The sequence below is a fragment of the Pyrus communis genome, chromosome 4 (assembly GCF_041283825.1).
Source record: "Pyrus communis isolate YQ-2024b chromosome 4, ASM4128382v1, whole genome shotgun sequence".
NCBI lineage: Eukaryota > Viridiplantae > Streptophyta > Magnoliopsida > Rosales > Rosaceae > Pyrus > Pyrus communis.
The window spans coordinates 2,563,555-2,635,643 of record NC_142568.1 but is presented as its reverse complement, the minus strand read 5'-3'; the positions used below and the strand labels follow the sequence as shown (position 1 = coordinate 2,635,643).

Here is a 72,089-nt window from a genome sequence, read left to right as displayed (position 1 = left end):
AGTTTTTGTTGCTTATGGAGCGGAAATGTTGATCATTGTGGCGAGGGAGAGGTTCTCGGTGGTTTCTGTGTTGGGGGGGAGGTCGTGGTCTGAGCTGTAGAAGGGAAGCTCGACCAGGTTGATGTTGTTGTGATTGGATGAGGAGGAGGAAATGGTGGATTGGAGGGATTTGATGCTGAGAGGGGTGGTGGCGATGGTGACTGAAGTTTGTGGACTGTTTGATTTGCTTTGCAAGTGCTAGGAATGAGATGATATGGCCTTGAGCCATGAACAGCAGCATCACTATATGCTCTTTCTCAAATCCCATTTTTTCCTGAGGGTTTTCTGAATTATCTGTAAGGAGGAGGAGGAGCAGGAGGAGGAAGCGGAGGAAGAAGAGGAAGAATATATCGCTATTTTTCAAAGGTTGGGTGAGAGAGAGAGAGAGATCAAGAAATAGAACCATGTTGTGTGAAATACTAGTTTGGAATTCGTGACTAATTACTTAATACCTCGCGGTGGTTAAAGGTAAAATGATTGAATATGAGACACAATGAGTTAAAAAAATGGCACTAACCTCCTAAATAATGTACCATTTGCTACACTAAGTTAATTTAAATAATAAAACAAATGCTATAAATATATGAAATAAAATTAAAAAATTGATTTTTGTTGTAGACCTATTTAATTGAAGGATCTTAGGGTTTAGAGAGAAAGAGAGAGAGGGCCGGTGGCAATTAGAGAGAAGAGAGAGTGATTTAATTGTGAGGTGTATTTGATTCACCCCATTTTGCCTTTATTTATAGTAGTATGATAGGTAAAAACCTTTCCCCGTAGGATTACAACATTTAATAGGTAATCAACTCCTAATAGGAATATAAGATACATTCTCAATCTACTAGGACTTACACAATCACATTCCTATTCTAAATATGATTGCAACACTCCCCCTTGAGTGTGTAAATACTCAACAAACCATCGCATCAAATCTTCAGCAGATAAGGTAGAATAGTTGATGAAGTCATCGGCACAACGGGTGATCGCGAATCTCAAATTTAAGAAAGTATGCATTTATAGTAAAACTCACAAAATCTCGCAATGGTAAAACTCAAGGGTATGGGGAAAACCCCATAGACTAAGGAGAAAAATGAGAAGTATGCATGATGTCTAAAACAAACATCAAATAGGACGAAAGTAATGAACTCAATGGAGTATGATCATCCCAGGATGGGTGCCTCGTTAAAACCTCATTAGGTAGCAAAAACCCAGTGGGAAAAATACTTCTAATCGTAGGAAAAAAGTATATTAAGATCATGTGAGTATTGTAACGCCTCGGAAATTTTATATGGAAGCTAACAACGTTAATAGGCCCAAAAATGTCATAGTAACCCTTTATGTTATTAACCATACTAACATTTCTCTCTTTGATGATTTTCCGCTAATATTTAATCTCGTTTATTTTATGGCTGCATCTAACTTCTCATTAGACTGCCTAATTACTCTTCGGAGGGATCAAGTCAATCGTAGTTCACAATCTATTTTTAATCCATTTTCTAAATCATTCAAGTGACTAACAATCACAAAACTAGGTTCAAACAAATGAATCACACCAACAAAAGCAATACTAATTTAACATCCGATCACAAAAATGAATTTTATAAAGGCCTGCTGTATTACCCCTACCTGGATTCCGAAGCACTGCTCTGAATGTTAACACAAGAAACCACTACTTTAATAGCTCTTATTCACAAGTGTAAGCAAAACACTATATGCAAGGCATGAACTTTAATCCTCAACAAAATACTCAAGCTCACTAATCTCACACTACTAATTCTCAAAGTCATTTTGGTTGATCTAGAATAGTTTGGTCATAACAAACGAAATGTTTGAATAAGTACAACCTTTAGGAAATCAGGGAGCAAGTGAAATTCAAATTTACATATGCATACTGTCTTCATGGTAAATAAGAAGGCTGACATTTTAAACCATGGGTAGACATTATAATATTACTTCCAACTCCATAATAGATCATATTTACTTGATACATATATCTCAGATAATATGTAGTAGGAGTGCAAAAGGTCTGACAATGTTAAACCAATTCGGTTTAGTTCGAATGTATACCCACACATAGATTTAATAAGATGTCGAGAATATATCACTAAACTTGTTAAGCCAAAAGGAGACCCTAAACAGATATGCAATACATTGGACAATTACCATATATTCCTTTTCAACATTTATACCGAAAGACTAAATTGTTTCATATATAAAAATCAGCATCTTATAAATGGTTTTAGAAGAACGGTGGCCAATCCACAACTCAAAATGTCACTACTCAGTTAACAACAAAAAGAAAGACATAATTAGCTAAAATATAGCTTGGATGTCTTTGTCCTTCTCTACATACCGCATCCATCAATTGTTCACAACTAAATAAGAAAAGTAACAATTTGAAATCTTCTTTCTTACCCGTAAGGTAGAGAACCAGCTAAGAGCTTTCCTTCAATTTGAAATAAAACTAATTAGGACACTAGAACTACCTGGTTGTTGTACTGATAGTAGAACTACTTGGTTGTTGTACTGATAGGAGCATATTTATCCGACTTTGTTAACCTATTTCCTTGCATCTACTCAGTTAGTTTCTATTTATTAGAGTGTTTTAAGCCATTTTCATGTGTTTGCAAGTCCAAATGGCAAAGTTGGCAAGAAAAGGCAATTTGAAGCATTTTAGAGCAGTTTTGGGCTTGGATTGGTTAGCATGCGTGTGGAGCATAATGGATGGACTTTTTGGTGTTTTACATGTGCTAAATATGTGATAAAATCTGGAGGAATCAAATTTGGAAGCTTGGAAGACAAGGAATCAGATGAAAAGAAAGAACCTTATCCAAACTTACCTTTTCCAAACTTACCTTATCTCCAGCTATAAGGGGGATTCCTCATCATATTAAATCACCACTTATCTGATTTAAGGAGTCCTAAAACTATGCAAACAACTAATCCTTTTCCTCCATAAACAATGTCGTGCCCTGCCGATATATATTCAATCCTTGCCGCAAGTTTGGGGGAAAGAGTTTTAGAGAGAATTTCAGAGAAAAATATAAAGAGTGCCACAACAAGGAAGGAAGGAGGGAATGAGTTTTGAGCCATGACCTGCATCCAAGGATTGTGCAATCTGCCATTAGAGTGCTAGAGCGTTTCTAGGTGTATTCTATCCTTAGGTTTAGTCCCATGTTTATTTTAATTTGGTTTTCAATTATGATGGACATGTGGAACTAATTTCTTTTTAGTTAGAGGTGAATTCAAAGCCATTAACATATATGTGATATGAATTGATTTGCTCCAGTTATTGTGTCGTAAAACATGAATGTGATTTACTTATCTGTTTGATTGATAACTTATTCTTGTATGTTGATTAAGGGTGCACACTTACTTTGCATGCATGGATTTTATGCTAAAATATAAGGTAATTTCACCTAATAGTTATGAACTTATATTTATAAGTAGTGGAAATCACTAGTCATGATTGTTTTAAGTAAATACATGGCAAGAGTATCATGCAGTTCATAGTTACGAGTGCCTTGTCAATGCTTATGATTTTCATAGAACTTAATGATCTTTGATATGTTTCTTTATCATGCAGTTCATATAGGGAACTTAATAAGAATAATTTGATTGCGTCGCTGAGTCCAATTCAATGAAATTAGAAAAATCTGAGAGTTAATTAGTGATGTTCACAATTAATTTGGGGCATTGTCATTTATGGTTTATAGGAATAATAACTGGAAATTGATTTGTATGCATATGTGTCATGTGTGGAGAATGACCCTCTAACTAGCCCTTCACCCTTTAATTCAACCAATTTCGTACCAAACTTAATTTGTTTATGCAATTTTCTTAGTTTTAGTTAAATTCATCAAAACAACCCCTATTTAGTATTTTGAGTCTTTTTAGTTTAATTTTCGTCCAAACTTTTTTCTAATTCTTGTTTTGAGTCAATTTAACCTAGTTTTGTGTTATTTGAGTCAGTTTAGCTTGTTTTGAGTTGTTTAAGTTTAGTTTTCTATTTTTGAGTCTAGTTTAATGATTTAGAGTTTAATTTGTGTAGATTAGCAGCCCTCCTAATCCCCGGCCTAGAACGATCCCTACTTTCACATACTACAACTATAAAAAAGAGGGTTTAATTTGTGTGTTAGTTTATACCACATCATGTACCGATGGTGCCATTATTACAGCAGCTCCCTTTTCCATCTTAAGTTGACTTGCTACTCCTCACCATCACTGGCGGACAACATCCAAATATCAACTATCTCCTTAACTCTCATCTGTCATCTTTCATCATCTTTTTCGTATTCCTTTTCTTTCCACGCTTCTATCCATCTCTGCATAATCCAAACTTCAGACTCCAAATAGCAGTTCTCTTCCCCTGTAATTGTAAGTAGCCCACCTCCCGTGGTAGCAACGGCCGCATTACACATCTTCAAACCTTTAGCTTTTTGCAAAGAACAGGGAAATCTCTTTCTTCTGCACCAGTTTCTTTTCCTCCGATTCCCCCCCTTTTGCTTTTCCCTCAGAGAAATACAAAGAGTTCCAGAATGATGGAACTGTGGGTCCCCTTGGCACACAAGATTCTGCTAAATTAGACAAAACAAAAACCTTCCAATGACCTGAAATCACTAAATTGCCCTTCAAGTGTCATATTTCGTAAAATCTTCATTTTAACTTTAAATTCAGTGTTGCTTGCACTCACGAGTTCGTAATGACGAGTACTAACCAAGTACACAAATTAATATGTCACATGTATCCCGATTACTAAGTCAACAAAAGTCAACATTTACACTTATAAGGGCATTTTGGTCGTTTCACATTTTTAGGGTATAAAATATAATAAAATTAGTTCCTGGTTCTAACAAGTATGCTTCTAAATACTCTCCCTAAATTAGACATAACTTCTAAACAAGAGAACTACAAGTGATTCAACTTAGATAATTTACGCATACCGATTCCTTGGACGAGCTTCTAAAAAGTGGACTTGGGCAATGACTTGGTGAAGAGATCGGCCAAGTTGTCATGATAACAGATTTGCTTGACTTCAATGTTCTGATGCTACTGCTATTGGTGTGAGTAAAAGAACTTCAGCGTTATGTGCTTGGTGTTATCTCCCTTTATGTATCCCTTTTTTAACTGCTCAATGCATGCTGCATTGTCTTCAAAGATCGTCGTAGAAAGGTCAACAACTGTTGTAAGACCACTAGTGCTTCGAATATGTTCCATAACTTCTCTTAACCAAAAGCACTCACGCGATACTTCATGTAGGGCGAGAATCTCAGCATGGTTCGATGAAGTCGTAACTAGCGTTTGCAGCGGGTATATGTGATCTTGTCACCTTTGCTAGATCATTAAAAGCATCTGGCATGCTTTGAGCAATGCTCTGAAGATCTATAATTCGTCGCACCTCAGTTTCAGACTGGGCAGTGCGGGGATCTAAATGAGACATAATGGGAGCATACCACGACAATTCGCAGCGTTCTACAGTAACGTTAGCATGCTTATCTCCCCCTAACAACAGGAAGACTATCTCATCAAAGTGACAATCGGCAAAACGTGCGGTAAAGAGATCTCCTGTCAAGGGTTTTAAATATCAAACAATTGATGGCGAATCATAACCGACATAGATTCCCATTTTTCTCTGAGTACCCATTTTGGTACGTAGTAGCGGCGCTATTGGCACATAAATGGCGCACCCAAACACTCGTAAATGTGAGACGTCAGGCTCATATCCAATGACCAACTATAATGGTGAATGTGGTTAGGTAGTAGTGGGGCCTCAGGTGGACCAATATAGCTGCGTGCAATATTTCATAGCCCCAAGCAGATACCGGCGGTTTGGTTCTTATAACCAAAGTCCGAGCTATCAATTGAAGGTGATTTATGAAAGCTTCTGCTAGGCCGTTTTGGATGTGAACATGAGGTGCATGATGTTCCACATCAATCCCTACTGACGTGCAATAATCGTCATAAGTCTGTGACGTAAACTCTCTAGCGTTATCCAGTCGAATTGACTTAATCAGATAATCAGGGTAGTGAGCCCTTAGCATAATGATTTGAGCTAGGAGTATAGTAAACACAGCATTACGTGTGGACAACAAGCAAACATGTGACCATCGTGTCGATGCATCAACCAACACCATAAAGTATCTAAATGGTCTGCATGTTGGTTAGATAATTCCACAAATGTCCCCTTGAATACTCTGAAGAAACTTAGGGTGGTCGTGAATGATCTTTGTTTGTGAGGGTTGAGTATTCAACTTCCTTAAAGAACACTTTTTGCATGGCAAGAGTCCAACATAGGGATGTAAGTTATGCCTGTGTAAAGATTTGAGGATACGGCGCACCATGTCACGTCCAAGATGTCCCAAACGGTCATGCTAAAGCAACAAAGTGTCCTGTAACTCAGGCATAGGGCCAGCCGCACCGTGGGCTTCTATGCCGCGAATGCTTACAAACGTTCCAACTTCTCGTGAATACGCTTTTGGCCATATTCATACGAAATGATACAAAGAAATTCAGAACCATTATCTTCAATGGTTTCAATATGATATTGATTATCTCGAATATCTCTAAAATTCAGCAACGTTCTTCTAGAATGTGGAGAATAGAGTGCCTCCTTAATGGTTAAGATAGTACCATTGGACAACATGATATGTGCCTTTCCGTATCTTTCAATCAGGTTGGATTGGCCTGAGAGAGTTGTCAAATGAGCTTTCTTGGGTATTAAGTTAGTAAAATAGTGTCATTCACGCAATATAGTGTGTGTGGTTGCACTATCTGCCAGACAACTAACTTCCTCACTAGACATACCTAGAAATAAATTGATTGAATTGGTCACATGCATAAATATAATTATATCCATTCAAATAAGCAATTCGAGAAAATACTTATAATAATTGTAGCCATATTGCGTTGGATATCCATTCAAATAACAATCCATAATTCAAAACAAACCAAAACCAAACAAAATATACCAAATACTTAGAAAAATTGTTCAAAATTAAACCATAAACCTAGAAAATAAAGGGGTAGGGCTGGCCATTCTTAGTGGGTTCGGCCACTAGGGGTAAGCACCCTAAAAACATGACTAATTTATTCATCCATAGGAGTAGATGCCTCCTAAAAATCTGATATCTTCATTGATGTAGTAGCATCTTCCGGATGATCCATATGTACAAAGTTAGACTCACGACGGGAATGATACTTGGCAATAACCTCAAGGGAAGCTCGGCATACGCGTGACCAATGATCCCTTGATCCACAGCGATAGCACATGTCCAGTTCAATAAAAGCAGGTTGAATGGGAGCTTTGCCCTTGTTCTTGAAGTTTGGGGCCTTGGGGGCGAGTCGTGGACGCTACTGGGTTGCATTTCCTACCTTAGGTGCAGCACTCTATTGACCTTGGGCCCCTGGTGGGGCTTGCCGCCCATTGCCACGGCCACGACGATTCTTTCGTCGTTTATGGCTGCTAGAATTGGTCGCATGCACTTCAGGCGCGGTGTTAGAGCCAGTGGGTCGAGCTTGATGATTCTTCATCAAAAGCTGGTTCTGCTTTTTAGCGAGAAGTAAAACATAGATCAAATCCGAAAGCTTGGTGAATTTATGTGCCCTATATTGTTGCTGCAGGACAATATTGGTGGCATGGAAGGTCGAATAGGTCTTCTCCAGGAGATCTGATTCGGTTAGTTCCACTTTGCAGAATTTCAACAGTGAACAGATTCTACAAACTTCATATTCACGGACTTAAAGTCCTAGAAGCGAAGATGTTGCCAGTTGTGCCTTGCTTTAGGCAAGTATATGTCTTTCTGGTGATCGAAACGGTTGGCCAGAGCAAGCCAAAGGGTGCGTGGGTCCTCCTCAGCGAGGTACTCGGTCTGTAGTGCATCATGGATGTGTCTTTGAATGAAGTTCATTGCATTAGCCTTCTGAGCTTCATCAACAAGTTTGTCGGCGACGGGTGCCTCGATGGTGGCTCTAATACCCTTTGCAGTCAGATGAAGCTTTACTTTTTGAACCCACTTCAGATAGTTTTTTCCAAAGACCTCTAAAGCGGAGAAATAAAGTTTGTTCAAGTTCGACATGTCCCTAAAATGGAGGGAAAAAGCGTGATTAGTCATATGGTAAGCCAAAGACATATATCATAGAACATATAGGTTTTATAGACATGTATTGGTTTAATTTATGCATGAAAACTACAGGTTTCATGTGGTATGTTTTGAATGAAAACTTCAAGTTTCAAAGGTACTAAATTTGAAACTATAGATTCAATTAGTTTTTATGAACAATTAGTTCATAATGAGAGGTTCCTGCAAGAAACACATTATGCAATATATTAATTTAAATATAGTGGATTTGTGGTTCTTCGGGAACTGAAGTGTGAGAGCTTCATTACTACGAAAGTATGTCAACGGTTCAAAGTATAAAAATAAATTATTGAATCGTTAATGTCCAAAAGTGATCTTCAGGTTAAGAATTTTGGATTCATTATTAGATTAATGGATTGCAGGTCATTTTTATTAATTCAGTAAATCGGGTCATACGGGGTCGATTGTAAAAGCAAAATAATATTATTGGGTCGAAAATACCATAGCCCAAAAATTGGGCTGGGTGTCGTGAGCAAAAAAAAAGGCTTGGGTTGGGTATGGCTGCTAAAGCAGCCTATGGGGTGGTCTTCAACCACAGGCCCAATCTGGGAGCCCAGTAATAACTGCTATTGGCTTTTGGGCCAGGGGGTTGGGCACAGGAGCAGGCCTAGCAAACTTGATGGCCTGGTTGTGGCCCGGGGAACCCAACCAAACGTTGGTTATGGTATCGGGCCTAGGAAAGAAGGCCAGCCGCATGGGCTGGCTGAAGGGCTGCGGGCTGAGGCTAATACAAGCCCAGCAAGCATGACAGGTTGCTGGTGTGGGCCGAGACTAGTGACTAGGGCTGCAAGCCCGTGTTTCGGAACAAGCCCAGCATGCTTCTGGCATGCGGGGTTGGGCTCTGGTGGACCAGGGCTTTCAAGCCCGTGTGGCAGGGAACCCAAGCCGAGGCTTGGTTGTGTCCGAGAATCAGCAGCAAGCCCAAAAAGGCTGCGCAGGTGGTCCAGGGTGTCGATGCCATCCCACGATGGTGCCGTGGTGTTGCCACGGAGATGCCAAAAAATACCCAATTTTTTTCGAACCTAAGGTTTAATAAAAACCTAATTTGCTTCTAATTTATTTGATATACATTGACTCACATATTCCACATAGCAAATATAATTGCGTAATGTATGAAACAAATATATATATATATTGACAAATATGTGAACATATACAATATATATATATATATATATATATATATATCTCGTAAGGAAAATATAAACATAGAGGGGTTTATGCATCATGGAGAATGTTTTCATGCTTCGTGGACGTTTCAAATATTTTCTTTTATTTTAATCGTACCTGATTAGTAGAAAACAAATATAAGCCTTTGAATTTTGTAGAAGATAGCCTCCTCCTATGATCCGTCAATTCCTCAGCTTCTCGTAAGAGCGTGCTGATAACGTGTTGTAGGCTTATGTGATTGAACGATCTTGGGGTTTAGAAAGAGAGAGGGTCGACGGCAATTAGAGAGAGGAGAGAGTGATTTAATTGTGATGTGTATTTGATTCACTTTATTGTGCCTTTATTTATAATAGTAGGATAGGTAAAAACTTTTCCCTTTAGGATTACGACATTTAATAGGTAATCAACTCCTAATAGAAATATAAGATACATTCCCATATTTACTAGGATTTACACAATCACATGCCGTTTTTAGTAGTCTAAATTATCGGATAATTTAATTTTTATCAATTAAATTGTTTCTTCAATCATTCTCATTCTATTTTCATACTATTTATTGCGTAAGGGAAACTCAAAATCATCATACCGACGAACTATGTGGAAAAATGGACCTTCTTTCTTTGATTTTCAGCAAGCATTTTTGGAAAGTCACAATTCTATTCGGTTCCGTTTCGGAAAACTTGCTGGTCGCGGATTAGTGCGTTCCGCACTGCCAGCGTCCTTAAATCAAAGGCACATGTTGATCTCTCTGGTTGAGGCTGCATTCATTTTGACACGTGGGAAGGGCTTAATCTCCTAGTGGCTCGGCCATGTTGGGGAATTAAGAGAAATGATAGGTATGTAGTTCAGTTCTGCATCAATGTGATGCATGCTTTTCCATTTCTAAGGTTGCGTTGCGTATGTTGTAGATGACTGGAATTATAAGTAGTGACTTTCAAAAATGAATACTTCGTCATCTACTTTTGACATCGCAATTCGAAATTAGTTCTTTAATGACATGTTTATTAAATGCGATAAGAGTAGAGAGAAACAGAATTGCACGTCTTCGAAAGCATTTTAACGTTTATAACATTTGAAGTACCAGAAGATTGATGGGGCCCGCCTAATGTTTGGAATCGAATTCCAAAATTACATGAAATTGGATTATTTAGATGGAAGTGATATTTGAATTCTAGATAACAAAACTGTGTACGAAATCAAACATTTTTTTTAAGAAAATATCTATGTACCCTTACAATAATCCTGAAGCATCCTTCCACCTTTGTTTCTCCATTCGCCGTGCGACTTCTCTAGCAAACACCAACAAGGCACCCCCCACCTTCATGAAAACATCAAGACACCAAAATCACTCCGACTCATCCACCGACTCGATCTCGTCGGTTGGCCACGATCAAATTAAATATTAATAAAATAAAAGAGAGAGGAATTTATGGGGCTCTGTGTGTGTGTGTGTGTGAGAGAGAGAGAGATAGAGAAATACTGGCGCCTGGTGGTGATAGGTGAGGCTGTGGCTATGGGGTAAGTGGGTGGGGGAAAGATAGATAAGGGGCTAGGAAAGCGGTGGTCACGGAGTGGATTTTTTTTTTTTAGTTTTTTTTTTTTTTTGTCAAATGTTACGTTTGTTAAATTAGAGCAGTTTCAACGTCGGAGTTTGCTCGAGGGACAGGTCAGGAAAAAGGGCCCGAGAGCCCGACCTACACACTCCCGTGTGGGGAGTCCGAGGGACAGTGGAGGCCTGAGCACTAGGCTTGTGAGGAATTGCAAGCCCACGGGCCCGATGTGGATCTGACGCAGGATGACGGCAGCCCAATTTTTTATTTTTTTCTATCAAGCGCGTGCACCTCACCCGCACGTGGGACGTGTCACTCGACACTGTTTCAGCGCCTGGGGCCTGCAACGCAATTTCAAAAAGTTACCATTGGGAAGCCACATGGCTTCCCATGGTCCGTTGGATCTCAACGGCTATATAATGTGGACCGTCCGATTTGCAATGGAAAAAAAAAAATCTTATTTAAAATCTTATTGTGTACTAGCTGGGTTGAAGTTACTCATAGCTCGCTTACGGGTAATGAGATGTAATTGTGAAAAATGGGGAGTCTTATTCATACCAATTATCTTGAGAAAATGGGTGGGAAAAGAACCAAAGAATCGATGTCCAGTCATTGAAAATTGCGTAGCCAATCATTTAGTACGTGGAGAGACACCTTGGCACAAGCTAGTACTAATCTTCGAAGTGGAGAAAATTACGCGGATCATGTAACAATATTTATTTATTTGTTTGTACTATACCCAAATTTACATTATAATTATTTGTTTGTATTATTTATTTGTTACCTACTTTCATTATAATTATTTCTTATCCCGCATTGTGTAGCAACTTCAAGCACAAGTTTGGTATGGTGCCAAAATCAAAACCAAAAATAAATCATTCAACCGATGGGAATGTTGGAATATTGTCAAAGATTGTCCTAAATTCAAAGTTGTGCATGTCGGTCTAGAAGTTTTCATGAACGGCACCCCTCTACACTCTACACCTGATCATGCCTCGCATGTTCATGAAGATGAAGCAAAAGAAGTGCCCGAAACGTCCCCCTGAACAAGCGTCAGGATCGACCCGTTATCCAATTAGGCCTCAAGGTAAGAAGGCTTCAAAGAGAAAAATGAGTGCTTCGAAGAATGATTATGCAAAGTATATGGAAGAACTTGCTCGCCAAGGTGAATTGACTTTGGCGCGGGAAATGGCGAAATTTGAGGTTGATAAGGTTAGAGATGAGGCAAATGTTGCAGGTGTTAAGAGAGCATTTCAAGCTAATGAGAGAGCAAGAAAGCTACTTAGGCAAGAAATGGAACAGGTTAGAAAAGAAAGAATGGCTCAACGAGATCGTGACATTATGAACACGCCTTTAGAATGGAAGTCTCCAAATTCTAAATATTTTTGGAAGTCGGAGAAAGTGGAAATGGTGCGAATGAGGCATGCAAGAGAAGCGAGAGCAAGAGGAGATGGCCTTAGCACGACAAGAGAAGATCATCCTAGCACTACTGGTTAAGTGATGATGAATAAAGTACTTTTTGTAATCAGAGCCCCTAATTTTCCAATCACTTTGGGTTGTAATTTCTTATTTATTGAATAGAGTACTTTATGTTGTTTCCAATTTATTGATTTTAGTACTTTATTTAAACTGAGTATATTTATTTAATTTGGTAATTTATTTATACTAAGAGAATCTTTATTCAAAAGACATTTAAACACACCAAATAAAATTACATAAACATACCAAATAATAAAAAAACTCACTAAATGAACTAAAAGAAACACACCAAATAAAATTAAATAAACACAAAAAAAAAAAAAACACACTAAATGAACTTAAGTATCTTGAGCTTGTTTCAATTCTCACTGGTGCTCTATCAAATCAATTTGCTGCGCATTGTGCATATATGGCCTTTGAAGTGCAGTATATCGTTGAATGATCAATTCATTGTAATGTCCATCCCTTTCTAATGGCTCATGTTGCACAGGTTCTTCGTTAGCGTCATGAGCACAATGTATACGTGTTCTTCAATTGTTCATCGTGTCTGAATCATATTCATCAACAGCATCATAATCGTACTCATCTTCCACAATCATGTTGTGAAGAATAATGCACATCATCATGATGGATCGAAGCAACTCTACATCATCATGATGGATCGAAGCAACTCCACATCTTTCCTGCACCCCTCTTAACAGCTTGCAAAGTGTTTTTCCTTTGCACTTCGCGGACGTGGCACTGTTTTAACAAATGTTGACCATCTTAGGTAAATACCGTCTGCTAGGTAGTATGGCCAATCATACATACATTCGTTGACGTAGTACGTGACTTTTGGTGCCTTTCCTTGCAGGACATCGTTGAGCACTGGGGATTGGGCAAGGACGTTGAGGTCATTTTAAGCTCCCGGAACCCCGAAACAGGCATGCCAAATCCATGTATCAAAAGATGCCACCGCCTTCAAAATGATACTTTTTGCTTATTTTCTGTCCCCATAAGTGCCTTGCCATGCACTTGGACAATTTTTCCACGTCCAGTGCATACAATCAATGCTTCCAATCATCCCAGGAAAACCTCACATATCGCCATTCTACAGAAGCCTTTGCAAGTCTATGTCAGTAGGTATCCGGAGGTACTCTCCGCAAAACCTCATTAGGGACTCAAGAATGGTTGATTTCCCCATCCTTGTTATCTCATCCACTTGGTCTGCAAATGCTCCATATGCAAGCATCCGCAAAGCAGCAATAATTTTTTGCTGAGAAAGGAAACCTATAGCACCAAAAGCATCCTACTTTTGCACAAAGTAAGAATCATGGTTGCAAACAACAATCATGATTTTGTTGAACAAATGTCGTTTCATTCTTAAACAACGTCTAAAGTACGTATTAGGGAATGCACTATTACGGACAAAATAATCGTCCAAGAGTTCTGTACCTCGTCATTGCCTGCTTCTATCAAGGTTTCTGGAACGGCTGGGCTTGCAGATCTGACCCACAGCTTGGATGGCTCGACAGGAATGTGAGGCTCTGCCCATTCTTTCTTCGTTATCTCTCCTTCTACGCTCCTCATCATCTTCCCTCTCATTTTGGGCCACATGGAGATTGAACATTCCTTCTAATTGGTTTAAACAATTCTTCCTCTTGCTCATCGATTTCCCACAACATCCTTGAAGAAGAAGACATTGTAAAAATGAAGCAGAAACTATGAATAATGATATAGATTTTGGTGAAGAAAGAAGCAGAAACTATGAATAATGATAGAGATCTTGAGAAAATTGGTGTGATATTTGTGACGATGGATGGTAGATTATATGGAGGATTCATAAAGGATTAAGTTGTAAATAATACCACATGGCATGTCGTCATTCGTTAAAAATCTGATGGAAATCTATACTCAAATATTGTAAACAGATTATGACACGTGGCACGTTGTGATTGGTTAATAATCTTATCGGAAATCCATCACCAATAATTATATTTTCGGATAATGACCCGTGGCGCAACGAGTACGATTAAAAATCTTATCGAAAATCCATCACCAATAATTGTCTTTCGGATTTTATGACACATGACGCAATGAAAACAATTAAAAATCTTATCAGAAATTACAAATAAAATTATTTAGTATTATTTAATAACTTTCAGTTAATGACACGTGGCGCAATGAGAACGATTAAAAATCTTATCTAAAATTACAAATAAAATTATTTTGTATTATTTTATAAATAAAAAAATACTAATATTTTATTGCCTATTGTCATGACTATTGAAGTGCAATGATGGAGATGCAAAAGGCAATTACTGTTCATTAAGGGCAGTTACTGTTCACTAGGTAGATAACATAGTGTATTGCCTAGGGGGGTTCCCACGCTGGAACTGCTATTAGGGAGTCGATAAAGTTTGAACCATCGTCGTAATACAAAATCAATACCTCTCTTTATCATTATAATAAAGAGCCACTTACAGAGTAGATTAGTACCACTGATTTTATTCTCTTTACAAAAAATAAAATAAATAACAAGAATTTGAAGCCTTCTCACAAATTTTTGAAAGTTAAAAGAATAAAAAATTTACTAAGGATAAAAAAAAAAAAATTAGCACATAAAATATAATACTTAGAAAATGAGCATTCTAACAATGACATTAATTTTCATTCCGATTCATATGAGTTAGTAAGCAATTTATATGGATTGATACTATTATACTCCGGTTCCAGACAGTTTTAGTAAACATCTTCAATAGAAATCTAATTCTAACTCTATTTCCTTCCAATTTCTTCTCAATTCAATTCATCTCAATCTGATTACAGATTAATAAACGAGTCATAAATGTTTTGAATCTAGTAAGTTTTTCCATCAAAAAGCTAGGGTGGTGCTATCCAACACCCATTTTTACCTCCCTATTCCCTCTCAATTTATTGCCACTAGATCAAATAACTTGAAGTGGATAAAATTTAGTAAGAATGTGTGAAAAGGCAAAAAATGGTGTATGAATAGCCAATGGAGGATCCAGGATTTGAACCTTGGGAGTCTCAATGTTAAATGTCCAAATTTTAGTCACTAAGGCATTTCATCGAACATTTAGTGTGTTGTCGTCAGTTAAACCATGTTGCGCACATGTCAGTCAAATCATGTTGCGCACATGTCAACAGATATCGACATATGCCGAAGCAATCTCATGAGTGATATCAAGAGAATTTGTCGAGTCTTGTTGATGAAACCTGTCAAGATATGTCTATAAGGTATTATATCAAATAGTTGGTAGATACAAAATGGAACAGTACCAAATATTCGAATGGTCCTTGAAAGAATTTCACATGTATATTTCCCAAACTCCAAGTAATTTAGAGACTAGCTTAGTTCCAATGTGCATCCCTTCCTATGAATAGCATCACCCTAAAACTAATGTCTCTACCTCTACAAAAGAAAGAAATGAACTTTCAACCTGTCAGTTGACAGACAAAACGAGTGATGTACCATGTAAAATAATGATTCCATTGGAAGCTGAGGGTGTTGAATGATGGATCAGGATCCTCTCCTAAGGAAATGTTGAGGATCCTTCTGACCAAGCCCATCAGACAGTTCAAATTTTATCCAATGGCTACAATTATTATAACTTTTAGAGGGGCCTCCTGTTTGTCGCCGTTGGATAAAATTTGAATGGTCCAATGAGCCTGGTTAGGAGGATCCTCACCATTTGCTTATAAGAGGATCTTGATCCTTAAATGGTATCCGCCATGTCCGGGACGAGGTTTTGTCCAAGCACCCGAAGTTGTATCACTTGAAATGTAATTGGTGGAGCCTTGAATTGAGGATTGTCCATCAACAAATTGAGTAGATTTAGCCCAACCTAATGTACAATGGGCCATGGGATTTCGATAAAGGTGATTATTTAGACAAGTGTACAAACCCATACGGTAACACATTTTTTATTTTTTATTTTTTCCAAGCCACACCGTCTAATTGTTTAGCATTGAAGGGTATTATGCGACCATGAATTTCGGACCATCCGATTGAGCTGGTTTGAATGAGTGTGATATCACATATGCGTCGGAGCGAACCTCACGGTCCAGAGCGAATTAACGGCAATGGACTATCGGAGCAATCAATTTGATACGTCCAAGATTGTGTCAATCGATGAACATAGTAGGTTTTTATCACCCAACATGATCCTCTCCAGATCCTTTTGGTGAGGATCATAGGGATCCGTGAATCGTGTATGTTCATCGTACATCGTGTGCGGTCAGTTTTTGTCAAATACTATTTCTGTTTAATTTTAAATAAAAATATTTAAAATGATTACTGACCGCACAATGTACGATATATGAACACGATTCACAGATCCTTGGGATCCTCACAAAGAGGATCCAGATTCATTTATCACCAGCTAGAAAAGAGGTGCTTATTAAAGAGGTAACATCGTCATTGCCAAACTATGTCATGTTTTGCTTTAAGCTACTATTAAATTTATACAAAGAGTTGAGCGATTGCTCTCGTAATTCTGGTGGATAAACACAAAAAACTCAGCAAAAACTACACTAGGCATCTTGAAAAAAAAGAAAAGAAAAAGGCAATTAGCTGGAATAGGCACGTTTTGACATATTGTTGCACTTTTGATCACTCTTTAAAAGGGCAAATAATCTAAATGACCAGTTTTTGACATTTGATTGTAGAAATGATCAATGTTTATTATCATCATTGCATGGTTGTTAGGTCATCGTTGTGTCATCAATATATGATCAATATTTCTTCATTACATTGATCATTCCTAAAATCAAATGTCAAAAACAGATCATTACTGCTAATTACCCGTTAAAATTTCTATTTATGTGAGGTTGGCAAGACTTAAGAGTGAGAGTTTAAGGAATGAGCATATACATGAATGGAATGGAATTGAATGGCAGAATCGTATGAATTATATGCTCTCAAATCCCATTTTAATTTGGTTTTCCTTTTGGGATTTTTGTTGTTTGGATGTATCATTGATAATTTAATTTAGAACGTTGATAATAGACATCTTGTGTTATTTTTAATTTGGCAATGTTTTACAGTAAATTATTTTTTTTTTAATACAGATGATATTATAATATTACTACGTCAATAAGATAGAATTTGAGCTTAAAATGTAATGAACTAAAAAAAATAACTTAATTAATATGACAATCCACTACTGAAGTTTGAAAGAAAATGACACATATTAGCGGATTGCAAATGCAATGGGAACACATTTTAAGAATTCAATGAAAATTGTGATATGTTCCCATTAAATACGTTATAACTTTCTTAAAAGAATGGAATTTTGAAGTGATAGACACTTGGGGTAAGTATATTGGAAAGTTTTGAAGAAAATTGATGACCAAATGATTGTGCGTAACGAATGGATGAAATGAATCCCTTTGATTGTAACATACCATATCGTTCAGGGGAGTGGATCTTGTAAGCCTTATATGTATATTCTCATCTCTACCTAGCATGAGGCCTTTTGGGAGCTCACTGGCTTCGAAGTTCATCAGAACTCTGAAGTTAAGTGAATAGGACGCGAGAGCAATCTCATGATGGGCGATCCCCTGGGAAGTTCTCGTATGAGTTCCGAGAAACAAAACCGTGAGGGTGTGGTAGGGGCCCAAAGCAAATAACATCGTATTACGGTGGAGTCGAGCCCGGGATGTGACATTGATTCTACATACTATATAAGATGAGAAAATTGTAGCAATAGTCTCTCAACTTTAATCTAATTGGAGCAATTGTTCTTTAACTAAAAGTATGTGACTTTTAATCTCTTAACTTTCATCAAAAAGTTCACTATGGTCATTTTCATCAACTCCCTCAAAACTTTCGTCAAAATGAGTCATGTTGGAAAAATAATTTACAATTGGTTAAAGTTGAGGGACTATTGCTCTAATTGGGTAGAAGTTGAGGAATCATTTCTCCAATTAGGTTAAAATTGAAAGAAGATTGCTACAATTTTTCTTGTTTGGTTTTCCATATTTGCTCTTTTATTCACCCTCACGTGACTCATTTTGACGAAAGTTCTAACGAAGAGCAAATATGGAAAACCAAACGAGAAAAATTGTGGCAATCTTCATTCAATTTTAGTTTAGAGACTATTATTTCAATTGAATTAAAGTTGAAGCCTTTGCTACAATTTCTTCATTGAGATTGAGTAGGTCAAGGTCAAACCAAATCCGTACTCACAATCACATTCACACACCATCTCTCCCTCCCTCCCTCATGGTGACAAGGGGTTGACATGTTGACCAATATCTTTACCTCTACTTAATACTGAAGATCAATGAACAAAATTTAACAAAATATATAAAAAACAAAAACAAACATGTGAATAGTATTACCAAAAAATAATATCTCAACCTCCTGTCAGTTGACAGACAACGAGTGATGCTTCATGTTAAATACTAATGTACAATGGGCCATGGTGTTTCGATAAAGGTGACTATTTAGCTGAGCCTACAAACTCATATGGTAAAACCTTTTTCTTTTTTTTTTTGATTTTTTTCAAGCTACAGAGACTCATTGTTTAGCATTGAAAGGTATTGTGGGACCATGAATTTCGGACTACCGGGTCGAGCTAGTCGGAATGACCGTGATATTGCATAAGCTCTGGAATGAATCTCACGGTTTAGAACGAGTTAACGGCAACATAATGTCAGAGCAAGTCATTTTGATATGTTCAAGATTGTGTCAATGGATGGGCATAGTAAGTTTTATTGACGACTAAAAAAGAGGTAGCATCGTCGATGCCAAACTATGTTATGTTTTACTTTAAGATGCTACTAAATTTATCTAAAGAGTTAGAATGATTGCTATCGCAATTCTGATGAACAAAAAAAAAAAATTTAAAAAAAATAAATAAATAAATAACTGAATAAAGACTACTTTTCACCCCTAAATTTGAGTACAAAAAACTACATTGGGCATCATGAGAAAAAAATAAGGGCAACTAGCTGGAATAGACACGTTTTGTCATATTGTAACATTTTTTTTATCACACTCTTTAAAAAGGGCAAATAGCCTAGATGATCAGTTTTTGACATTTGATTGCAGAGATGATTAGTATTTATTATGTCGTTATTATATCATTGTTGTATGGTTGTTATGTCATTATTGGGTCATCAATGTCTAATCAATATGTTGTCATTACTAAAAATTGATCATTTTTGCACCAATGTAAAAAATTGGTCATTCCTGCTAATTGCCCATTAAGGGCTCATTTACATGTGCTTTTAAAATAACTAAAATCACTTTTAAAGAAAATATTTTTGGGTTCTAGCATTTAAAGTGTTTCATGCATGAAGCACTTCAAGTGTTTTTACAAAATTCACTTGCATTTTTACTAAAAATTGGTTTTGAAAATGGTTTCATAAAAAACGCTTACAACCATTTAAAAAACATTTCCAAACATCCTAACATTGCTATTTTTGAGAGGTTGGTAATAGTGAGAGTTTAAGGAATGAGCATATATATGGAATGGAATCGAATGGAATTGAGTGGCATATTCATATTATATGCTCCCATTTAATATGAAACCATGTTAATTTGTTTTCCTTTTGGGATTTATTTAGTTTAGATGTATCATTGGTACTTTAATTTTGAATGTTGATTATAAACATCTTGTATTATTTTAATTTGGCAATGTTTGATACTAAATTAATTATTTTGTAGGACAAACGATATTACTACGTTGATCCAAACCATAAAAGATGAAATCGTTTGAACACGGAACACAATGAATTGAAAAAAATGACACATAATAGCAGATGTGAGGCAGTGACAAGTGTGAAACGCATGCATCACACAAACACATCCATAAACCATTGGACAGAAAGGGATCTTCTCCAAATTCCTTTCCACCTAATCCATCTAGTTCAAGATCTGGACTGTTAAAATATGATTCAATGGCTACAAACAGGATGCTTCTTTAAAATTGATAATAACTGTAACCGTTAGATCAAATTCTAACGGCACAAATCTCGAACTAAATGAACAATGGGATAGCAAATGCAATGGGAACACATTAAAGAATTCAGTGAAAGTTGTGATATGTTCCCATTAAATACGTTAAAACTTTATTAAAAGGTATGATGAAAATCAAGAATTGATTTGCGGTGAGTTCGTTGGAAGGTTTTGAAGAAAATTGATGACCAAACGATTGTGCGGTGATGACGACTGGATGAATCCCTTTGAATTCTACATATTATATAAGATCAGAAAATTATATCAATGATCTTTTAATTATAATTTAATTCGAACAATAGATATCCAATTAAAAATTTGTAACTATTGATTCTTTAATTCATTAAAATGGACATTTATGATCATTTTGGTCAATTCTATTAGAATTTTTGGCTAAATGAATTATGTTAGAATGATCATTGCTACAATTAGGGTAGAATTAATGGATCATTGCTCCAATTAGGTTAAAGTCGAGCGATTATTGCTACAAAGTTTTCGCATTTGATTTTTCATATTTGCTTCTTTGTTCAACCTCACGTGCATGGCACATAACTCATTTTGACGAAAGTTTTCACGAAGTTGACTAAAAGGAATATAGTTGTGCTTTTTAATGAGTTAAGAGATAAATGATCACAAATTTTTAATTTTGAGACCATTGCTGAGTTAAAGTTAAAGAGATATTTTGCTGCAATTTCATTATTGGGATTGAGTAGGTCAGGGTCAAACCAAACCCATACTCACATTCACACAGTCCCACCCTCCAAACCTCATGGTGACAAGGGCTTGACATCACCAATAATCAGTGGCCCAAGGGGGCTGAGTGGGTCCCGACTCCCACTCTATGTTGCCCCACACCTCCTCCAATTTCCTAACATACGCCAGAGTCCCAGACCCAGTCAGTCACCCACGGCTGGATTTGGATCCTCTCCTGAGTCCAAGGAGAGAATCTTTCTGATGAAGCAGCGTAGACTGTTATATTTTTATTCAATGATTATAATTAATATAATTATAAAGAGATTCTCTGTTTGTAACCGTTAAATAAAAATCTAACGGTCCACATTGTTTGATCAAGATGATCCTCCTTTGAGCTCAGAAGAGGATCCAAATCCCCCGCGGCCAACCCAAAACTAGAAACCCATTCTTATTCACAGAAAAGTTTAAAAAACATCTTAGAAAATCAATTTCCTAATGTACACCGTCTTATATAGCTACATACTGTTATTAACTTACGTGTTAAAATAAAATATATTTCTATATCTTATATAGTTCCATACTGTTATTAATTCAACTAATAGAGTAAAATTGATTGCATAGTTAATATTCTTATTTACTTAAAAACTTAGGAAATTATTTATGACAGCCTCTTTTGGTGACAAGGAAAAATCATCACAATAACAAAGAAACGTAATAAATAAAATATCTCATGTAAAATGTGCACGGAACACAAGCAACATAACCAACACGGTCGACAACATTCAATTCAATTTCATCGTCTAGATACAAATTCTTACCCGTCGTGCTGGTGTTCCGTAATAAAATTCTCCATTTTTTAATATTTTACATTTTACATTTCTAAATCGGCTGGTTTGTCCGGCCTCCCACCATACTCAATGCCGTTATATATTAAATCAATCATATCGCGGAAGTTATAAAGACACGCATCCAGCTCTCAACTTCTCCGTATAAAAATCAACGCTCATGGAAGCTATTTCCTCAGCACCACACACCACTTCATTATTCGGCAGAGCCACCAACCGCTTCAAAATCCCATTCCCTTCCTTCATCCGAAACACCATGTCTGATTCCAATCACCAATCCCTTCCTCCTTTTTCCTCCCCAAGAATGGTCGCCAAGAAGGTCCTCGCCAAGACCCAGCACGATGGCGATGGTGCTGTTGTCAAGAGAGCCATTGGAAGGTAACCATCTCAAATTCTACCCGTTTTTCAATTTTTTTGCATCCTTTTTTGCTTTTGAATCTTTTATTTTTACACTTTTTTTCGGATTTCATTACATGGGTTCTTGTGTTCTTGAGTTTTTGAAAACTGGGTTCTTATTTGTTCGTGGATTTTTATTTTTCAGCCGCGAGTTGAGGAACCTGGATCCTTTTCTGATGCTGGATCACTTTTCAGGTACTGTTTTTTCATTATTTTAATTCCTTTTTTTTTTTTATGGATGATATGAATTCTGTGCTGATATTGTTGTTTGCTTTGTGATGTTGAAGTGTCCCCACCTGCTGGATTTCCTGACCACGCACACAGAGGTTTCGAGACTGTCACATACATGTTACAGGTCCAACCTTCTTTCCTTTTATTATTTTTATTTTTTTAAATGTTTTTGGATTCTGGATTTCAGATTGCAGTAAGAAATTGAAGTTACAAGTTTCGGTTTGTTTGGATTTCAGGGAGCAATCACTCACCAAGACTTTGCAGGGCACAGGGGTACAATCCGAACTGGGGATGTGCAGGTATCTATTGATTTGTTAATAATACTAGAGTCGTCAAATTTGTTCACGTATATATTCACCGAATTATGTGTCAATATCGTTGTTGCTGTTACCCGGTAAAAATAAATGATCAAATGTCAAGGCGTTATTTGGTGAATAAATTTGACGACGGTAGCAAAAATGTTTATGATTGGACATGTATTAAGCATTTTGTTGGATGTGTGATTTTTTGGGGGCAGTGGATGACGGCAGGCAGGGGAATAGTTCATTCAGAAATGCCTGAAGGAGAAGGACCCAACACTGGTTTGCAGCTTTGGATCAATTTAGCCCGGAAGGACAAAATGTACGTATTTTTTCTCATTCCACCGCATAATTTGGGATAGGGTTATTTACACACCTTTTTTTTATCTCCCTCACATTCTTGATAATCTATGTTTATTGATTTTCTTTAATTCATTCGATCACGATTGGAAATTAAAACATGTGTATGAGAACTAAAAATAGATGTGTGGATAGCACCGCCTCATAATTTATTTTTGTGCATCAATCGGTTGTCAATACTTAGTATTTATATCTATGCACTCTGTTGTGAGTTGAGTCCTCACCGATCTTTACCCCATAACAACTAACAATTTAACACGATAATTTGTCAAAAAAAAAAAAAAAAAATTTCGATACTTACATTTTAGTCCCTTTTTGCTTACCCGTAATTGTTTATATAATCATCCAACTACTAACAGTTTTTTGACCGGACCATTTTAAAAAACAAAAACATAAATAGCAGCCATGGCCGTCCGAAGAGGTTGCCATGCATGACCGTATAGTATACGATCAGTTTTCGTCATATGTTATTTGTGTTTAATTTTAAATTAAAAAAAAATCAAATTATTTCTGACACGCTACACAATGAATGATTAAGATGTGAGTATCCTTAGAATCCCTACAATTTGGATATGGATAGGATCCAAATCCCTCAAATACATACATGTGGTCTCGTTGGAACCCCACCAACAATTTAAAAAAAAAGAAAAAAAACTAAATATTTAGCAAAGGAATTAGTATTTTTTTTTATTTCATGCCATGGGAACCGGTACGAGAATTTAATCTTTTACAAATTTCTGTTTTTTTACTATTATTTTTGTTTTAATCTTTTACACATTCTTGTTTATATTATATTTTTATTTTTATAGATTCGTGATATATCTATATGCATGTCATTCTAACAAAAGTTAGCCGAATCTATACCACATATTAATAGAAAACTCTTTGTCAACAAAAAATAAACAAAAATATTATTATACCCTGTCATGTAATTTTTTTTTGTTGAGGTAACCTTTCATGCATAATTAAAATAAAATATTAGACAAGAAAAATCATGGACATTAAAGTAATTTCAACAAAAATAAGTTTAGTTTGTTTTTTTTTTCCTTCTCTCATTCACATGTCATCAAAACGTATCTCCAATTTAAAAAATTAAAAATTAAAATAAACCACATTTCTCTCTCTCTCTCTCTAACATTTCTTCCCACTTCTCTCTCTTCTATATTATAGTTTTTTTTTTCTTTTAAATTTTTTATATTTACGCATACATAATATATGAGCTCCATCTAGTAATTATAATTATTTTGATTTACAGCGAGTAATTACAAAATTATTTTTCAAAAACTTTATAGTTCTCTATATTCACTATGAAAATATTCTTGCTTGCAGGATTGAGCCAAGATATCAAGAACTCCTAAGCAAGGACATAACTAGGGCAGAGAAAGACGGGATCGACGTCCGAGTTGTCGCCGGAGAAGCATTGGGAGTGAGCTCCCCAGTTTACACTAGAACACCAGCAATGTTTCTAGATTTCGTCTTAAAACCAAGAGCTCAGCTTCATCATTGCATACCGGAAGCCTGGACTTCATTTGTGTACGTAATCGAAGGAGAAGGGGTGTTTGGATCAACTCATTCGTCAGCTCATCACGTCTTGGTTTTGGGTCCGGGAGACGGTCTAAGCGTGTGCAACAAGTCATTGGAGCCGTTGCGGTTTCTGTTGGCGGCAGGGCAACCCTTAAATGAACCAGTGGTTTCGCATGGCCCTTTTGTGATGAACACACAGGAGGAAATCTACCAAACTATTCAGGATTATCACTATGGTATGAATGGGTTTGAAATGGCCAAGACTTGGAGATCTCAATGAGTGGGAAATGACTAATTTCCGCACTCGTCTTTCTCCTCATGTACTTCTTTTCTTCTTTTCGTCAATTAGATTGGATAAATCGACAGAGAAAAGTAAAAAGAGAAGTGCAGGAGGAGAAACGAGTGTGAAAACCAAAACGAAAATAGAAGAATAAGATAAAGGAGTAGTCTTTATCATCAGTCAATTGTCTATATGTGTATTCCATCCATATTAGCAAATCTAGTAGGAAGTAAAAAGAAAACAGAAGATTTTACAGGAATTGGGCAAAAGCTTCTAGAAGAATCTTGAGTTTATATTGGTTTACCCACTTCATGTATGATGGGTCAACTTCTCTTTTCATTTACTTTTCTTTCAGTAAGATTTTTCTTTTTCTTTTCTTCTTTTGTAATGAGTTTTTGTGGTAATTATGTTTTGAATTTGATTATATTATGTTTCGTAGTGCTATTCACACACATCTTTTTATTTCTCACAAATTTTCTGTTAATATTTTTCAATTCATATTCCAGTTGACGGTTGTAAGTTTGACCCATGGACAATAGTTTTGGATGGTTTTTTTTATTAAACTTTGAGTCATTTTGGTTAAATAACATTTTGGGATGGTTTTTTGTTAAATATTTGTTAGCCCAAGCCTTTTTCATTAAAGCTCCATAAAGTGAAAGGTGATTTTTAGGTTGAATAAAGTTCCACTTTACTTCATATAGATTCAATTTTCACAAGTTTAGATATGTAGCTTACACATGCGAGCATAATGTGAGGGCTTTTGTTCCAAGTTTCAACCCTACCCTATTAGCCATGTGCAGGCTTTTCTTTGTACTTTTTTTTATTTTTGTCAAAGGTAAATTCATTACTAACAAAGAAATATTACAGTAAAGAAAGCTCAAATACAAAAGTAAACATAAGACATTAGGTTGGACCCTCCATATAAATAAAAGAGTATGATTCTCTTCCTTCCTATTCTCATCCATTTCCCTCCCTTCCTCTCATACTTTACTTTTTGTCTTATTGTTTTTATAAAAAAAATCAATATAAGATGTTGACGTGGCTTAACCGTAACCATTCAAGTATGAGAGAGGGAATGGGAGAGAATCCTCCTCTATAAACAAAAGGAAGAGCCCCATATAGACATTAGAGCCCACAACAGAAAAAACCAAAACATACAAAAACCCTAACAACTTTAGCAACCTTCCTGCTATCCCCGCCGCAAGAAACCTCGAGCATCAAAGAAGAGATCGAAGCCTCGACAGTAGAACTGAAGAGGATGGTGTTGTAGCATCCAACATGGGCCAGCAACCGGCGTCATCCTCAATCGATCAAAGGATGGGTCAAACGTGACCCTTGAACTAAACCCACCATTGCAGATGTGAAATCCACAAATGAAGCAGCTACAACTCTCTCACCCCTAACATCTTTTGAAACAAAACCTATCCCTCTGCAAACCAAAAATGGTTTAAAGAAGAGTTCAACCATTAATCGTCACATCATGGGTTTTACAAAAATTGATCTAAAACGTTAGTTTCTCTAGCATCACCCATAACAAAAAGATGTTATCAACAAACAACAATAATAACAAAGTGTTATGCCATTAAGTGGTGTCAACCGCATGAACTCTAAAATGTCACCGCGTTCGATTTTGCACCTTGTTTTTCGTTAATTTTTCCTGTGTGAATCCTAAATGTTATTAACACTTTAAAAATATCAATCGCATTTGGCTTATTAGTTGAAATGCCCCCTAAAACTACCATTGAGTCTTAGTTTACCCCCTGAAACTTGTTTTATCTCACTTTACCCCATTAAACTGACATTTTCAACTCTATTGTCTCACTTTACCAACTTCCATTAATGAACTATTAAATTTAAGGGTACTTTAGACATTTTAGTTTTTACACATTTATTTACCTCTAGCTCTCACACTAAAACAAGTCTCAATTTTATTTTTGACAACTCTAATTCAAACACATCAATTTTGGGCATTTTTGAAAATAAATTATTCAATCAATAGAAAAATTTTGAGCAACTAAATTATTGTATCAACCAAAATAAGGGTTACATTTGTTCGTAAAGTCATTTCACTTGTAAGACATCCATGTATTGGCTCGAAACTTTGCAATTGAAAAATATTTATTACAACAAAATCATTATATCATTAAGCTATCCTTTCCAAAATACTTCCCAAACCAAAAAAATCATTTAAAACAAATGTGCACAGTTTGAAACAATAAATTTCACATTGTTGAGCACTGATTCCACTAGGCATGAGCTTGTTCAAACTGTGCACATTTGCTTTAAATGATTTTTTTGGTTTGAGAAGTATTTTTGATAGGTCAGCTTAATGGTATAATGATTTTGTTGTAATGAATATTTTTCAGGTGCAAAGTTTCGAGCTAATACATGGATGCCTTACAAATGAAATGAATCTATGAACAAATGTAAACTTTATTTTGGTTGATACAATGATTTTGTTGCTTGAAAATTTTTCTAAAGAATAATTTATTTTTAAAAAATGCCCAAAATCTATACGTTTGAATTACAGTTGTCAAAAATAAAATTGAGACTTGTTTAGTGTGGGGGCTAAAGGTATATAAATGTGTAAAAATTGAAATGCCTAAAATACCCTTAAATTTAATAATCCATTAACGGAAGTGAGTAAAATGAGACAAAAGAGTTGAAAATGTCATTTTCAGAAGGTAAAGTGAGATGAGAACAATTTCAACAGGTAAATTGAGACTCAATAGTAATTTTAGGGGCATGTCGACTAATAGGCTTTCACATTTTATGTATAGTTCTTTTCCAAGTTTTCATAGATAACAAAAGCAACATAACTTTTTAGAGTGGCAAACACTGATTAACGTCTTTTGAATCAAAAACTATCCATTTGCAAACAATAGGAATTTCTCAATTGACTTGTAATTACCAGTAACCTAATCACCTCTAATTAACTTTTGACTAATCTTGTTTCTCGATAAAAGAGCGGCCACAAAATCCTCCATGGCCTTGACAGAAGACCCCTTCTCCTTTCCTTGATCACCATCATTATCTCTAATTGATCCTCTTAATTTCTCCTTAATCTCACCAGCATTCTTCCTCATCTCTCCTCCATTCCCACTCTCATCCATCATCAAATCAATCACCTTCTTCACCTCCTTCCATCCAATATTACTCTGCACACCCCTTGTCAGCTCCACACTTACACCCATCTCCTCCCCCAACATCTTCAAACACGCCCTGGCTCAAGTTCTCCATCACTGAATTCCACCCGCAATGGCTCACAAAAAACCCTGTGGATTTGTGTGACAATATCTCCAACTGGGGTGCCCAGTTGTGCACTAGCAACCCCTGTTTTCGTTTATTCATTCTTTCCTCAATCCCGTCAGGCAGGCAGCCACGCTGCTTTGAACTCTCCCTTCAGATCAAACCCCACCGGAGGCCTTATCACCCAAACGAAAGGCTTTCCGCCTTTTTCCAACCCAACAGCCAATTCCATCATTTGGGTTTCACTGATTGTGTTCTGAGAACCAAATGAGATGTAAATTACAGAATTCGAACCTTGCGAGTCGAAGGCGGCGAGAATGAGGTTTGAGGGTGAGTGAGGCGGCGGAAAGGTTGATCATTTTGGTGAGGGGGAGGTTCTCGGTGGTTTCTGTGTTGGGGTGGAGGTCATGGTCTGAGCTGCAGAAGGGAAGCTCGGCCAGGTGGATGTTGTTGTGATTGGATGAGGCGGAGGAAATGGTGGATTGGAGGGATTTGATGTTGAGAGGGGTGGTGGCGATGGTGACTGTGAAGTTTGTGGACTGTTGGATTTGCTTTGCAAGTGCTAGGAATGGGATGATATGGCCTTGAGCCATGAACGGCAGCATCACTATATGCTCTTTCTCAAATCCCTTTTTTTTTTCTTTTTTTTTTTTCTGAATTATCTGTAAGAAGGAGGAGGAGCAGGAGGAGGAGGCGGAGGAGGAAGAAGAAGAATATATCGCTATTTTTCAAAGGATTAGGATTCTCTATCCTTCTAATCTATCTACCATTCCATTCTCTCTTATTTGAACGGTTACGTATAAGTCACGTTAACATTTTATATTAAATTTTTTATAAAAATAATAAGACAAAAAATAATGTGTGAGAGGAGGGGAGGAGAGGGGATAAGAATAGGAGGGTAGAAAATCATCTCCATTTTTCAAAGGTTGGGTGAGAGAGGGTTCAAGAAATAGAACCATGTTGTGTGAAATACGTGTTTAGAATTCGTCCTTAACTACTTAACCACCTCGCGATGGTTAAAGGAAAAATGATTGAATAGGAGACACACTGTGTAAAAAAAAAAAAAAAGGAAACTTTAACGAAAAGGTTTCGGTACTATTCATTTTAACGAAAAACCACATTTTTATACTAAAAAGTTAATTCTAGTACTATTTATTTTATCTTTTATTTTGTCTTTATCGTTAAAACTCAAAGTTTTTAAACAATTTTCATTAATTTTTGTTTAAAAAACATAGTACTAACCTCCTAAATAATCTACCATTTGCTGCACTAAGTTAATTTAAATAATAAAACAAATGCTATAAATATATGAAATAAAACAAAAAAATTGATTTTTTTAATGATTAGGATAGTTTTATTTCATAAACTCAAAGAGAGTACGATATGTTTTATTTCATAAACTCAAAGAGAGTACGATATGGTTTGGCATTAAGGTGCTTAAAAAAAATCTGCTTATTTTCAAAGTTTTTATGTTGAAGGTGTTTGGTAAACTAAAAAAAAAGGGATTATTTTGGAAACTGGTGTGATTGATAGCTGAAATCATCAAAAAAGCTGAAGCATCTAAATGCTGCTTTGGAAAACTAGCTTTATTTCAAAGCACCTGGAGCTACAGTGCATCTTTAATGAAACTTTCTAAAGTCCAATAACATCTTCGAACCAGAACTTTGACTATCTCCATCCTTCGCCGATCTCCATCGTCCCTCGAACCAGAAACGGCTTCATTTGCCATATTCTCTAATCACTAAACTAGAAATGGCTTCGTCGATCTCCATCGTCCCTCGAACCTAACCCTTTCTTTGCTTCAAATTGATTTTTCTCTCTCCTACAAGACCCGATGGATTTGTCTCCATCATCCGACACATGAACCCACAACTTCAATCGACTCAATCTTGTTCCCCTGCACAAGAAACGGAAACACAGAAACCCACCAGACTACCACAGCCCAAACCGATAATCACAAAAAAAAAAAAAAAAAAAAAAAAAAAAAAAGCATAAAACTCTCATTTTTCCTTTGCTACTTCAAGAATCTGTAAACAAAAAGAACAACAACAATTCAATTTCTCCTTCTTCAAAGTTTACAACTTTGAATTTGTTTCAAATCAGAAAAAAGAAAACGAGGAGGAGGTAGAAGAGATAACCTTGAGTCGCTGCTTGCGGAAGGAAGAGAGGTTGGACTGGAGACAACGAGAAGCTTGTCGATGTCGTTAGTCAATCCCTTTCAAACCCTTTCATTGCCTCTACAGAACTACGAGATCGTTTAGCTGAGATCGTTGTCGATTCGTCTGATAGCCAAAAGGATGAGATTGACGAAAGCCTGCAGAGGATTGGAGGGGCGAAGTGAAGCGGTCTTGCTTCGATGGCAGTTGCCATGTTGGCTAGATAAAGAAGAAGGAGGAAATTAAAATAAAAAAGATGAAGAAGGAGCAAAGAAAAAAAAATAAAGACAGAAAATTGGGGAGTAAGGGAGAGTCGGGAGACTTCTACATAGATTATTAACAAATGAAGATGGATAAAAGAAAGATAGGAGACTTCTAGAGAGACTATTAATAAATAAAAGACATAGATTATTAATAAATGAAGATGGATAAAAGAAAGATAGGGCTGGTTTATTATTTTACATTTAACATTATACTCATTTTATACCTTTTTGGTCATTTCACTCAGTTACAGCTGTTTTACATAAAAGTTTACCAAACACTATCATATTGTTTTTTTTTTTTTTTTTTTTCCGAAAAACACTTTCACAAAAAATTTTACCAAACACTCTGCTGCTTTATTTCACAGTTGCTTATTCTCACAGCACAGCATAAGCAATTTTTTTTTCAAAACACAACAATATCAAACCAGCCCTACTTATCATGGTCAAGGTCATCCTTAATGACATTAGGTGGTTCCTCAAATCATACTATAGGATCAATATAGGATAAACTTAATGTGGCTAGGCGATGAGCCACATCATTACAAGTACGAGGGACATACGCGAACATACACCCACTAAATTTAGAAGCAAACACAACAATATCGGCAACGATGAAACTGAGACTAGATAGATATTTTAAGTACTATTTTCCATTTTTAGTAGTTTGAATTATCAGATAATTTAATTTTTATCAATTAAATTGTTTCTTCAATCATTCTCGTTCAATTTTCGTACTATTTATTGCGTAAGGGAAACTCAAAATCATCATTCTATGTTGGGGAATTAAGAGAAATGATAGGAACATTAATTTGAAACAAAATTTTCAAATTAAAAAATGTGCTACTAATAAAAAAATTAACATTATCAATGTTTTAAACAATAATTCAATCACCAAACTTCATGTTATATTAATTAATTTACAAATTTGATACAAAAATTTAACTTGCCTAGCATTACTCGAATTAAACCCAAAATTTGGTTATGCAAGCAATGGCAATACAGACTTGGATTTGATTGGTTTCTAGTTTGTGACGTGGAGGAAATGCGGCCACAGATGCCAACTCTGTTCGATTGAGGATTCTCTTTGTGAGGATTTCGGGAATTCTCAAATTATGTTCGTTCATCGTATATCGTACGGTCAATTTTTATCAGATACTGTTCATGTTTAATTTTAAATAAAAATATTTAAAAATGATTTTTAACTGCACGATGTACGATGAACGAACACGATTTGAGAATCTTTAGAATCCTAACAAAGAGAATCAGGAGAGAGGATCCTCATTCCTCTGTATCTTGACATATATTTTGTTTCTTCCTCGTGCTTTTTTCCTTATTGTATGTAGTTCAGTTTTGCATCAATGTGATGCATGCTTTTCCATTTCTAAGGTTGCGTTGCATACGTTGTAGATGATTGGAATTATAAGTAGTGACTTTCAAAAATGAATACTTCGTCATCTACTTTTAACGTTGCAGTTTGAAATTAGTTCTTTAATGACATGTATATTAAGCATAGAGAGAAACAGAATTGTACTTCTTCGAAAGCATTTTAACGTTTATAACATTTGAAGTACCAGAAAATTGATGGGGCCCGCCTAATGTTTGGAATCGAATTCCAAAATTACATGAAATTGGATTATTTAGATGAAAGTGGTATTTGAATTCTAGATAGCAAAACTCTATACGAATCAAACATTTTTTTAAAGAAAATATCTATGTACCCATACAATAATCCTGAAGCATCCTTCCACCTTCGTTTCTCCCTCCGCCGTGCAACTTCACAAACACCAACAAGGCACCACCCACCTTCATAAAAACATCAAGACACCAAAATCACTCCGACTCATCCACCGAATCGATCTCGTCGGTTGGCGACGACCAAATTAAATATTAATAAAATAAAAGAGAGGAATTTATGGGGCTGTGTGTGTGTGTAAGAAAGAAAGAAAGAGAGAGAGAGAGAGAGAGAGAGAGAGAAATAATGGCGCCTGGTGGTGATAGGTGAGGCTGTGGCTATGGGGTAAGCGGTGGGGGAAAGATAGATAAGGGGCCAGGTAAGCGGTGGTCACGGAGTGGAATTTTTTTTTTTTTTTTTCCGTCAAATGTTACGCTTATTCAATTAGGGAGCCGACAGAATTTGAACTATTGTTGTAGTACAAAATCAATACCTCTCTTTATCATTATAATAAAGAGCCACTTGCAGAGTAGATTAGTACCACTGATTTTATTCTCTTAACCAAAAAAAATAAAAAAATTAAAAAACAAGAATTTGAAGCCTTCTCACAAATTTTTGAAAGTTAAAAGAATAAAAAATTTACTAAGGATAAAAAAAATTAGCACATAAAATATACTTAGAAAATGAGCATTCTAACAATGACATTATTTTTCATTCCGATTCATATGAGTTAGTAAGCAATTTATATGGATTGATACTATTATACTCTGGTTCAAGACAGTTTTAGTAAACATCTTCAACAGAAATCTAATTCTAACTCTATTTCCTTCCAATTTCTTCTCAATTCAATTCATCTCAATCTGATTATGGATTAGTAAACGAGCGATAAATGTTTTGAATCTAGTAAGTTTTTCCCTCAAAAAGCTAGGGTGGTGTTATCCAACACCTATTTTTACCTCCGTACTCCCTCTCAATTTATTGCCACTAGATCAAATAACTTGATGTGGATAAGATTTAGTAAGAATATGTGAAAGGTAAAATGTGGTGTATGAATAGCCAATTGAGGATCCAGGATTTGAACCTTGGGAGTCTCAATGTTAAATGTCCAAATTTTAGTCACTGAGGCATTTCGTCGAACATGTAGTGTGTTGTTGTCAGTTAAACCATGTTGCGCACATGTCAACAGATATCGACATATGCTGAAGCAATCTAATGAGTGATATCAAGAGAATTTGTCGAGTCTTGTTGATGAAACCTATCAAGATATGTCCAGAAGGTATTATATCAAACAGTTGGTAGATACAAAATGGAACAGTACCAAATATCCGAATGGTCTTCGAAAGAATTTCACAACTATATTTCCCAAACTCCAAGTAATTTAGAGACCAGCTCTGTTCCAATGTGCATCCCCACCTGTGAATAGCATCACCCTAAAACTAATGTCTCTACCTCTACAGAAGAAAGAAATGAACTTTCAACCTGTCAATTAATAGACAACACGAGTGATGCTCCATGTAAAATAATGATTCCATTGGAAGCTGGGGGTGTTGAATGATGGATCAGGATCCTCTCCTAAGCAAATGTTGAGGATCCTCCTGACTAGGCCTATCGAACCATTCAAATTTTATCCAATGGCTACAATTATTATAATTTTTAGAGGGAGCCTCCTGTTTATAGTCATTGGATAAAATTTGAACAGTCCGATGGGGCTGGTCAAGAAGATCCTCACCATTTGCTTAGGAGAGAATCCTGATCTTTGAATGGTATCCGCCATGTCTGGAACGAGGTCTTGTCCAAGCACTCGGAGTTGCATCACTTGAAATGTAATTGGCGGAGCCTTGAACTGAGGATTGTCCATCAACAAATTGAGTAGATTTAGCCCAACCTAATGTACAATGGGCCATGGGATTTTGATAAAGGTGATTGTTTAGACGAGTGTGCAAACCCATACGGTAACACATTTTTTATTATTTATTATTTCCAAGCCACACCGTCTGATTGTTTAGCATTGAAGGGTATTATACGACCATGAATTTCGGACCATCGGATCAAGCTGGTTTGAATGATGTGATATTACATATTCTTCGGAGCGAACCTCACGATCCAGAGCGAATTAACGGCAACGGACTGTCGGAACAATCAATTTGATACGTCCAAGATTGTGTCAATGGATGAGCATAGTAGGTTTTTATCACCCAACAGGATCCTCTCCGGATGCTTTTGGTAAGGATCATGGGGATCCGTGAATCGTGTCTGTTCATCGTACATCGTGTACGGTCAGTTTTTGTCAAATACTATTTATGTTTAATTTTAAATAAAAATATTTAAAATGATTTCTGACCGCACGATGTACGATAAACGGACACAATTCACGGATCCCTAGAATCCTCACAAAGAGGATCCAGATTCGTTTATCACCAGCTAGAAAAGAGGCGCTTATTAAAGAGGTAGCATCATCATTGCCAAACCATGTCATGTTTTGCTTTAAGCTGCTATTAAATTTATACAAAGAGTTGAACGCTTGCTCTCATAATTCTGGTGGATAAACACAAAAAACTCAGTAAAAACTACACTAGGCATCTTGAAAAAAAAAAAACGGGCAATTAGCTGGAATAGGCATGTTTTGACTTATTGTTGCACTTTTGATCACACTCTTTAAAAGGGCAAATTGTCTGAATGACCAGTTTTTGACATTTGGTTGTAGAAATGATCAATGTTTATTATCATCATTTTATCATCATTGCATGGTTGTTAGGTCATCGTTGCGTCATCAATATATTATCAATATTTCTTCGTTACATTGATCATTCCTAAAATCAAATGTCAAAACCAGATCATTGCTGCTAATTACCCATTAAAATTTATGTGAGGTTGGCAAGACTTAAGAATGAGAGTTTAAGGAATGAGCATATACATGAATGGAATGGAATTGAATGGCAGAATCGTATGAATTATATGCTCTCAAATCCCATTTTAATTTGGTTTTTCTTTTGGAATTTTTGTTGTTTGGATGTATCATTGATAATTTAATTTTGAACGTTGATAATAGACATCTTGTGTTATTTTAATTTGGCAATGTTTTACAGTAAATTAATTATTTTTTTAATACAGATGATATTATAATATTACTAAGTCAATAAGATAGAGTTTGAGCTTAAAACGTAATGAACTAAAAAAAATAACTTAATTAATATGACAATCCACTACTTAAGTTTGAAAGAAAATGACACATATTAGAGGATTGCAAATGCAATGGGAACACATTTTAAGAATTCAATGAAAACTGTGATTTGTTCCCATTAAATACGTTAAAACTTTCTTAAAAGAATAGGATGAAAATCATGAAGTGATGGACATTTGGGGTTGAGTATATTGGAAAGTTTTGAAGAAAATTGATGACCAAATGATTGTGCGTAACGAATGGATGAAATGAATCCTTATGATTGTAACATCCACATTGTTCAGGGGAAGGGATTTTGTAAGCTTTATATGTATATTCTCATCTCTACCTAGCACGAGGTCTTTTGGGAGCTCACTGGCTTCAAAGTTCATCGGAACTCTGAAGTTAAGCGAGTAGCGCGCGAGAGCAATCCCATGATGGGTGACCCGCTGGGAAGCTCTCGTGTGAATTCGCAGAAACAAAACCGTGAGGATGTGGTAGGGGCCCAAAACGGACAATATCGTGCTACGGTGGAGTTGAGTCCGGAATATGGTAGAGGCCCGGGCCGAGATGTGACATTGATTTTAAGATGAGAAAATTGTAGCACTAGTCTCTCAACTTTAATCTAATTGGAGCAATTGTTCTTTAACTAAAAGTCTGTGACTTTTAATCTCTTAAATTATCAAAATGTTCACTATGGTCATTTTCATCAATTCCCTCAAAACTTTCGTCAAAATGAGTCATGTTGGAAAAACAATTTACAATTGGTTAAAGTTGAGGGACTATTGCTCTAATTGGGTAGAAGTTGAGGAGCCATTTCTCCAATTAGGGTAAAATTGAAAGAAGATTGCTACAATTTTTCTTGTTTGGTTTTCCATATTTGCTCTTTTATTCACCCTCACGTGACTCATTTTGACGAAAGTTCTAACGAAGAGCAAATATGGAAAACCAAAAGAAAAAAATTGTAGCAATCTTCGTTCAATTTTAGTTTAGAGACTATTATTTCAATTGAATTAAAGTTGAAGCCTTTGCTACAATTTCTTCATTGAGATTGAGTAGGTCAAGGTCAAACCAAATCCATACTCACAATCACATTCACACACCATCTCTCCCTCCCTTCCTCCCTCCTTCATGGTGACAAGGGGTTGACTGTTATCTTTACCTCTACTTAATACTGAAGATCAATGAACAAAATTTAACAAAATATATAAAAAGTAAAAACAAACGTGTGAATAGTACTGCCAAAAAATAATATCTCAACCTATACAGAAGCAAGAAATGAACTTTTTACTTGTCAGTTGACAGACAACGAGTGACGCTTCATGTAAAATACTAATGTACAATGGGTCATGGGGTTTCGATAAAGGTGACTGTTTACCTGAGCCTACAAACTCATATGGTAACACATTTTCTATTTTTGATTTTTTTTCAAGCTACAGAGACTCATTGTTTAGCATTGAAGGGTATTATAGGACCATGAATTTTTGACCACTGGGTCGAGCTGGTCAGAATGACCGTGATATTGCATAAGCTCCGGAATGAATCTCACGGTCTAAAACGAGTTAACGGCAACGGAATGTCAGAGCAAGTCATTTTGATATGTTCAAGATTGTGTCAATGAATGGGCATGGTAATTTTTATTGGCGACTAGAAAAGAGGTAGCATCGTCGATGCCAAACTATGTTATGTTTTACTTTAAGATGCTAGTAAATTTATCTAAATAGTTGGAATGATTGCTCTTGCAATTTTGGTGAGCCAAAAAAAAATTGAATAAAGACTACTTTTCACCCCCTAAATTTGAGTACAAAAAACTACATTGGGCATCTTGAGAAAAAATAAGGGCAACTAGCTGGAATAGACATGTTTTGTCATATTGTTACATTTTTTTTTATCACACTCTTTAAAAAGGGCAAATAGCATGAATGATCTATTTTTGACATTTGATTGAAGAAATGATTAGTATTTATTATGTCGTTATTATATCATTGTTGTGTGGTTGTTATGTCATTATTGGTGATGAGTCAAGTTCATATTATATGTTTTACCCTATTCTTAGTATATTTTGGTTAATATTTTGGAAGAATTTTTATACTTTGAATTGTATTTCTAATATAGGATTTTCAACTTCTTTTGGAGCAAAACATGGTCAAATGGACGAATTTTGGAGTAATTCCAGTTGAAGACGATCATCAATCACTTAGCTTGATCATGTCAAAATATTAGATTTTTCTACCAAGCGATGATTTTCTGGCAATAAAATAAAGGAGCAATGCGCAATGCTGGAATAGTGACGTTTTGGGCTTGAATGACGTTTTTGGAGCCCAAGATGTCCTCAGATGGGTTCGTGGTCTTCTAGAAATTTGTTCAAAACGTCCTGATCTTCAAAACAAGCTATTTTGGATCAGATTTAGAGGAGATTTGAGGCTAAAACGTGGCTGGACAAGTACTTAGCAGATTCTCCTAGTTTAATTAGGGCTTTATTTTATAAGATATTTTATTATTATTTAGTTTCCTAGTTGGAATAAGCGACCTATGATTTAGGGTTTGTGCGATGGCTTAGCAAATATATTGCTTGGCCGTTCTTAGTCTTTTCTACGCTTTCTTTTATACAACTTTGGAGACAGAGAGAATTGCTAGGGTTCTAGGTGATTTTTCACTTTAAGGTGTTTTCATTCCTTTTATTCTTAATAATATTTTCTATGATTTCAATTATGAATATGTGTAACTAATTCCTTTTGCTAGGGCGAAGCCTTGAGCCTTAGAATGAATATGTAATTTTTATTTAATTGCTTATGATTGATTGCATGCACACTTTGAATTATTAATCACCGTGATTAAAACTATCTAATTGTCTTAATGCCTAATCATCATTAGGATCTTTAGAAAAGTAATTTGATGCAATTTTGGTCGGAAGGTTCCCTAAAATTGACGATGGCTTCATGTGGTTAATAATTGTAATTTCACTTAAGATGAACACCGCATCTTAAGGGTTGCATGATTTTTCAAATGGTTTTCACAAAGCATAATGAGTCTCTCATGTTCAGATTTAATTCGAACATCTGGACGGGTTGCATGTTAGATATACGTTCTATGTTAGAGGTTCCAAGTAGAATATAAATTAGGAAAACCTAACCTTCAAAGTGGCATGTGTAGATCATAAGCAATTGGTAAAAGTTCATAGGATTGTTAGGTGATGGTGGAACCCTAGTGCTTTCTTAATTTGATTTCTCCAAAACTTTTCCTTTTCTTTCAACTTTAGTATTGCAGATTGTTTTATTTTTATTAATTAAATTCGTTTTTATTAAATTAGGTCATAAAAAGCAATTATCTCAAAATTCTATTTTACAATAATTAGTTGGAATTTGGTTTGTTTTGAATTATTTAATAATTCTTGTGGAGAACGACCTTGCGAGATTCGTTTATACTACAATAACCTTGTTATTCTTGCAAGTAATATAGGAGTGTTTAGCCCGTTTGCGTGTGTGGTAAAATCCCTATCAATTGGGTCATCAATGTCTGATCAATATGTCGTCATTACTAAAAACTGATCATTTTTGCACCAATGTAAAAAACTGATCATTCCTGCTAATTACCCATTAAGGGCTCATTTACATGTACTTTTAAAATAACTAAAATCATTTTTAGAGAAAATGTTTTTGGGTTCTAAAAGCATTTAAAGTGCTTTATGCAAGCAGCACTTCAAGTGTTTTTTCAAAATTCACTTGCATTTTTACTAAAAATTCGTTTCAAAAATATTTTCATAAAAAACGCTTCCAGCCATTTAAAAAACATTTCCAAACGTCCTAACCTTGCTATTTTTGAGAGGTTGGTAATAGTGAGAGTTTAAGGAATGAGCACATATATGAATGGAATCGAATGGAATTGAGTGGCATATTCATATTATGTGCTCCTATTTATTATGAAACCATGTTAATTTGTTTTCCTTTTGGGATTTATTTAGTTTAGATGTATATTGGTACTTTGATTTTGAATGCTGATTATAAACATCTTGTATTATTTTAATTTGACAATGTTTGATACTAAATTAATTATTTTGTAGTACAAACGATATTACTACGTTAATCCAAACTGTAGAAGATGACATCGTTTGAACACTAAACACAATGAATTGAAAAATATGACACATAATAGCAGATGTGAGGGAGTGACAAGTGCGAAATGCATGCATCACACAAACACATCCATAAACCATTGGACAGAAAGGGATCCGGTCCATAAATGGACAATGGGATAGCAAATGCAATGGGAACACATTAAAGAATTGATTGAAAGTTGTGATATGTTACCATTAAATACGTTAAAACTTTCTTAAAAGGTGGGATGAAAATCAAGCATTGATGATAGAGATTTGCGGTGAGTTCGTTGGAAGGTTTTGAAGAAAATTGATGACCAAACGATTGTGCGGTGATGACGACTGGACGAATCCCTTTGAATTCTACATTTTATATAAGATCAGAAAATTATATCCATGGTCTTTTAATTATAATTTAATTCGAATAATAGATCTTCAACTAAAAATTTATAATTATTGGTTCCTTAATTCATTAAAATGAGCAATTATGATCATTTTCGTCAATTTTATCATAACTTTTGATTAAATGAATGATGTTGGAATGACCATTGCTACAATCGGGTTAGAATTAATGGACCATTGCTCCAATTAGGATAAAGTCGAGCGACTTTTGCTACAAAGTTTTTGCATTTGGTTTTTCATATTTACTTCTTTGTTCAGCCTCACGTGTGTGGCACATGACTCATTTTGACGAAAGTTTTCACGAATTTGACTAAAAAGAATATAATTGCACGTTTTAATGAATTAAGAGATAAATTATCACAAATTTTTAATTTCGAGATCCGAGTTAAAATTGAGGGATATTTTGCTGCAAGGTCAAGGTCAAACCAAACCCATACTCACATTCACACACCCCCACCCTCCATACCTCATGGTGACAAGGGCTTGACATCACCAATCATCAGTGGTCCAAGGAGGCTGAGTGGGTCCCACTCTATGTTTCCCCCACACCTCCTCAATTTCCTAATATACGCCAGGCCCAGTCAGTCACTCGCGGCCGGATTTGGATCCTCTCCTAAAGAGGGAATCTTTTTCACGAAGCAGTGTGGGCTATTATATTTTTATCCAATGGTTATAATTAATATAATTATAAAGAGATCCCATGCTTATAGTTGTTGAATAAAAATTTAACGGTCCACACTGTTTGATAAAGAGGGTCCTCTCCTTGGGCTCAGGAGAGGATCCAAATCCCCACGGCCAACCCAAAACTAGAACCCCATTCTTATTCACAGAAAAGTTAAAAAAACGTCTTAGAAACTCAATTTCCTAATGTATGCCCTCTTATATAGCTACATACTGTTACTAATTTACGTGTTAAAATAAAATACATTTTTATATCTTATATAATTCCATACTGTTATTAATTCAACTATTAAAGTAAAATTGATTGCATAGTTAATATTCTTATTTACTTAAAAACTTAGGAAATTATTTATGACAACATCTTTTGATGACAAAGAAAAATCATCACGATAACAAAAAAAACGTAACACATAAAATATCTCACATAAAATGTGCACGTAACACAATCAACATAATCAACACGGTCGACAACATTCAACTCAATTTCATCGTCTAGATACAAATTCTTAAAATGTGCACGTAACACAATCAACATAACCAACACGGTCGACAACATTCAACTAAATTTCATCGTCTAGATACAAATTCTTACCCGTCGTGCTGGTGTTCCGTAATAAAATTCTCCATTTTTTAATGTTTGACTTTTCACATTTCTAAATCGGCTGGTTTGCCCGGCCTCCCACGGTCCCACCATCCTCAATGCCGGTGTATATTAAATCAATCATATCACGGAAGTTATAAAGACACGCATCCAGCTCTCGGCTTCTCCGTATAAAAAGCAACGCTCATGAAAGCTATTTCCTCAGCACCACACACCACCTCATTATTCGGCAGAGCCACCAACCGCTTCAAAATCCCATTCCCTTCCTTCATCCGAAACACCATGTCTGATTCCGATCACCAATCCCTTCCTCCTTTTTCCTCCCCAAGAATGGTCGTCAAGAAGGTCCTCGCCAAGACCCAGCACGAAGGCGATGGTGCTGTTGTCAGGAGAGCCATTGGAAGGTAACCATCTCAAATTCTACCCGTTTTTCAATTTTTTTGCATCCTTTTTTGCTTTTGAATCTTTTATTTTTACACTTTTTTTGGGATTTCATTACATGGGTTCTTGTGTTCTTGAGTTTTTGAAAACTGGGTTCTTATTTGTTCGCGGATTTTTATATTTCAGCTGCGAGTTGAGGAACCTGGATCCTTTTCTGATGCTGGATCACTTTTCAGGTACTGTTTTTTCATTTTTTTTTTAATTCCTTTTTTTTATGGATGCTATGAATTCTGTGCTGACATTGTTGTTTGCTTTGTGATGTTGAAGTGTCCCCACCTGCTGGATTTCCTGACCACGCACACAGAGGTTTCGAGACTGTCACATACATGTTACAGGTCCAACCTTCTTTCCTTTTATTTATTTTTTTATTTATTTATATGTTTTTGGATTCTGGATTTCAGATTGCAGTAAGAAATTGAAGTTACAAGATTCGGTTTGTTTGGATTTCAGGGAGCAATCACTCACCAAGACTTTGCAGGGCACAGGGGTACAATCCGAACTGGGGATGTGCAGGTATCTATCGATTTGTTAATAATATTAGAGTCGTCAAATTTGTTCACATATATATTCACCGAATTATGTGTCAATATCGTTGTTGTTGTTACCCGGTCAAAATAAATGGTCAAACATCGAGGCGTTATTTGGTGAATAAATTTGACGACGTTAGCAGAAATGTTTGTGATTGGACATGTATTAAGCATTTTGTTGGATGTGTGATTTTTTGGGGGCAGTGGATGACGGCAGGCAGGGGAATAGTTCATTCAGAAATGCCTGAAGGAGAAGGACCCAACACTGGTTTGCAGCTTTGGATCAATTTAGCCCGGAAGGACAAAATGTACGTATTTTTTCTCATTCCACTGCATAATTTGGGATAGGGTTATTTACACACCTCTTTTATCTCCCACAGATTCTTGATAATTTATGTTTATTGATCTTCTTCCATTTATTCGATCACAATTGGAAATTATAATATGTGTGTGAGAAGTAAAAATAAGTGTGTATAGCACCGCCTCATAATTTATTTTTGTGCATCAATCAGTTGTCAATATTTAGTATTTATATCTATGCACTCTGTTGTGAGTTGAGTCATCACCGATCTTTACCCTATAAAAACTAACAATTTAACATGATAATTTGTCAAAAAAATAAAATAATTTTCAATACTTACATTTTAGTCCCTTTTTGCTTACCCGTAATTGTTTATATAATCATCCAACTACTAACAGTTTTTTTGACCGGACCATTTCAAAAAACAAAAACATAAATAGCAGCCATGGCCGCCCGAAGAGGTTGCCATGCATGATCGTTCTCTTAGAAAGTAGCGCATGTCCGGCGTAAATGCCAACGACAACATTGCGCAAGCATTTCGAGGACAAGTTCATCTCATAAAAAATAGTTTGAAACTGAAATCATAGATATTTAGAGTAATATACATGAATAACTTAAGTTTACAAAATTTGATTTGGAACAATAAATAATTTTAAGCTCGTTTGAAAGTGTTTTTAAAATGATTGAAAGCGTTTTTTAAATAATTGAAGGGGCTTTTAGTGAAATTAAATGTTTTGTAGAAGAAACACTAGATATTTGTTTATTGCAGAAAATACTTAAAATAATTTTCAAGTTTCACTTAAATTTGTTCTAATAACTGGTTTCAAAAATATTTTTCATCAAAAGAGATTTTAATTAATTTAAAAAACACTTTTATTATAAATTAAAAGCACAAAAAGTTGATTGACTCAATGTGAATGTGGTAATTTTATTTATTTATCTATTTGGATTTTTTGTAGTCTGACAAATTATTCATAGAATATTAGTGTCGAAAGTTCCTAAAATTGTTTTGTAAATTATTTCACAGAGGCATGAGTTGACCATTACTTAATAAAGTTATCGTGCCGAATATGTGTGGCTGACTCACCAAAGCCTTTTTTAATTAACTTTTTACAAAAAACAGTTGACCCTATAATGCTTAGATACGGAAGAAGATTATCTTTGAATCTATTTTGTGAGGATCATTAGAATTTTTACATTTTAATCATTTATCGTACATTATACGATCAGTTTTCATCAGATGTTATTTGTGTTTAATTTTAAATAAAAAAAATCAAATAATTTCTAACCGTATAATACATAATGAATAACTAAAATGTGAGTATCTTTAGAATTCCATAATTTGGATCTGGATAGAATTCAAATCCCTCAAATACATACATGTGGTCTCGTTGGAATCCCACCAACAATTTAAAAAAAAAAAAAACTAAATATTTAGCAAAGGAATTAGGATTTTTTTATTTCATGCCATGGGGAATTGGTACGAGAATTTAATTTTTTACACATTTCTATTTTTTTACTGTTATTTTTGTTTTAATCTTTTACACATTCTTGTTTATATTATATTATTATTTTTATAGATTCGTGATATATCTATATGCATGTCATTCTAACAAAAGTTAGCCGAATCTATACCACCTATTAATAGAATACTCTTTGTCAACAAAAAATAAACAAAAATATTATCATACCCTGTCATGCATTTTTTTTTTGAGGTAACCGTTCATGCATAATTAAAATAAAACATTAGACAAGAAAAATCATGGACATTAAAGTAATTTCAACAAAAATAAGTTTAGTTTTTTTTTGTTTCCTTCTTCTCTCATTCAAATGTCATCAAAACATATCTCCAATTTAAAAAATTACAAATTAAAATAAACCACATTCTCTCTCTCTCTCTCTCTCTCTCTCTCTAACATTTCTTCCCACTTCTCTCTCTTCCATATTATAGTTTTTTTTTCTTTTAAATTTTTTATATTTACACATACATAATATATGAGCTCCATCTAGTAATTATAATTATTCTGATTTACAGCGAGCAATTACAAAATTATTTTTCAAAAACTTTATAGTTCTCTATATTCACTATGAAAATATTCTTACTTGCAGGATTGAGCCAAGATATCAAGAACTCCTAAGCAAGGACATAACTAGGGCAGAGAAAGACGGGGTCGATGTCCGAGTTGTCGCCGGAGAAGCATGGGGAGTCAGCTCCCCAGTTTACACCAGAACACCAGCAATGTTTCTAGATTTCGTCTTAAAACCAAGAGCTCAACTTCATCATTGCATACCGGAAGCCTGGACTTCATTTGTGTACGTAATCGAAGGAGAAGGGGTGTTTGGATCAACTCATTCGTCAGCTCATCACGTCTTGGTTTTGGGTCCGGGAGACGGTCTAAGCGTGTGCAACAAGTCATCGGAGCCGTTGCGGTTTCTGTTGGCAGCAGGGCAACCCTTAAATGAACCAGTGGTTTCGCATGGCCCTTTTGTGATGAACACACAGGAGGAAATCTACCAAACTATTCAAGACTATCACTATGGCATGAATGGGTTTGAAATGGCCAAGAATTGGAGATCTAAATGAGTGGGAAATGACTCATTTTCACACTCAGTCTTTCTCCTCCTGTACTTCTTTTCTTATTTTCGTCAATTAGATTGGATAAATCGACGAAGAAAAGTAAAGGAGTTGTCTTCATCATCAGTCAATTATCTCCATATGTATTCCATCCATATTAGCAAATCTAGTAGGAAGTGAAAATAAAACAAAAGATTTTACAGAATTTGGGCAAAAGCTTCTAGAAGAATCTTGAGTTTATATTGGTTTACCCACTTCATGTATGATGGGTCAACTTGTCTTTTCATTACTTTTCTTTCAGTAAGATGTTTCTTTTTCTTTTCCTCTTTTGTAATGAGATTTTGTGGTAATTATGTTTTGAATTTGATTATATTATGTTCGGTAGTTCTATTCACACACTTTTTTTATTTCTTACATATCTTCTGTTAATTTTGTCGTTTGATCTTCTTCAATTCATATTCCAGCTGACGACTGTAACTGAAAAAAATATGTATAAAGTAAAATGAAGTACATGAATAACACTGCCTTGTATTTTTTCTATTGGGGTTTGATGGTGGTGGGAAATAGTTGTGTGGTAGGGTTGGCTTTTACCTTGTGAGTTGGGTTCTCAACCATATCTCTAACACCCCAAATTGATCCTCCACCAACTATGTGATTGCCAGACCAACCACTTCTCACCCACAATTGAGTTGAATATTTTGTAGCAAAGGTTGATTTTGTTCTAGAACTAATATCTTTGGGGTGATGCCACCATTGGGATATCAACTTAGTGGCATAGTTGGGAATTGAGGTTAGGCAAGCACCCAACTCCCATCCCATTACTCTATCTAAGGTGTGAATCTGCGGCCATTGATTCTTCAAATAAATAGAAAATTCTTCTTTTGCACAATTTGGTCTACCATTAGTGTTCGTAAACAGTAACAAACATTGTTCGCATCCTTACAGATAAGGAGTTTCACCTGATTTTTGAACTGGTCGTATCAAAATCAAAGAGTTCTAATGCCAACAACAGTTGTCTTCCAACTCAACTTGTACCTCTAGTCGATGAAGTCAATCACATATATTGAATTGACTTAGAACTTGTTTGAAAGTGTTTTTAAAATAAATGAAAGCGATTTTGGTAAAAATATAATCAATTATTAATAAAAATCAAGTGGGTCTTGGAAAAGTACTTTTAGTATTTTCTACAAGAAGCACATATCTAATGCTTATTCCAAAAAACACTTGGAACCCAAAATCAATTTCATCAAAAGCATTTTCAAACGAGCTCATGATAAAAGAAAAAAATATATAATTTATACGCACACATCAAACTTCAATTAATTAGTAAGGAGGAAATGCTCCTTGCATCTAAGGAACCATTTGCAATGAAGTCAACATCACATGATCAGAATGGTTGCTTACAGACAAGTGCCTGGGTCTACTTAAAAAGCACATACAACTGGCAAACAGGGACATTCAAATAATGTAGCTGCCAACCAAACCAGGTCACCATACATCACCACCTCACACAATTGGCTGGCCACTCGTGTGCAGTAACATGGCTTCTACGTAGAAGTGAAGTTTGAGTTTTATAGGACCATCTCCCATCGAAAAGGTTAAATATAATCTCATTTAGATTTATAGTTATGAAAAAAATTATTTTTAAATAATCAGTGTCAGATCATACTCATATATCATCTTCAACCGAAAGGGCTAAACATAGTCCTCTCATTAGTTTATTGATTTTAAGTTTATATTTCAAATTTATTGGTTAATTGAATTAAACTATCGTTGAATGTTTTAAAATCCAACCATTGAATTTGAATCACATAAAAGTCATCGAGTTGCTGAACATAATATGCTTACTAGAACAAATAACATCACACAAAAGAAATGGGGTGCCTGTCTTCATTTTATAGAAGTTACATGGTTCCCATCCAGTGTACAAATTCAACTTGTTTACATGAATTACAAAGATAAGAATTTACTTGTATAATATCGACTTGTTCGGAAACCTTTGAGTAGGTACCGAATACTAAACAAACCAATTAACGAACCAAATTCAATAACCAACCTTGGAAATGCCCTCGAGCGCTCGTCCTACACGTTTTTGTGATCTTTTGGGAGATATAAACCATATCACCCGGAACAGCAAGAAAAATAACCCTGGGTTTTCTTTGATCCGTCTGCTCCATTATTAACGAGGCTGACCCTGTTCACAGATAACTCTGCTTTGTACGTATCCGAGTTCAAGACCTTCCGGCTGACATTGTTATATATTTCTTGAATCACAAGCTCAAAAGCCTTTATAACATTTGTTGAGTCCAGGGCAGATGTCTCCATGAAGAATAACCCCTCTGCTTCAGCAAGGCTTCTACCATCCTCAACACTCACAGCCCTAATATCCTCTAAATCACATTTGTTCCCCACTAGCATCATTGCCAGAGTTGTATCGGAATGAGCTGCACCAATGATTAATCAAGCTCAAAAATAAGAACTTAGTAGTAAAGCAAGAAATGGAGGTTACGACGACCAAAAGTAATCATAGATAAGCGAAGAGTTCTTGAGTCTTAAATTCAAACAATATAACAAGGATACATTCTATACATACATTCAGTAAGACAAATGAAATAATAATATACAGAATCCGATGCAATCCCAAGCTAGCTTTAGTCATGAAAAGGGACATGAAAGAGAGAGCTAACAAGAAAACTCAATTTAGAAGATCATTCGTAGCTAATATGATATAGAGAGATACAAATAAATATATTACACAAAGGCAGGTATTTTCATGAAAAGAATAGACCACTTTCAATATATATAGCTGATGATTGCAAACTCATTAAGCAAGACTCTTCCATAACTTTGTTTTTCAACTTCTCGAGCTTCTTGGAATTTAGTTCTTGGAAGAAAATTCAATCCAAGATAGTCCCCTAAAGGATATGGATTTGTCCATGCTTCAGAGACATGCCAATGCGTTCTCCTTCTATGATAGAAAATCTTGATTGTCAAGTTTTTAAGCGCTTTTGCTCCTATGTGGTTTGTTTGGTTGGTCCATTTATGATATAATTGGATTTTTAGGCATTTAGTATTCTCTAGACGTTGTTGTCTAAATTTTTTAAGAGACATTCCTTTTAGTGTAATGAATCGTGATTCGGGGAGTATTTTGAGCTGAATGCAATTCTGATTAGGCAAAGTTTTTAGGACACAATGTGCAATGTTATCAACTTTGTAGTCTCAAGGTTAATATACAGAGGAGAAAAAAGAAAAAGGCCTACTGACAACTTGTGACGAATGCTAACTTAAACAAACTTGGTGATCATGGCAAGAAGGAACTTTTATAAATGCAACAAAATAAATAGCATGATCATTACCATCATGAAGATGTAACACCAAGAAAAAACCCATAAGAGGAGTTGCTAACACAAGAAACCATCAATAGACTCTATCAATATTCATAAGGAAAAATGATAGGAAAAAAAATAATAATAAAGGATTGGGATTGTGTAAGCTAAACATCTAATGTATTCACTATTTAGAAGTAATTAAAAAAATTTCATTGTGTTGTATTTTTTCTTACAAGAACAAAATAATTACAACCACAGTTGACATCCAATCACAAGCACAATAAAATAGTAGTGACTAACTATTGACATTGTATTTCACTATTAGAAAAGGTAAAAATTTTGGTAAATAAACACTAATCATACATTTTGAATTTTTCAGAGAAAAATTAAGCTACGGATATGGACCTCCTAAAGAATGAATTTTTGGAGAATAGTGTGGAGATCACAAGTGTTGCTAGCCTAATTTCAAACATATAACAAGATAAACTAACAAGGCATAAACTTCATGCGGTACTAAATACCAAGAACACTCGGTTAACTAGATGGTCGGCTAGGAAAGCATGTCCCCCACATAAACAATCCAATGAGGAGTTGTAAGGACCCCCTTACACTGATTGATTGCTCTCTCGCAAATAGATTTGGATGGCCAAAGCTCTTAGATTCAGCAAACAAACAAACATGTATCACTTGGGCCCTCATATCTCAGACACTATAAACAATCAATCATTATCTGTCAAACACCTCCTCAGTAGATTATAGCGGCGATTCATGCATCTTAGATCATAACTTCAACCAAAACCTCTTGAATATATATAATCTTTTAGCTGTTCAGAAACTTAAAGATTCCTATATTACCCCCTTCTTAGTTACTAATACTCTGTATAGAAGCTAACACGCCATACTACATACATTTGACCACAAAGTGTTACACGCAAAACAACCAAACCATCAAGTTATCTGAATCCTCTCAACTACCCAATAGACGCACCTCAGGCCTAGATTTGCAATGAGTATCCTTGCCGGATCCTCTTTGTGAGGATCCCAAGGATCCTCCAATCACATCCATCCGTTCATCGTATATCGTGCAGTCAGTTTTTATCGGATATCGTTTATACTCAATTTTAAATAAAAAAATTACAATGATTTTTTACCGCACGATGTACGATGAACATATGTAATTTGAGGATCCTGGGATCCTCACAAAAAGGATCCGTCGAGGATCCTCATTCCTCGATTTGACACAATAGACTTACGTCATTGGCTACCGGAACGTATTCAAAAGTTTACATATATTAGTCAATAACTCAATATAAGCAGAATTTTCTTTCAATTTTATAACAATTTACACATCCACCCTAAAAAAACAAAAGATTTTGAAAAAAATAATTAGCTTTCTTCTGAATGAAGTTTTCAAACAGAGAATTCTTAATCATAAGTACATAAGATCTAAATCCATATCCATCACATCCAATCAAAACTCACATTCACCTAAAACAAACGCAACCCACAAATCCAACAACCACAATTATCACAATTACTTTAGCAATTTCGCTTCAAGATGAAAACACCATAACCAAAAGCAAAAGCAGAAAAGAAGAAAACTTTGTCTGAATAGACGGTGTAAGTAGCTTACTCTTGAGCTCATCGAGCCAGCGGCCAACACTCTCGAAAGTGGTCTTGCGGGTGATATCATAAACAATGAGAGCTCCGACGGCGCCGCGGTAGTAAGCAGAGGTGACGGCCCTGAAGCGTTCCTGTCCGGCAGTGTCCCAAATCTGAGCTTTGACCTCTTTGCCGTCGATTTCCATGCTCTGGGTCTGAAACTCCACGCCTATGGTTGCCTTGGAGTGGGCATTGAACTCGTTCCGCGCATAGCGGGACAGCAAGTTCGATTTCCCCACCGCCGAGTCGCCGATTATAACGATCTTGAAGAGATACTCCTCCCCTGACCCCTCCTCGTCTGAAGACGACATCTCGCTCGCCCCTGCTCCCCGGTTCTTGCTTGCTTCTTCTTTCTGTTAATCCAGCACAGAAATTTGAGCACGCAGTTCGAGAACGGAAGGAGTGGGAGGGAGGAAGCGAGTTTTGACAGAAAAATGGCCGTCTGTCAAGATTTTGGAGGAGAGAGAGAGGGGGAGGAGAGAGAGAGGGAGAGAGCGAGAGCGAGGAGTGATGGTGTTGTAATTGCGCTGGCAGGAGGCAGACGGACATACTGCGCAAGTAGTGCCTTCGTCATAGATTTTTGGGCATCTTTTTTTTCTTGTTTTATTTTTTATTTATTATATTTCTAATTTATTCTTTTATTGCGGTTTTACGAATAGATTTGGCACCTTCAATTAAATATTTAAAGAAAATAAATTCTGTTTAAGAAATGGGTATTTTTTGTACTACATTTTTATATTATTTTAGACGATGTTTGATATAGACAGTCATGTCATTTGAATTACATTTATTATTTAATAAACGAATAATTAAGAAAAAATTAATTAATTAAATAATAATTATGGTATACGAAAAATCTTTATCTTTTTTTTTTTGAATTTTACAAATTTTTCAAATGACTGCTTATATGTCCCTTAACTCAAAATTTTGAATCCACACCAAAGAGGCCCAAGCCCAACCTAAAACCCAAACCCTAGCTGATTAAGGAAGCCCTTCCTCGCCTTCTCCAAAAGGCCCCCGTCTGCCGTTCCCTCGTCTCCGGTTCAAGCTCTCTCGCTCTCGTCTGAAACTCCATCCTCCTGGTCAGTGTTCACCGCTCTCCGCCGCTTCCCGCCATTGATTTCTTATCTTTCGCATCTCACCTGTTGCTTACTGTCGAAAACACATTTTATAGTTTTCTTCTTAATTCATTGTTTTGTTGTCGTTGGTTTTTTTTTTTTTTTTTTTTTTTTAATTTTTTTTTTTATTTTTAAGAATTAAGCTCGAATTTTTAGTTGGGTATGTGAATCGAATTAAGAAATTTAAGAATTTGTATCCTTTTCTCCTTTCATTTCATTTTTTTTTTTTTGCTATTTTATTTAATATTTTTCTCAATTTTATAACTTGATTTGTAGGAATATCTGGTGTTAGGTCTCAGTCCTTAATTTTAATATTAGAACATTTGAGCATTGTGAAATAATCTCCAATTTTGATCATCAGAATTTTTTTTTTAGATTTTTGTAGCTTGATTTTTAATGGCAGTTATTAGGCATTAGTAACATATTTGTGTTGGTTCTTGCAGAACTAAACCCTATAATGCTCTAAATTTTGTAGCTTTTCAATTGTGTTTATACAGAATCATGGCTGCCGCCGCCGTAGCTGCTCCTGCTGTGGTCGAACCAACGCAACCTCACTATGACGTGAAGCTGTTCAACCGCTGGAGCTTTGATGATGTTCAGGTTGCTGGATTTTATACTATAATTTATTTGATTTCTACTGTTTTGAGCGCGGTAAAATAGTTTGTCTAGACCGTATGCTTCATCGTGTATGCATAGAGCTACGATAGGTATTTGGTGCTGTCCTGAATACGCCGATCTTATTTCTTATGTGCTTATGTGTTATCAAATTTATACAGATAAAATAATTGTTTTCTACATATTTTTGTTAATTTCATACATCTTGTACTTCGTTACCTGGCTATTGAGATCAGTTCTGTCTCAATTTGACTTTGGTTTATTTGATATGCCGTCTTTTGGTGCGAAAAAACTTGATAACATTTATCATTCACATTTTCAAATGTATGGACTAATTTGTCAACATCTACTTCCTGTGTATACTTCAAATGATAATGTATAATTTGCAATATATAGGTCAGCGACATTTCCCTGGCGGACTATGTTGGAGTGGTACCTGCCAGGCATGCAACTTACGTACCTCACACTGCTGGGAGATACTCGGTGAAGCGATTCAGGAAAGCTCAGTGCCCTATTGTGGAGAGGCTTACAAACTCACTCATGATGCACGGAAGAAACAATGGAAAGAAACTCATGGCTGTCAGGATTATTAGGCATGCAATGGAAATTATCCATTTGCTGACTGATCTGAACCCAGTCCAAGTTATTGTTGATGCTGTCGTTAACAGGTACATAGACATGAATATGTTTAAATATCGTTTTCCCCTGGTTAATTCCTTAAATTGATCAAGCAATTTTCTTTTTCTTCTATTGTATGTCTTATTTGTATGTCTTGTTGTTTCTGATCAGTGGTCCACGTGAAGATGCAACCCGTATTGGATCTGCTGGAGTTGTTAGGCGTCAAGCTGTGGATATCTCACCTTTGAGACGTGTGAATCAGGCTATCTATCTCCTCACAACTGGTGCTCGTGAGTCGGCTTTCAGAAACGTCAAAACTATTGCGGAATGTTTGGCTGATGAACTTATCAACGCTGCCAAAGGTTCCTCTAACAGGTACTCGTTTCTTTCCTTCTATGTTATGTAGTCTGTTTCCATTTCTTTCCCGTGATTTTATCGTTTCTATTCTGACAATTGGTGGTGTTTTTCTGCGCAGTTATGCAATCAAGAAGAAGGATGAGATCGAAAGAGTTGCAAAGGCCAACCGTTAAGGGGATGCAAGAAACCGTGATGCAACGGGGAAATTGGTTTCTGGGTTTTGTTTAGAAGATGCCGGATTACTCTTTCTTTTGTCTCCGCCATTTTTGGTTTCGAGTATTAGATATGGTTTGAATTTTTCCAGAGGACCGACTTTTATGTTTAAATTTGGGAAGAGCATTTTTCTCTTGTCAAGCAGGGACATTAACGTTATCAAATCTCTCTGTGTGCTTGAATTTCCAGTCTCGTTAGTAAAAAGGCAAGTGAAGCGTTAAAAACCACTTGAAGTGTTTTTTGCAAGAAGTACTTTAAGTGCTTTTGGAACTAAAAAACATTTTCTTTAAAATCACTTTTAGTCATTTTAAAACCATTTCCAAACAAACTCTACCCTATCTGAGCGGTTGCGGCAACAAATCCGCAATTGGAATCGGTTTTCGGCACCCCACCCATAACATCAAAATTTTACAGAACATGAAAACCAAGAAACTGATAAATGAACTGCAAAATGCACAATATTCATTCAACGAAAGAAACAAAGACAATTTCTGGATGAGTTAGGAAACACTGTAGATTCATCGTATAGACAAAATCTTTCGATAAACACGTGGAGTTTTGAATCACTGCAAAACATGAAAGGACAGTTTCCGTCCCCAACGTTTGAACGATCAAGTTCTCTACTCATAAATATGAAGTCTAACCTGCAAGTAATGCAACAAAGTTAGCCTAGCTTCGGTTGCTCCTACCTTCTTTTGACAACCTCAGAGTTTGGACCTCTCCGGTCGATTGCGTGCTTCATCATCATTTGGGATCATTTCGCGGTTGGTTTGCAGCCGCAAGTGCAATGCTCGAGATCATTATGAAGATCCTGCGAATAGGGGAAAAGGATAACAACGAAATTTGAGTAAGAAATGAAGGAAGTAAATCGTTATAGTTGTAGACATTCAACAGTGAAAGTTAAACAAGAAATGGTCATTCATCTTTTTTGTTCAATTTTAGACAATCTATATAGGAAGGTGCAATCTAGCAACTAATTACCCTCATTCGGCAGAGCTTAATAAAACAGTTTTTGATACAATTTAAAGGAAACAAAATAACAGTATAGAAAGGGGTTTTCAAATTTTCAATAGTTTTACGGTTTCTGAACTAAGAGCTGAAAGCATGATCAGAAACATTCTTTTGAAACTCCGGACTCGAAACATTGTTACTTAATGTATGTAAATCACAATCGTAACACAAAAAGAAAAGAACAATAGCTGTGCATGCAACAGTTCTGGAGCAAGCCTATTGTTGAGATCGACCTATTATCATTTGAAAAAACCAAAGCACATTCTTGTCGTGTATGTAAAAAGTTTGCAAATACGAAAAGTATTAAGTACTGAAGTTACGAATTAACAATTCACAAACCTGGATTTGATGTTGAAGGCCTTTGATATGTTGCACGGCTAAATCCAACATGTCCGCATAGCTCGTTTGCTGAAATGAAATTGGGAGAAGTGTTTATAGCTTGTTTATAGGTTTCATAATCGAGCATCGTAAAAGTTTGTAGTCAATGCTCATACAAGAATGTACATATGAACATGAAAGCTGGAGAATACATGGGTCTCCTATCCGAAAAAATTAAACAGAGTTGTTCATGCATCAAATCAAATGTTAAAGCATAATGTTTGGCATGCATAGCAATTCCGATGGGAGCCATCTTAGGTTTAAACGCCACAGGATGATTTAAGATTCACGTTAAATAAAAGGATTTCCATACCTATTTGGGATTATGTTTTATTTATCCAGTTTGAATATTATGTTTGATTGAGTTTGTACCTAATTTTTTTTCTTAAGTGGTCACCTGACGGCGAGTTTTCAAGGATAGGAGGTCTAAATGTAAATAGTTTTTTAAGTAATCAAGGGATAGGATGTTATAAATACTAAGGAGACTTTGTATACGGTTTTATGTAGGTTTTCCCCCCATTATGCATCTGTACAAGTTATTTTATGGAAAAGATATGCTAACTAAAAACGCTTTGGATTAAAGTGAAAATACACAATAATATCATTACAGCATCAATAATGTCAAGACCATATATATTTTCAGTAACATTCAGTAATACAGGTTTAAAAGAGACATCGATTACTACCTTATCCATGTTAGGAACAAGGTCTTGTAGTTTCTTTAACTTCCCGCTTATTCTAGTTCTTCTCTCCTGCATAAACGAAAGTTACGAGTCAGGAGGACATATTTAAATAAACATAAACAACATAACAGAACATAAGCTTCATGGATGAGTTGGTAACCCTCTCTGCAATGCTTCTCGGATGAGTTGCACAGCCACGCTTGGCACGGATTTTGCAAGGAACAGAATCTTCAGGAATGTGTAGTAGCTTCTCTACTGTTGCCATTTCTAACGACGTCTGGGGAAGGCTAAACTGAAATGGACAACAAAACAACTATTAATATGAAAAATTGCAACTCTAAGAACCAAGCACGTGAAATGGATTATGAATTTAAGGTACCTGAGATTCTAAAGTATTGAGGCAGTCAAATATGTCAACATCCATATTTTTAGCTCGTTTACTTGGCGGAGCTGAAAAGACAATTGAATTGGTATTATCCCAGGATTCCATCCCGAAGCTAGTGGCAGGATAAGAATGCATGGCACTATGGTGGCCGTTCTTAGAGCTAACACCTTCACCAGCAGTTTGACTTACTTCAGAGACTTGAGAAAGAGAATCTTGCCCACTAAAGCTCAACTGAGACTTTAATCTTGTTACTCCGGGACCACCATTATTGCCCCCTTGTGATCTATAGCTTCCAGTTCCTCTTGTAACGGAGAATCCTCCTGTTCACGTCATAATGAAAGATGATTTGTAAACCTTTGATGATAATCATCATCTTGATCATGAATCATGACCACGAAGAATACGACTATGACACGCGTTGAACTAATATCCATAGGAAGTTCGATTCTAGACTGCGATGGTCACACTGTATAATTGAGACTTCAAAGGATATATAGGAGGCATATAATTTATCACTGACGTTGGCACCGTGTCGACTAATGCCACGTGAATTCACACGAAAGACAGTAATCCTTGTGCCATTAGTCGACATAGTGCCATCCACGGTAACAAAATCCATGAATGCGACTAGGTGTATTGTGGAAACTATCGTACCAGAATCATGCAAATTAATGAGTATAGAACCATGCTAATTCTGCATAATGTCATCACGCCTCTCAGTGACGCAAGTGATCGTAACTAAGACTTGCAAACTGAAAGACCTAACGATTCTAAATGGAACCCGCATCATATTTTTTTCTTTTATGGGTTTACCCCTTTCCCTCGGCTTCATCAGAACTACAGATGTTCCGCTTAGAAAATGCGATTATAAGATAGGAGTTCAACTCATCGCATCATGAGTTCAAACCCCCCTCCCGTTAGTCTAGCTTAGAGTAGTAATCTCATTTACACCGTTGCCAATTTAAGACATTAGCGTTTTAGTATGATCATGCTTATCTTTTTTTAGTAACTTTCCTCATGTTGTACTAGATTAGTCACTAAAACCTTGTATTCGTGTGACTGGCAATTGCTGTAATTAATAGATGGTTTTTAGCTAAACTTTAACCCTCGGTTGCTTAACACTTTAAATTTTGGCCTAACCCACCAAACAAAATGTCAATGGAGTTAAAAACTATAGGCAAAGAGTTACAACTTGCAAGGGGTGAGATGAGATCTAAGGCCATCTCCAATCTTTTGGCTATATTTAGCCACCAATTCTAAATAGCACACTAAAAATATAATTTTTTAAGAAATAGTGCATAGCTATAACTTTCCATCTCCAATGGTGCGGAGGCTATATTTTATTTCTCTCAATATTTCTTTTACTTTTTAGTATATCGGAAAAATATTACGGTACAACACTTACACATCATCTACTACATGTTGTTTAAAGTAATTATACTATTTATACATATTTATATATAATTTTTGGATCACACTGTTTTAAAAGAATATGTATATCAGAAATATCTATCTGTAAAGACAAATATTACGAATAATTTTTGGTTTAAAAATCTGATTTATGTCTCTAAAATTAAAAAATAAATAAATAAATTGATCTGTGCCTTTGGATTTAAACAACCACGTCATATTGCTGACAAAAAGAAGCAGGTGCATCATAAAAATGCAACCCACAACACATGATTGTTGCCATGTGTTGTCCTAGACCCCTTTTCGACTTCATGGGGGGCCATGAACAGGGGTCGTTCATTCCTACCAAAGGGGCCAAATGTAGCAAACCCCTAAGGAATTGGCCCATGAATCTTTTTGGCCCTCCATTGTTGATGGATTTTGGAGAAAAAAGGGCTAAGTTTGGAATTTGGCACTCCCTTGGAGATGGCTAACCTAAAAAAATATTAATTAAATAACTTACATTACGACAGGTAATTCGCCATTGTAAAATATACATTGTCCTTTTAACGAGATCCAGCTGTAAACATGATTGATTGGAGAAGAGGCAAAGCAAACACATGGCGTTTCTAAATATATAAAGTTTAGAGTGCACGATGATTTTTTAAAGTGTCACAAACACAACTTACACAAATTAAAATCATAACAAACAAATAAAAACACATGCAATGATAACAAACAACCAAAGAAAACAAGAAAAACAATAGCAAGTTGACGAATTATCATCCTAAAATAATAAAAAAGACACGTAAGCAACCCATGCTTACACGTGATTGGACAGTTGGTTTTGGTGCGGGTGAATAAAATACCGAAAATCCCCTCCTTTCCCATTGGTTGATTAATAAGTTATATATTGGATCAGGATTAAGCAATGTTATTTTCGTAATTTAAACGAACTCCACGGGCATTTCTGTCTATTAGTTAAACAGTCAACGTCAATTCAAAGGCCCCCAGAACCAGTTGAAATCTCAAAAGTACCCTACGCACACGAACACGCCAACCTCAATCACCAAGGATAGTACCGTCATTTTACAAAGGAAAGAAAAAGTGGGAAGGGCGTACCACTGCTCTCAGGGGCGGTGAGATGGCTTAAGAAGCCAGCTGGAGAGCTTCGCTGGCGAACCAGAGCCGCCGACGATGTCGAAGAACAAGAAGAAGAGTTGGAAGATCCAATCTCATTTAGACCGTGCGATCGGAGCAGTGGCTTGGTGGTGCTGGTGTCCCTGTGGCTGCCGTTGGATGAGTTGACTTTGAAGCTGGACTCGGAGCTAGTGAAGGAGGGAGAGTCGCCGCCACCGTCTCCGGAGAAGTAGTGGCCTCGTAGGTGCTGCGGTCGGAGGGATGAGAATTCGCGGTCGGCGGCGGCTCCCATGACGGAGTCCACGGCTGAGTTTAGGAGGGATCCTGGGGCGGAGCCGTAGCGGGTCAGGCCCGTTGTGCTTGGTCTCGGGGCCATGGGCTTTTGAGGCGAGGGGGATGAGTTTGTGGGATACATTTATATGTATACTACGGCGGCGGCAGCAGCAGCAGCTCACTTCTGGTGTTCTGAGATTTTAGAGAGAGAGAGGAGAGAGAGAGAGAGAAGGGAAGTTGGTCTTTTTAGGAAAGGAGTGAAGGGGATGAAGGATGGCTAGTTGTGGAAAAGTCTAAGAAGGTGCTTAGATCAACCGCAGGTGACGGTAACCGATTAACGTCACCCTTCGAATCTGAAAACAGTGTCAGAGTGGTAAACTACACGTGCGCCCAACTTTTTGTTTGGCCCTTTGTTTTTAAGTGATGAAGTAACTTATACTTGTTAATTATCGTTAAATATGTTTAAATTTTAAAATTTAGGTACTAAATAATTTGTCTCGTTGTAATTAATGAGGTGATAGAATCATTCTGCTACTTAGTATTATATTTTATTAGTATTTTTTTTTTATTTATAAGTGAGATTTCGATAGGGTTGGAAATTTTTCTCAAAAATCTCAAACCAAACCAAAAAAATCTCTATCCTATACCAAAAAATTTCCAAACCGATAATACCCCAAAATTTTTGGAATTCATATTGAACCGATCCCGAACCTTTCGGTATGGAAATCGGGATTACATATTCAAAGGTTCATGATCCCGAACCGAACCGAATATATATATATATATATATATATTTATACATATTTATTTTGGTTGCAGACATGTTGGATGTTGAATTTAAGTAGTTTGATAGTAGATTATATTAGAAATAGAAGTATGAAATTAAGTTGTTTGAAATTTTGGAAGGTCAATTTGACTTTGGTATGAATGAAGTGATACTTCAATTGGTATGAGGAAAAAATCATAAATTTCAATCGATATGAAATTGGGCAACAAAATTTAGGCCAAAAGCCCAAATTTTAGCCCACATCCTAAAAGCCCAAAACCCAGTTTCGATCCATCCAGAAATATCGAAAATATTTCGGGAATCCCGAAATTCCCGTCCCGAAAATTTTCGGTTTGAGATTCGGGATCCCATTTTCAGTTTAGGATCCCATATCGAACCACCCCTAGATTTTGATACCAAATTGTTATAAACACGATGTGGGATTTAGTTTAAATATTTACTCTTTTTCACATTGCGTGAGCTTGATGTCTGTATATAAGAATCAAGCACCATGAGTTTGAATCGTATTACAATATTGTCATAGTGATGTAAGTTTATTAAGGATGAATTTTATATAATAAATTTGGGGCTCGTCTTATTTCTTTTTTCTTTATTTTATGATTGGTTGCCTCTTTTCTCTTTGTTGTCATTTGTTGTATAAATATTTACCCTCATGAGTTCAATACACTAAACTGAACTATAAGAATATCACTCGGATAACACTTTTCCGGCCTACCGTAAGAGTTTAAATTTTATATTACTAGTATCACATTCAATTTTTGGCCCTAGTTTAGAAGGCTAAGGCCTTTGTGTAAATATGAGCTGATCTGATTTGGCCCAAGATTTCGTAGTTGGGCCTGAAATTAGAATCGAAAACATTTGCGACTAAAATTAAATGAAAAATAGAAGATTGGCCCAAATTAGTCCAAGCCCTGATCTTCCAAGGACTTTGGAGTTGAGAAAAGTTTGGCATGATAGGAATCCTGCACTGCAGAAACCGAAAAGAAAATTACAAAGAAATGGTTATGCTGGAAAGTCAAAATTCTCACATCGTATTGCGAAGAAAGGTTTAACACATTGAACTGTATGTACGCTGTACTTTGAAGAAAAGTTTGGCACGAACTTCAATTTTATTTTAGAGAATCTCCAATGAAGTAAGTAAGCGAATAACCAAACTCTATTTGATCAACCTTATAGGAAAAATCAAGCTTCAATGGAGGAGTCGAGATCCTCTCCGAATCTTACTGTTCAATGCTCAAGAACCAAGAAATCCAGACAGTCAATATACAACTTGAAGTAATTGAGTATACAACTTGTCACGTCAGCTATTATAGTACAGTTATTTATTTCGTTTGCTACAAAGTTGGAGATGCTCGTATGATTGATGTTTGGGTTCTGTATGAGATATGGAGAATCGATGATTGACAAACTTGTGCTTAGCCAAGACTGGGATGGACGTGATGATTTCTGGTTAGGGACGAATATGGCAAGGATGATGATGGGACAAGTAGGACAGACGTGATGGTCTCACTTAATAGCGTGTGTCATGTGTAGCCACCTTTAAAACAAATCAAAGGCTGGCAATCGAGAGAGATACTTAGTTCCACAAAATTGTGGAGGAGTCTTTCTTTAAAATAGTTCGTTGTAAACATAATTATGTGTTTATAATTAAAATTGATTATATTATAAAATGCTATATAAAAATTGTTTTTGTACAAAAAAAGTTAATTAAAACTGTTATTTAGTGATGCAAGAAAGTAGAAATAGATACGAATATAAAAGAGATCCAAACTCCCTGCGGCCTTTGGTGTCACACCAAGGATGTATTCGAATCACTCCAATAGAGAACTTAGGAAATTTCTGCATCACACCGGCCTTCAACTTCTCACCGAAGGTGCCTAGGAATCACTCCGAAGTTGTGCTTCACACACAAGTAGGAAAACCAGAATTTATTTGCACTCAACACTTCTTAAAAGCTTACAAAGTAGCCCTTTCTTTCGGCTAATTGCACATGAATCTGAAAAGATCCACATTAATATACTTTAGAAATTCTAAAGACTAATTTATGGCCCTACATGTATGTTGTAGCATAGAGAGACGCAAACACAAAGAACTTGCATACTAAACTGCATTATTACAAAAGAAAGTAAAAAGACTAATTATCGAATTGTTAACTTGGCTCTCTATCATTTAATAAATCAAGTATAGCAAATAGATAGACAATTCGTAATACTTATACCAATTTCGACCATTTGTTTTAAACAATTCTATGACTAAACGATCTCATGTGTTATTAAGTTTTTGTAGAGATGGTATTCCATAGTAATTTATAATATGAACGGTTTTTATCTTAAGCATGAAGTTCCATAAATCAGCGACAAACTATGTTTGTGTATGAATTCTTTCACAATTTTGTGGAGCCAAGTAACTCTAGCGATTTTATCAAAAGAAAAAACTGTAAGGGAAAGATTCTTCAAATTGGAAAGCGAAAATAAAATAGTTTATTAATTTGCATGAGTGAGTTTTTCTTCAGTTGTTGAACAATCGATCAATTAAAGTTTTATTCTATGCAAACAATTCAAGGACTATTTGCATTTTGAAACTTCATGATCCATTTCGAAAAGAGTAATATTAAGAAGACTAAATTTTTAAATCAAATTTTGTAAACCAAATGTTGTGAATGATAATGATTGGATTATTACTTAAGTGTTTATTAACATACTTACTTAATATTGGTAACAAATCATTTGTTTGCAAATTTGATTTGAAAATTTAGTTTCCTTAACATTATCCTTTCAAAAATCATCTCAAGCTAAAGGCAATGTAGTTAGCCTTAAATTAAAAAAGTGATTTGAAGAATGTTGATGTGAGTCAATGTACCACAGAGATAATAAACTTCTATGACAATGATAAATTCCATAAATGCAGAACTTGGGGTAAAACTTGAATCGTGCCTTATGCAAGGTTCTAAAATACGTTAGGCGCTAGGCGGGGCGGCGGGTTAGGGCCTAGCGCCTAGGCGGTTGGGCGGCTAGGTAGGGCTGGCGCCTATGAGGGCGTTTAAGCAGACTAGGTCGATTTAAAGTAAATCTAATATATTTCGTGTAAATAAATCTCTGTTTATACTTAAAATATATATAATTTCATCATTAACTACAAAGTAGAATGACATATATATTATGAAGTATTGAAACTTAATGAAAACATAGGGAACAAGCATATAATGTGTGTTCATTTAAATATTCAACAAGTTCCTTACAATTTATTAAAAAAAAATGCAAAATAAAAGTTATTTGTTTTCTGTCTAAGTGAGTTGCAACCTAAACGGGTGCTTAGGCAGGTCTGGACGGGATAGAAAGGTGCCTAGGCAGTTTAGGCAGACACCTTAGTAGATTTAAACCCATTTTCTTAATTTTTAAATATCTAGATATTAATCAAAACGATAATCAGCCGTCTAACATCTAGACGGAGATTTTTAAAAAAGTGGCCTTACGACCTCAGTCTTCTGCTTAACTTTCGCCAAACATCTTAGAGCAAATTTCGCAGTCAAATTAAACAGTAAGTTGAAGATTAGTGAAAGAAAAGACATTGTTACTGTACATAGTAGAACTTCATGATATGATTTAATTCTCTTTCGCAATCTTTGAGATTTGACAGTGCCATCTTTTGCAGATACCGAAGGACCTTATTGGCCAAATAATAGCTGCTACAATTTTTTTTGGAACGATAACGATGTTAATGCAAATGATACACACGAGAGATTTTTAGTCTATTTAAAACATAAAACGATACATTACATATTAAAGAAATGCTAAGAAAACGTTTTTAAAGTGAGATTCTCTAATAATTTTTTGTCACTTCATAGTTTAACGTCAATTCTAATACTACATTAAAAAATATTATATAAAAAACATAAGGTATTATAGAATATATAAAGAGTGTCATTCTTGAAGAAAATCTCCAAAAACATTTGTATTCACGATGGATACGAATCTCAGTCACTCAGGGGGCCACACAAGCATGCCTGGCCAGTATGCCACCTGGTGTACAGCTACACTCAATATTCTCCGTGTGGACATACGTATGATTTGAAAAATAATTGTACGGTTTGACAACCTGTTTTAGAAGATTCTATTCTAATTCTTGAAAAACATCTCTTTTAGAATAAAATTGTACTCTTTGGATATAATTGTAATGTTTGGAAATTAATTAAGTTGTAATAATTGTTGAGTTTTTTGTGCAGGTATGTTATATTTTGATTCCCGTAAACAATAAAAATGTTATTTACCACTGATAATTATTATTAAGTTTTCATAATTAGAAAAGTCATATATTATCATTTATTCCTTATTGTGTGTGAATTTTTCTGTATATATGGATATAAATATTATGTACTTACTAGATTTAGAAAATCATCCAGGTTAAAATCTAAGAAAAATCTTATTGAAGTCATAAAATCTAAAAACCCCTATACTTTTTGTGCTTGAAACATAAAAAAAAGTGTATTGGAGAAAGAATTGATGAAAAAGAGTGGTGAGATGGAAGGTAAAAAACTAAAATAGAATGAATGGAAACAAATATTGAAAGTGAAACAACTTAAAATAGTTTTTGATTTAGAGTTTTAGTTTTCATTTTATGTGTATTTCATTCTATATTTTTTCTGCATCTCTCCCATTATCCCATACTCCTCTCTTCTCTATCCTTCATTGTTCCATATATTTTCGCTCCAGGCCCTTTAAGGGAAGGGATTCTCATTTTGTTTCTTCCAAAAATGTGGATTAGTTATGGGACCCATTTCAAATGGAACTTCAATGATTCGAACCATCAATTTTTGTAGATTATCTAGGCAAAAATTCAATTCAATCCGAAACCATTTGCACGTTTAATTGTGACGATGAAATTTCAATTTTTTTTAGAACATAGTGTTAGTCAATTTCTTAAAACTCAATTAAAAGCCTCAAATATTTTCAATTTGACTAATATTTTGCAATGATGATATATGAGGTGCAACTCGAAAAATAAATGATTGGGATTGTTGAAGTTCGATGTGTTGCGACCCCACAACTAATCCCCATTTTAAAACAAAATGGAGATCCCTTACATTAAAGAATCTATTCTCTCTATATTTAACAGAAAAATAAAATACTGGAAACCGAAATTCAAATGATTATCAAACAAGAACATAATTTACAATAAACAAATATGACAAACACTTTACCTAACACTTAAAAGAGTTTCATGCATCTGATAATTTAAAATCGTGCTTGTCCCAGAGGTGGATTCTCATGATGAGCAATTAATTGTGATAATTAGTCATACTTAGCTGCGAGAGATGCATAAGCATAGTGGACTATTTTGCAAAAGAATTTAAAAAGTTGTGCAGAAGACTGAAGACTGAAGAAAGAAGGATCATGTGTTTCTTGCCCTAGTTTTCCCATCTCGCGCCAAGTCTTTACATATCCTTAGCTCCGCCTAAACGACAGCCTTCAATTAAATTAAATTTACCTTTTGGCTTAGACTTTAGGAAGCAAATTAACCTTGGCCCCGACAGCATCCTTCTCCTTAATGGAAGACTTGATACAGATCCTAATAATTTAGTTGTCTCTCATAAAACCTATCTCTGATCTGCTCGAATTTTATATAGTCACGCTTGCAGTATGACTACGTACCCCCTCCATCATGCAGACTTAAGAAAGAAGGATCATGTGTTTCTTGCCCTAGTTTTCCCTTTCTCGCGTCATGTCTTTACAAACCCCTATCTCTGCCAAACGACAGCCTTTCATTAAATTAAATTTACCTTCTTTTTAATTTTTTTAATTTAAAGTTTAAGTCACATAATGAGCAGTTTAATTTGGTATTAAATTTACCATCCACGAGTTTAAGTCACATAATGAGCAGTCTAATTTGGTATTGAATTTACCATCCACGAGATTCGAACCTAAGACCTCTCACTTTTAAACGAAGAGAAATACCACCAGACCATAGTAGTGAATGACAATTAAATTTACATCTTGGCTTAGATTTTAGGAAGCAAATTAACCTAGCCTCGGCAGCTTCCTTGTCCTTAATGGAAGACTTGACACAGGTCCTAATAATTTAGTCGTCTCTCATCAATCTTTGATATGCTCGAAATTTATATAATTACTTTTGCAATAATGTTTTTGTGAGTCTTCAAACCCCTAGAAGGGTGGACTACCATGCCAAAACCACTACCTGGTCTCCTTTTTAATTTAAAAAAATAAAAAAAGGGTTTAAAATTGCAATATTTGAGGTAGAACGAATTCTTATATAACGATACACAGCCGATCATATATATATATATATATATATATATATATATATATATATATAAACCATAATTAAAACACAAAGAAACCAAAAGCAATTTTTAAAAAGTTTTAGTTTTTCTATTTTTTATTTCACACGATTTCGTTTCCTCCTCTATCTTTAACTAATAACTAAGAAAAAGTACTTGCAAAAAATATGAAGGATAACACAAGTGGCATTGGAATGGTCCATAATATTCAATATATGTATGCATACATATCCCTTTAACACTACAAGAATATCGAGCAATGTTCACCATTCTTTTCTTAAGTATTAATTAAGGCTATTAATTAATGAGAGAAGGGGGAGGGTTTGAACTCAGGACGTAATAAATTGAAGATGAAGGTTCTGACCATTAAAAAAATCCACAACTTGCAAAGAAAGAGTTTGAACAAAATAAATCGGCGATTCTAGAAAAGAGAAAGGAAACGAAGAATATAAAAAGTGTTGGTTTTTTTTTTTTTTTTTCCGTTGTTGGATAAACTCGAGAAGCCACCCGCAATGCCGCTTTTAACGCAATGATGGCAACCTAACAAACAATTGGAAAGTGGGAAGAATTGAACTATAAAAGTGAACTTTTCTAAGAAGCAATTGCAACCAAGGTGATAATTGAGACAAGAAATACTGATTGTTGCTTAATACTGTTATTGTAACAGGATCTCGTTCCACCTTATCATGGAGCAGGATACATGGATAGATAATACTCTCATATTAACTGTTTTGTGATGTATGAACTTTATAACACCCTTCAATTGTGAAGCTAAAAACAAAACAAAACACTGAACTCTAAACACTCATATCTATATGATCAATGCATCGGTCTATCCAGGTCCATGAACAGTGAAACGGAACCCCCTTTGAAGATCATGTGTGTTTGTATGTGTATATATTTGAAAATCAAAGAGCTTTTTCATTGGTCCATCTACTGAATATTAAAGGGTTTAGGTGTTCATTTATTTGTTGATTATATCATTTGATGGTTCTTGTCACGGAAAAATTACAAGTGGTTCCACTTGATAAATTAAATTAGAGTAATTCTTAATTTACTACCTGAAGTATGTGATTTTCGAAGTTTCAAACATTAAGTTTTTTTTGTCGTCCTAGTCACATGGACAATTTCGTTTAAGGATAAATATTGGTGACAAGATTTCTAGATTTATTTATTTTTTGGTAAAATTTCAAAGCTAATAAAAAAACGTCGCATTCGAATGATATGGTTTTTTTCATAAATCAGATTGCATTTGTTGGAAAAAGTCTAATCCGTATTTGAACCCGCAGCTTTCTATCGTGGCCGGAAACTCATCACGAGACAAAGATGAAGTAATTAGACGTCTTAATTGATTTAATCATCTAATTTATTTGATTTCTCAATATTTGGTTGACCTAATCATCTAACATTAACTTAATTATATTTGACTTTTAAGTATAGCCACCACTTAAACAGTACTAGATTATTTATGGTTAATCGCTTCTCTCTGTCGGGCAAGGATCTTTATCCTTTAAATCTCCTTCCCTTCAGTCACATCCTCTCACGTTTCTCTCTCTCTCTCTCTCTCTCTCCCCTTCCCTCCCCCTAAAAAAGTCACTCTCTCTCTCTCCCTCCCTCCCTTCCCTCTTAAAAAAATTAATACAAGATGTTGACGTAACTTAATCTTGATTATTCAAATACGAGATAATGAGAAAAAAATAAAAATTTAGAAAGAAGAGAATCATATTCCCTTTGTTGTCAGTATGAATTCATGAACAAATCTCTACAGTGTCATGAGAAAATTCTCCACCGAGGTCAAGTCAAGCATAAGTGATCACAATTATTGCAGGAAGTATATCAAAATTTGGGGGCTAAATACTATAATAATACTAAAATAAACGTAAACAAATATTAAAATCTTAGCTTAAAACTTTTAATGACCACTTAGATTTGTGAACAATACGTAACTTAGTTATTTATTATTAAAAAGTGTCATGGATGGAAAATGCTGGGCTTTGAGTGGAGACATATATGTCCTACGTTTGTGTAACATTTTTTTTTTAACTTATACTAAAGATCAAACAAAGAATTTCAGGTTATTTTCACCGGCACTCGTTCTAAGTTTGAACTTATTTTAAACAATAGTTAAGGCTACATTTTGATGTTGTACTTTGTAGTGACGGATTCAAAAATTCATGTTTAAAGAGGCTCTTTCGACTTTGTAAAAGAACTCGACATAATAAAGAAAAGTAACATTATAACATAAAACAAAATGAATGGAATTTCTTTGGATATATAGAGTAGTTTTTTTTTTTTTTTTTCTCCCTTTGATTTAATAGGTTTACAAATAAATGGAGGCCGAAAACAGAAGATGAACATGCCCTCGATCGATCTATATTGTAATGATCATAGGTTTTCAATAACTCTTTGTAAATGACTCATTCTTAAATCATCTCCAACCCTTGGGTTAAGAGCCAAATTTTTTAGCCCGAAAAATTTAGCTTTTAGCCCAGAAACTGTTTTTCTGCTCCAACCCTTCTAGTCTAAAATTTTAGCCCAAAATTATTGAAGAATGAACTTAGGCTAATTTTTTTCTTAAATTAACTTTAAAAAAAAAAAAAAATTATGTAGACTATCGTAAATTAATTTTGTGAACATTTTAATCTAAAAATATTTAATTCCGATAAATATTGAAAAATCACTAAATCTTTCCACAAAGCAAGCTTTCAATTTTTTTTTAATTATTTTAGCCGTTAGACTTAAATTTGGGCCGTTAGATCTTTTTTTTTTTTTTTTTACCATTAGATATTCGATCTCAACCGTTGGATTCAATGTATCTTAAAATAACATTTAAAAAAAAATTGAATTTGGACTGTTGGATCAACCAATGGTCCAATAATGCCAATCGTCCGATGAACAAAGAGCCGTTGGGCTCATAATTGCTTCCGACAATGGCCCTAACAATGGGTCCCACCCTGTCGGGTGCTGAAGGCTAACGCTCATGTGGGGCAAGTGGCGCAAGTGACCGGGCCGAGAATGGGCTAGGAAAAGGAGAGTCCATGCGTTTCTGGTCTATTTCTTGGGGGGAATTTGGCCCTCATTTGGCATTTGGGTTGGGTTGGGTTGGGTTTTTTTTTGGGGGGGGGGGGGGTGTGTGGTGGAATAGGGGGGAAATTTGGCATTTAGGACTCAGAAGTAGGCCACCATTGTTCTTTGTTTTATTTTAGTTTTTGTTTTTGTTATAGATAAATGTGACATATATGGGAGAAAGAAGAGATGATGAAGAAGGGAGGAAGGATAACGGGAGGAAACGAAAATGTATATTAAATGATACACAAAATGAAAAGTTAAAAACCATTTTTATTACTTTTCTTTTCAAGTTTTTATTTGATAAATAACAACTTGAGATCTCCATCGCAACGAGGTAACAATAAAAATATTAAGAGCAGATTGAACTTAGAGGGACCAAACTCATTCTAATACCATGTTAACAAATTAAAGAACAAGAAAAAAAAAAACTAATTCCAAACGTTGATTTTATTCCCATGTCTTAATTCATACGGAGTTTCAATTTTATAAAAAGATCTAATCCTATAGCAAACAAGAAAACAATCATAATCTTTATTCTACTAGAAAACCCTACATTAATATAAAAGTTAATCAAACAGCTACCTTATTTGCATTGTTCAAACGCTTTCATACTAAGGTCGATGTCGTGCACGCATTGACCACTTCTCGGGCCCGCTCCACCACCGTAGCACGATATTGTCTACTTTGGGTCCCAACTACGCCTTCACGGTTTTGTTTCTGGAAACTCACACGAGAACTTCCCGATGGGTCACCCATCCTGGGAATGCTCTCGCGCGCTACTCGCTGAACTTTGGAATGAGAATATATATATATAAGGATCACTCCCCTGGACGATGTAGGATGTTACACGCATGTTGGCTTTAGTTAATTTAGCTAAACTCAAGTTTGCGAATCTAAATCTTGTTGAACAAGCATTTAGCGTATAATAATACCTTACGATAATACAATATTATTTAGAGGTAACTAGGTTTTAATCCTTGAATAAGATTGAAATTTATTTAAACCTAGTGCAAAACAGAAAATTGATTCCAGTCCTCTAACTACATATCTACACGTCAGCATAAACAATAATAATATCATATTTTATAGTTATTTAACGCTTAAATATGTTCTTTTCATGCCCTAATTAAATGTCCTCAGATGAGGCCAGAATTGCGAAAAATTCTAAGGTAAGGAGACCGAATCAGGTCATTCATACGGTGATAGACACAAAACACCCTCCCTACTCCACCGCCCCTCTGATGTGTCATGCTGATCATGGTCCACTTGTGATCTCACCTCCTCTCAAATTCTCTTGATCCGACTTCTCCAAAATAGCACCAAAGAATATGAAAGCAACAAGTTGCATGTCTATAAAATAATAAGAAGTCCAATTGGTACAAGACAACATCCCCGTTATATATAAATTAAGCATTTCTAACGGTCAAAGAATAGCATGTGAGGATATGAAAATGAAGGGAGATCATCTAGGGTTGACATTCACGTCACGTGTTTCATTCATGTGGTTTTTGGTCGGTTTGCATATGTTTAGACTTCAATTCAAGAGTCCGCGTATCTGAATCTGCTGTACCTTTTTTATCTATTTTCAATTTTGCGACCTAAATTATTGGAGTGCATTTCTTTTCAGATGTCACAATCTTTCACTTTGGTGAACGAGGGACAGAGGAGAATATGGACTGCTACGCTTTCAAAAAATATGTGCTACGTGGATACTTGTAAGTCTCTATCGGTTTCATTAGCTCCCCAGCCCCAGCCCCAGCCCCAGCCCCAGCCCCACTTTAGTCCATCCATCCAAATGCTTTACCAATAAGAAGATTGAAAGAGTTTAAACTCGAAACGCAGTAGGTTAAAAATGAGAGCTATATTCACTAAGACAATCGAAGATGGAGAGAGTTTAAACTCGAAACATAGTAGGTTGAAAATGAGAGGTATATTCACTAAGACAATCAAAGATGAAGAGAGTTTAAACTCGAAACGCAGTAGGTTGAAAATGAGGGCTATATACTCTAAGACAATCCATCCCTTAATGATAATTTGTTTCTACTAATATTTACCTTTTGCTTAATTAAAAAGAAGTCATGAATTCAAATCACATATATTAATGTTGTAATTGAAAAAAAAAAAAAATTACTTTTACAGGATGTGGTTATGGATGAAGAGGCCGCATCAAGGGGTTTAAGTCGACTTCAAGTAGCTCAAATCAGCCGATTTATGCTTCAAAAGGTTGTTTCTCCTTCTCAAGTTAAATGCCAGTTTTAATTGTTTGTGCGAATCTTGTCCATTTTAGTTTAGTTTTGCGGAGTTGTTTTACGAGTATATTGGGAGTCGTATCTTATATATGTTTATGATGTACTATTAAATTTATGTTTAATGTATAAAGTTTTTTAATTGTTTGTGTTTTAGATGGAATTTTTGTTCGTTTTCTAACAAGACAGTTTATAAGGATTCAAGTCTAGCTTTCGTGGTATTTAAAGTGGCAAAAACACTTTTGAAAAACGCTCATGTGCACATATACATATGAGGTGGTAAAAGTCGAGAGAGGATCCTTACCTGATCCTCTTTATGAGGATTTTGAGGATCTTCTAATCACATTCATTTATTATACATTGTGCAACCAATTTTTATCAGACATTATTTATATTTAAATTTAAATAAAAAAATTTACAATAATTTCTGATCGCACGATATACGATGAATATATGTGATTAGAGGATCCGGTGAGGATCCTCCTTGATAAAAGTCGTACTAAAACATGAGGTTGGATTGTAAGTGAAAAAAAATTCTAGTTCAACTTTGTTATAATAGCAAGTTCAATATTTAATTATTACTTTCTCATTTTGACTCAGCCTAGTTACCATCCCTAGAATATCATATCCTTACTGAAAAAAAACACAATATCAAATCTGCTGTATAAAAAGTACACAATAGTTTTCTGTCACATATATCTTCCCCTTAATCATAATTGCTAGGTTTCTAACAATGATTACCTAGTTTTCGATTTTCTTTCCTTATTTTTAATCCTAAAAAATACAATGTTTGTGAAATCCTGTTCCGGATTTCACTATTTAAAATTACATATTTCGTATTTTTAGTTTCGACACGTTTATAATTATGGTGTATAATTTTTTTTTTTCCGATAAATAAAAGGACGAAAACCCCCTTAATGAACTAATCGAACTTTTCGAGGACGTATTTAATTCCTATATGATATGTCATTTTTATTTACATATTTGGATAGAGCTCGACCTCATGAGTGCATAGACAAAAACCATTCGTGAAATGGAGTTTTAATGAAGGAGAAATTAACGGTTAAATGCATGGGTAAAATAGTAATTAATCACTAATCTGGAAGGCTCCAGATTTGTTGGAGTAGCAATTTGGGTGCCACGTGTACGGTTGAGATGGGAAAAAGAAAAGAGAAAGGAGGGAAAGGAGGGGATAAATTGGCCAATCAGAAAGGATAAGGAAAAGCAAGGAGGGGAAAGGAGGGATGAGAGAATGAGCGAATTGGATCCCTCCCTTAACCCGACCCGGCGGTGCCATGTTTTTCGATGCCTTTTCAGGCGGTTTTCCAGCGATTCATAGCCACCCATCACCTGGAAACAACTCAGCATCAACTCCTCTTCTATTACCCAAAACTCGAGTTGATTTAATGTCTTTTCGTGAGAATCAAAGC

At 35.4% G+C, this 72,089-nt stretch overlaps 5 protein-coding genes, 1 long non-coding RNA gene and 2 pseudogenes across 6 annotated transcripts; 3 read left to right on the top strand and 5 right to left on the bottom strand.

Moving 5' to 3' along the window:
- The window catches only part of LOC137723223 (UDP-glycosyltransferase 92A1-like), a 1,472-nt pseudogene extending 1,165 nt beyond the window's left edge, over nt 1-307 (bottom strand).
- Nucleotides 308-21,778: 21,471 nt separating this feature from the next.
- LOC137721817 (pirin-like protein) lies at nt 21,779-25,394 on the top strand. Its single transcript, XM_088692266.1, has 6 exons — nt 21,779-22,258; nt 22,422-22,471; nt 22,564-22,631; nt 22,744-22,806; nt 23,025-23,128; nt 24,496-25,394. The coding sequence occupies exons 1-6, from the start codon at nt 22,041-22,043 to the stop codon at nt 24,968-24,970; spliced, it is 978 nt and encodes a 325-aa protein (XP_088548392.1). The 5' UTR covers nt 21,779-22,040; the 3' UTR covers nt 24,971-25,394.
- A 2,324-nt stretch (nt 25,395-27,718) lies between these two features.
- Nucleotides 27,719-28,568, bottom strand: LOC137723219 (UDP-glycosyltransferase 92A1 pseudogene; annotated as a pseudogene).
- Nucleotides 28,569-29,758: 1,190 nt separating this feature from the next.
- Nucleotides 29,759-30,606, bottom strand: LOC148697294 (uncharacterized). Its single transcript, XR_015961199.1, has 2 exons — nt 30,358-30,606; nt 29,759-30,246 (listed from the first exon to the last, which is right to left on the bottom strand). It is a non-coding gene; the product is annotated as an uncharacterized LOC148697294 (long non-coding RNA).
- Nucleotides 30,607-41,385: 10,779 nt separating this feature from the next.
- On the top strand, nt 41,386-45,461 carry LOC137721816 (pirin-like protein). Its single transcript, XM_068460826.2, has 6 exons — nt 41,386-41,651; nt 41,815-41,864; nt 41,956-42,023; nt 42,139-42,201; nt 42,420-42,523; nt 44,626-45,461. The coding sequence occupies exons 1-6, from the start codon at nt 41,434-41,436 to the stop codon at nt 45,098-45,100; spliced, it is 978 nt and encodes a 325-aa protein (XP_068316927.2). The 5' UTR covers nt 41,386-41,433; the 3' UTR covers nt 45,101-45,461.
- A 1,456-nt stretch (nt 45,462-46,917) lies between these two features.
- RABA5E (Rab GTPase-like A5A protein) lies at nt 46,918-50,739 on the bottom strand. The gene is made up of 2 exons (XM_068462571.2): nt 50,054-50,739; nt 46,918-47,535 (listed from the first exon to the last, which is right to left on the bottom strand). Exons 1-2 carry the CDS (start codon nt 50,391-50,393, stop codon nt 47,213-47,215), a joined length of 663 nt encoding a protein of 220 aa, XP_068318672.1. The 5' UTR covers nt 50,394-50,739; the 3' UTR covers nt 46,918-47,212.
- Nucleotides 50,740-51,017: 278 nt separating this feature from the next.
- On the top strand, nt 51,018-53,185 carry LOC137722579 (small ribosomal subunit protein uS7). Its single transcript, XM_068461616.2, has 5 exons — nt 51,018-51,164; nt 51,698-51,800; nt 52,212-52,483; nt 52,605-52,808; nt 52,909-53,185. The coding sequence occupies exons 2-5, from the start codon at nt 51,702-51,704 to the stop codon at nt 52,961-52,963; spliced, it is 630 nt and encodes a 209-aa protein (XP_068317717.1). The 5' UTR covers nt 51,018-51,164; nt 51,698-51,701; the 3' UTR covers nt 52,964-53,185.
- A 258-nt stretch (nt 53,186-53,443) lies between these two features.
- LOC137722907 (basic helix-loop-helix (bHLH) DNA-binding superfamily protein) lies at nt 53,444-58,584 on the bottom strand. Its single transcript, XM_068462026.2, has 6 exons — nt 57,972-58,584; nt 55,455-55,780; nt 55,236-55,367; nt 55,079-55,144; nt 54,354-54,422; nt 53,444-53,814 (listed from the first exon to the last, which is right to left on the bottom strand). Exons 1-6 carry the CDS (start codon nt 58,402-58,404, stop codon nt 53,758-53,760), a joined length of 1,083 nt encoding a protein of 360 aa, XP_068318127.2. The 5' UTR covers nt 58,405-58,584; the 3' UTR covers nt 53,444-53,757.
- Between the last annotated feature and the right edge of the window lie 13,505 nt (nt 58,585-72,089).

Coding starts and splice junctions, on each gene's coding strand:
- LOC137721817 (XM_088692266.1), top strand. CDS start 22,041: ATGGAAGCTATTTCCTCAGCACCACACACCACTTCATTATTCGGCAGA. Junction 22,807..23,024: donor TCCGAACTGGGGATGTGCAG/GTATCTATTGAT, acceptor TTTTGGGGGCAG/TGGATGACGGCAGGCAGGGG. Junction 23,129..24,495: donor TTAGCCCGGAAGGACAAAAT/GTACGTATTTTT, acceptor TCTTGCTTGCAG/GATTGAGCCAAGATATCAAG.
- LOC137721816 (XM_068460826.2), top strand. CDS start 41,434: ATGAAAGCTATTTCCTCAGCACCACACACCACCTCATTATTCGGCAGA. Junction 42,024..42,138: donor CTGTCACATACATGTTACAG/GTCCAACCTTCT, acceptor TTTGGATTTCAG/GGAGCAATCACTCACCAAGA. Junction 42,524..44,625: donor TTAGCCCGGAAGGACAAAAT/GTACGTATTTTT, acceptor TCTTACTTGCAG/GATTGAGCCAAGATATCAAG.
- RABA5E (XM_068462571.2), bottom strand. CDS start 50,393: ATGTCGTCTTCAGACGAGGAGGGGTCAGGGGAGGAGTATCTCTTCAAG. Junction 47,536..50,053: donor CTGGCTCGATGAGCTCAAGA/GTAAGCTACTTA, acceptor TCATTGGTGCAG/CTCATTCCGATACAACTCTG.
- LOC137722579 (XM_068461616.2), top strand. CDS start 51,702: ATGGCTGCCGCCGCCGTAGCTGCTCCTGCTGTGGTCGAACCAACGCAA. Junction 51,801..52,211: donor GGAGCTTTGATGATGTTCAG/GTTGCTGGATTT, acceptor TGCAATATATAG/GTCAGCGACATTTCCCTGGC. Junction 52,809..52,908: donor GCCAAAGGTTCCTCTAACAG/GTACTCGTTTCT, acceptor TTTTCTGCGCAG/TTATGCAATCAAGAAGAAGG.
- LOC137722907 (XM_068462026.2), bottom strand. CDS start 58,404: ATGTATCCCACAAACTCATCCCCCTCGCCTCAAAAGCCCATGGCCCCG. Junction 54,423..55,078: donor TTGTTCCTAACATGGATAAG/GTAGTAATCGAT, acceptor ATTTCATTTCAG/CAAACGAGCTATGCGGACAT. Junction 53,815..54,353: donor GCCTTCAACATCAAATCCAG/GTTTGTGAATTG, acceptor CCCTATTCGCAG/GATCTTCATAATGATCTCGA.